Source organism: Gadus morhua, chromosome 1 (genome assembly GCF_902167405.1).
Source record: "Gadus morhua chromosome 1, gadMor3.0, whole genome shotgun sequence".
NCBI classification, from domain to species: Eukaryota; Metazoa; Chordata; class Actinopteri; order Gadiformes; family Gadidae; genus Gadus; species Gadus morhua.
In genome coordinates, this window is record NC_044048.1 from 28,391,936 (window position 1) to 28,452,883 (window position 60,948).

The window sequence follows — 60,948 nt, forward strand, 5'->3', positions numbered from 1 at the left end:
GACCCTGAGTCACTGCTGATGAACCATCAATAGAGCCATAACTCCAGGTGCAGACCTACTGTAGGCCTGGGGCCTGCTCATTGTGTCCAGGCCTACACCCAGTCCTCCAGGCTGGTGATCAGCCCCTAGGCCCTGAGATCTTCAGCAGCCAGGTGACTGTTTGGGGTTTGTTTGGGATGAGTAAGGTGGAGTGTTCCACCCAAAGGAATCCTATATTAAACAGAGGATCCAAAGACCAAATAAATCTAGAAAAGGATGTATCCCAATGAAGATAAAAGTGGTACATTATATTTGTGACACGCACTTTTAACACTCACAGATGTATTTTCTTTACCACAGCATAATTAAAAGCATTAGATCACAGTTAATGCAGACATACAAGGTTAACAACTCTGTTTAACAGCTCTAATGTTTACAAACTTCATATTATTTTGGTTTAGAGAAAAGTGTTAAAGGTACAAGTTATTAAATTTATTAACTCCAGAATATTTTTTTATCTCCCTCCAGATGTTTCTGAACTTCAAGAAAGTCTGTAGCTGCAAGGCAATGATGATATGGCAGCCAAAGTAAAGCGTGTGTGGCCCATGTATTTAGAATATACAAAGCAGGATAAAACAAAAAAACGTATTTGGCCATGACTGAATAACAAGACTTGCACTGACATACAGAAGAAATATCTGCCAAAAACCATCAGATGGTTGACGGTCATTCAAACTGGACCACCATGTTCTTCCAAATCCTGTTCCTAATATGTTCAGTTTGTAATACTCATGACGTTACTAGTACTGCATCACCATCGTGTGCCAGCGATGAATACAGAGCGGGACAGCTCTGCTGCCTTGCATGTCCTGGTGGTAAGAGTCCATTAACCCAGCTGTTGTCAAGCTGTTGTCCAAATACTTCTGTATGATTTCTTCAACCAAATCCATTGGTTAACAACATATTTTAATGTTCTTTCCAACAGGATATAGGGTTCATAGGGATTGTACAGCGACAGCCAATACAAAGTGCTCAAAGTGCCCTGATGGTACTTTCAAAGAAGGCCTTAGCGGACAGAAGCAGTGCTCTAACTGTACAAAGTGTGACCCAGGTACATCTATATTATTAAATGGAAACGCCCCCCATGCAACCCCCATATGTTGTGTTGGTGAGAATGTTGTGTTGTTCATGTTTGTATCAGAAGTTGTGTTGTTCATGTTTATATCAGAGAAGTTGTGTTGTTCATGTTTATATCAGAAGTTGTGTTGTTCATGTTTATATCAGTAGTTGTGTTGTTCATGTTTATATCAGAAGTTGTGTTGTTCATGTTTATATCAGAAGTTGTGTTGATATGATCATGATGATGATATGATCCATCGTGAGAATGATCGTACGAGCGTGGATCCGTCGTTATCGGGAAAAGATATTTCTGAACTTCAAGAAAGTCTGTAGCTGCAAGGCAATGATGATATGGCAGCCAAAGTCTAGCGTGTGTGGCCCGTGTATTTAGAATATACAAAGCATGATAAAACAAAAAAACGTATTTGGCCATGACTGAATAACAAGACTTGCACTGACACACAGAAGAAATATCTGCCAAAAACCATCAGATGGTTGAAGGTCATACAAACTGGACCACCATGTTCTTCCAAATCATATTTCTAATATGTTCAGTTGGTAATACTCATGGCGTTGCTAGTACTGCATCACCATCGTGTGCCAGTGATGAATACAGAGCGGGACAGCTCTGCTGCCTTGCATGTCCTGGTGGTAAGAGTCCATTAACCCAGCTGTTGTCAAGCTGTTGTCCAAATACTTCTGTATGATTTCTTCAACCAAATCCATTGGCTAACAACATATTTTAATGTTCTTTCCAACAGGATATAGGGTTCATAGGGATTGCACAGCGACAACCAATTCATTGTGCTCAAAGTGCCCTGATGGTACTTTCAAAGAAGGCCTTAGTGGACAGAAGCAATGCTCTGCCTGTACAAAGTGTGACCCAGGTACATCTATATTATTAAATGGAAACGCCCCCCACGCAACCCCCATATGTTGTGTTGGTGAGAATGTTGTGTTGTTCATGTTTGTATCAGAAGTTATGTTGTTCATGTTTATATCAGAGAAGTTGTGTTGTTCATGTTTATATCAGAAGTTGTGTTGTTCATGTTTATATCAGTAGTTGTGTTGTTCATGTTTATATCAGAAGTTGTGTTGTTCCATGTTTATATCAGAAGTTGTGTTGTTCATGTTTATATCAGTAGTTGTGTTGTTCATGTTTATATCAGAAGTTGTGTTGTTCATGTTTATATCAGAAGTTGTGTTGTTCATATTTATATCAGAAGTTGTGTACTCTCAGGTTGTCTGTAACTCTTGTGATTGACAGGTCTCGGCCTGAAGGTGAAGAAGAGGTGTACTCCAACATCAGATACTGAGTGTGAGATCCGGGATGGATTCTTCTGTAGTGAGTCAGCAGATAAAGACACATTCTCAAAGGCCACATTGTCATGCCAACCCCACACGAAGTAAGTGGAGTTAATTATATAGTCAATACATACAGTACAACAAGGGAATTGTAAAGGGGTCCGATTATGAAAACAACACTTTTCCTGGGATTTGGGGCGTTGTTTTGGGTCTCTGGTGCTCCCGCACGCATAAAAACTTTGAAAAAAGTCTGTACATGATTTTTTGAGTGAGATATGCATTTCTGAGAGTACCCCGCCTACAGTTACCAAACGAGCGAGTCACTTTCAGCGGGCCCCTCCTACGTAGTGTGGATAATATGAATGCTTAATATCTTTAGCATTCATATTATTGCATTCTATTGTTTTCGTAGGCTAATCTGCTGTTGGCCTTGATGGGGTGGTATTTTAACCCTTTTTAACCCCATTTTCCTGCGACATTCCTGCGTTTCCCCCTCCTACCGAGCCCATTTCAGCACCGTGTCAGTGGACAGTAATAATCCTACGAATGTTGTTAGTGCAGTGCACGCGTGTTAATGTTAAGGGGAGTTTCGGTAAACGCTCCAAAGAAATTTACGATGGTTCGCAAGATCCATCGTGAGAATGATCGTACGAGCGTGGATCCGTCGTTATCGGGAAACGAGGACCTGGGCAAAATATCATTTGCTGGTGTGACCTTTTTTTGTCTGTTCTTAAAATAGATACCATAGTCATAATGTTATGTTTGTTTACTACTGTATTTATTAATACAAATGTCAGAATAGATATTGTGAAAGTGTTGTTAATGCTTCAATATATACAGTGTTAGGCATAAGTTTAGGCACCCATGCTAAAGTTGACTAAAAAGAGGATTTCTTTTGGAAATTGATCTCAATGCCTCAATTAAACAAATGAGGAAAAATCAAACCTTTAGGGACACCAATTTGCTTTGTATGATTTTGAATATTGTATCGTAAATAAGTAAATATTCACCATTAAAATACAGGGGTCATAAGTATGGACACCCCTATGTTAATTACCATATTAAAGATTGAAAGCCAGTTATTTCATGGATCCAGGATACTATATATCCTGATTAAGTTCCCGTAGCCTTTGGAATTAAAATAGCCCGACATCATCACATAACCTTCACCATACCTAGAGATTGGCATGGTTTTATTTCAGTTAGCCTATTAGCTGGTTTGATTTGCATTGAGAAATCATTAGGCTAACTAACAGCTGCTAACTGAAAAGAACCATGCCAATCTCTAGGTATGGTGAAGGGTATGTGGTGATGTGGGTCTATTTTAATTCCAAAGGCTACGGGAACTTAATTGGGATGTATTGTTTCCTGGATCCATGAAATAATTGGCTTTTAAAAAAAAAATCTGCCTACCTCTATGGGAATTTAACATATGGGTGTCTATACTTATGCACCCTGTAATGGACACTTAAAAAAGATTTATTTATTCACGATACATTATTCATTCACAAAGCAAATTGGTGTCTTTATAGGTTGGACTTTTTTGTTTAATTAAGGCATTAAGATCAATTTCCAAAAGATTCGACTTATTAGTTAACTTTAGCATTTGTGCAAAAACCTATGCCTACCACTGTTTAATTTACTATGTAGTAATTTTATCCAAAGCGGTGTACAGTGAATTCAGACACAGGGAGGTACAGGTCATTAGGAGCAGGTAGGGGTCAGGCATCTAGCTCAAGAACCTTCCTGAAGGCCTACAGGAAGGTTGTGGACATTGGTGATCGAACCCAGTACCTTTTAAACCTGGAGTCCAACATCCAGTCTACTACTCTTAGAACTAAACGTGGTTTTGTCCTTCTGGTTTCAGATGTGATTCTGGGGTGCAGATACAACCAGGAACTGATTCAACTGATTCTACATGTATTAAATATGTGGCAATTGTGTTCATAATAATAGGATGCATATGTTTCATTATATTGATCGTAGTCCTGGGAGGTAAGCGTTACATTCATCTCTTTTATGTATCATGTTACATTCAACTCTTAACATGGTGACATTAAGCATACATTTATCATATTACATTAAACTCTGACAAGTATCATGATTACATTCAACGTAACACGTATCATGGTCACGTTCAACTAACATATGAATCATAGTTACATTAAACTAACATGCATCATGTTTACATTAAACGAACATGTATCAGGGTTATGCTGAATGATAGTGACCTCTGTTCTGACATGTGTTGTTTATCACTTCATAGCATTGTTTTATAGATGGCTGAAAGTGGAAAGGGATTTAACTGGTAAGTTCTTATTCTACATGTTTCACTTTGTAAATGAGTAACAGATCATTTATTTATATCAAGTCATTTGCAAGGGTTACTGACTCACACCAAGTCAAATGATATCACTGTGACTCAAAACCTTTCATCTAATTGTACCAGAGAGTCAGAGCCTACCTAGCAGAGGGACCAGAGTGGCAGACCTACTGAACAACATCATCTAGATATTATATTATAGAATGGAGCTATCCATGTATATAAGACACTACTCTCATAGCTGGGGCGATGTGGCCAGCATAACGTCAGCTCAGTGGCGTTTATAGCGTAGCTCACTGAGTCGTAATGACAACACAGAGCAGGGACAAATGGTAGAAAGACTACTGTCCTTGTTTGACCACGATAATGGCAGCCGTCTCCCTACACATATTCAGTCTGTCAAGATGTTCTTCTGTGTAGAGGCTAATTCAGAGTGGAAACCATGATTTAACTAACATGTATCATGGTTATGTTAAACTAACATGTATCATGGTAATATTAAACTAACATGAATCATGTTACATTAAACTAACATGTATCATGGTTGGATTCAACTAACATGAATCAGGGTTATGCTGAATGATGTGACTGCTGTCCTGACATGTTGATGTGTTGTTTCTCTCTACAGAATTGGAAAAACGAATAGATAAGATGGTAAGTGTTATTACTGGTTTGATACAGAACACAATAATATGTGTGAACCTAGCTGGCAGTGGTGGAGTTATTAGATGATGACCAGAGGTGGATTAACACCCAGGCTAGCCTCGGCTGAGCCTAGGGGCCCAGGTGTGCAAGGGGCCCTGGATGGGCCAGACTATTTTCAATTTTACTTAAAATAAAAAAAGACTTGACCCCTATTGGCCCATAACTAGAACCATTAAAAAGTGAAGCAGCTGATTGGCTAGATGTGTGGGCCATGTCATGTGACCAGGTTCATAAAGTCAGTTTGGTTGTAAAGGAATACGTCACGTCTGCTGGACAGCAAAGAGGCAGAATGTCTGAAAAGCGAAAAGCACAAGTGTTTCCATTTGTCGATATAGCACTCTGACTGTTTATGACTTTGCCTGTGGCCAATGCCAGCAGGGGGCGCTCTTTTTGAAAATTGGTGCTAGCTACAGAAAGACTGAGATCCACAATGGGCAAAAACAGACTGAATCACCTGTCTCTGATCTGTCCGTTGAGAGCGATATTCTGCGCAAATTGGATTTTACCAGCCTCATTAAGGAGTTCTCTGTCGGTCGGTCGGTCCCCAGAAATACGTGGTCGCAGCAGCTATGGGGAACTCACACTTGTTTCTGTATCATTGCTGTTTTAGTGAAGGCCGTCTCAATGTGTGTGTGTGTGTGTGTGTGTGTGTGTGTGTGTGTGTGTGTGTGTGTGTGTGTGTGTGTGTGTGTGTGTGTGTGTGTGTGTGTGTGTGTGTGTGTGTGTGTGTGTGCCAGTGCTCCCCGAGTGTGTGCGTGAGGGCCATGTAATATTCCTTTGTTTACAGTACACATGGCACTAAATTTAGTTTTTTTCTGCGTGATCAGTAAGGAGGCCTCACAAAGTAGAAGCCTAGGGGCCAATGACCACCTTAATCCACCACTGAAGATGACATGTAATGAACCCAATGTTCATTTTTTGATTCACATTTTTACTTTATTTGCAAAGGGAACACCGGAACAGATGGAGGAGGGGTGGTGGGGTAAGTTCTTATTCCAAATGTTTCACTTTGTTAATGAGTAACAGATCATTTATTAATATCCAGACATTTGCAAGTATTACTAACTCACACCAAGTCAAACGATATCGCTGTGATTCAGAACATTTCATCTAATTGTACCAGAGAGTCAGAGCCTACCTAGCAGAGGGACCAGAGTGGCAGACCTACTGAACAACATCATCTAGATATTAGATTATAGAATGGCGCTATCCATGTATATAAGACACTACTCTCATAGCTGGGGCGATGTGGCCAGCATAACGTCAGCTCAGTGGCGTTTATAACGTAGCTCACTGAGTCGTCATGACAACACAGAGCAGGGACAAAGGGTAGAAAGACTTCTGTCCTTGTTTGACCACGATAATGGCAGCCGTCTCCCTACACGTATTCAGTCTGTCAAGATGTTCTTCTGTGTAGAGGCTAATTCAGAGTGGAAACAGGAACTGGTTCAACTGATTCTACATGATTAGAATATATGGTGCAGTTCATAATGATAGGATGGATACGTTTCACAATATCAACCATAGTCCTGGGAGGTAGGCATTACATTAAGCTTATTCAACTCATTCAACAAACATGTATCATGGTTACATTAAACTAACATGTATCATGGTTACATTAAACTAACATGTATCATGGTTACATTAAACTAACATGTATCATGGTTATATCCATGATGTTAGTTTAATCTATAGATTTAAATAACATGCATCATGGTTATAACCATGATGTTACCATGATTGTTGCCATGGCGCCGACGCGAGTAGGACGCTTATCCAGTAGCTCCGTGCGTGTTGCGTTGTTTTTAGTAATTTAAGTGTGTTTTTATAAACTTTTAACTTTATCAACTATTTATATGTGTAGATCTATAGATATTATATGGATACACTGACTTGTCATGGACAGCAAAGCGATGGACATCTTGTTTATTCAAGGGAGAAACTGCTTTCACTCCAAACAATGGGACGTAACGGCTTTTTCCACCCCATACCTGCGGAGCTGAGGAGGAGGCGCCGAGGCTGCAGAGCCGGAGCGAAGGTGAAGGCTAGGCTAGCGGCTAAGCGGTGGAAGTACAAGCCCTCGGTTCCGTCGATAGTGATGGGGAATGTGAACTGTTTGACCAACAAGACGGACGAGCTGGCTGCCCTTGTGAGGACGGACAAGACGTTCAGGGAGTGCAGCTTACTTTGCCTCTCTGAAACCTGGCTAACCCAGAACATCCCGGACGCTAATGTGGATCTACCTGGATTCACCACAGTGAGAGCGGACCGAGACTGTGGACGCAGCGGCAAAAGCAAAGGAGGGGGACTCGCGCTGTTTATCAACAACAGATGGTGCAACCAGGGGCATGTTACGGTGAAGGAAATCGTGTGCGACCGAGAAATCGAGCTGCTTGCGGTAGGTCTCAGACCGTACTACATACCAAGAGAGTTCTCCCACGCCATCGCTGTTGTTGTTTGCATCCCTCCGCGGGCGGACGCAGAGACCGCGTGTGACGTCATACATTCAACAATCGCGAGACTGCAAACACAACACCCAGACGCATTCATCGCTGTCTCCGGGGATTTCAACCATGTGATACTGGACTCCACATTGCCAGACTTTCACCAGTTTGTAAGCTGCCCCACCAGGAAGAACAGGACATTAGACCTCCTGTATGCCAACGTGAGGGAAGCTTACACTGCCACTCCTCTGCCCCCACTGGGAAAGTCTGACCATAACCTGGTCCTGCTCTTGCCACAGTACAAAGCACAGATCCAGAGACAGTCTACGACCAAACGCTCCTTCAGGAAATGGTCTCCTGAAGCAGCAGAGGCTCTGAGGGACTGCTTTGAATGTACTGACTGGAGCGTGCTGCAGGGAGCACATGGTGAGGACATAGAGGGGGTCACACACTGCACTACTGACTACCTGAACTTCTGTATGGACGTTGTGGTCCCTATCAAAACAGTACGCTGCTTCCCCAACAACAAGCCCTGGATCACCAGTAATGTCAAGGACATCCTGAACAGGAAGAAGAGGGCATTCAAGGATGGTGACAGAGACGAGCTGAAGCGCGTACAGGTGGAACTCAAGGTCCACCTGAGAGAGGCGAAGGAGGAATATAGAAGGAAGGTAGAACAGAAGCTGCAGCATAACAATATGAGGGAGGTCTGGGATGGCATGAAAACCATCACAGGCTGCAAGAAGAAGGGCAGCATCACAGGAGAGGGGGATGCTGGAAGAGCAAACCAGCTAAACCTGTTTTTTAACAGGTTTGACACTCCAGCTCCCACAACCAGCGATGGTCCACTTCACACCCACACCATGCCCGGGCCTAAAAAAAAAAAAAGTTTGGTTCCTGTTGGTGGTCAGTTGAGGTCATGGGTAGGTAGGGAATTTATTTTATTTTTTTATTTTATTTTTTCCAGCGGCAGCGAATGATAGGTAGGTTGTTTTCATTTAAAAACGAGAAAATTCGCTCATCCTTGTTCAGAATGAAGAGGTGCTGTACCAGAACGTAATTATAGTTTGCATCAAAAAAAAAAAAATTTTTTTTTTTTTTTTTTTTTTTATAAAGCTCAGAAAATAATTTGGGTCGCACATAAATTGACAGGGTCGGTCGGAAACCGGAACCAAACAAAAAATTTTTTTAGGCCCCATCACCTCCCCCAATTCCACCACCTCAGACTGCAGACCACCCCCACCCCCACCCTCCACACCCATGGACAGTTCAACCCCCCTCCACACCACCATCACCAAGGATCAGGTGAGCAGAGAGCTGAGGAGGCTTCATCCAAGGAAAGCAGCAGGCCCGGACAGAGTGTGTCCAAGGATGCTTAAAGCCTGTTCTGCTGAACTGGGGGAGCCACTCCAGCATGTCTTCAACCTGAGCCTGCAGCTGGGGAGGGTCCCAATGCTCTGGAAGACTTCATGTCTCATCCCGGTTCCTAAGAAAAAACACCCCAGGGAGCCGGGTGACTTCAGACCAGTAGCACTGACATCACATATTATGAAGACATTTGAACGGCTGTTGCTCCATGTCCTCAGACCCCAGGTCCACCACGCACTAGATCCACTGCAGTTTGGATACCAGGAGAAGGTGGGCGTGGAGGATGCCATCCTCTATCTGCTCCATAGGGCCCACTCTCATCTGGACAGGGAGAGCGGCGCTGTGAGGATCGCGTTTTTTGATTTCTCCAGCGCCTTCAACACCATCCGGCCCCTCCTGCTGAGAGACAAGCTGACAGAGATGAGAGTGGACCCACTCCTGGTTACATGGATTACGGACTACCTCACAGAGAGACAACAATACGTTAGACTGAAGGGCTGCACGTCAGACACTGTGGTCAGCAGCACCGGAGCACCACAAGGCACCGTGCTCTCTCCCGTCCTCTTCACCTTGTATACATCCGACTTCCAGCATAACTCTGGGCTCTGCCATGTTCAGAAATACTCAGACGACACTGCGATAGTTGGCTGTATCAAGGATGGAAGGGAGGGGGAGTACAGGAGCCTGGTTGAGGACTTTGTGAGGTGGTGCAGGTCCAACCATCTGCAGCTGAACTCCTCCAAGACCAAGGAGATGGTGGTGGACTTGAGAAGGAAGAAACCACATCTCCTACCCGTGTCCATCGAGGGGGTCGATGTGGAGGTGGTCAGGACCTATAAATATCTGGGACTGCAGCTGGACGACAAGCTGGACTGGACAGCAAATATGGAAGCTTTATACAGGAAAGGGCAGAGCCGTCTGTACTTCCTAAGAAGGCTGGGGTCTTTCAACATCTGCAAAAAACTACTGCAGATGTTTTACCAGTCTGTGGTGGCCAGCGTGCTCTTTTATGCTGTGGTTTGCTGGGGAGGAAGCAGCAGGAGGAGAGACGCTGGTCGAATGGACAGACTGGTGAGGAGTGCTGGCTCAGTAGTGGGAACAGAGCTGGACTCTCTGGTGACAGTGGCAGAGAGAAGGACCCTTGACAAACTGCTGTCCATCCTGGACAACACCCACCACCCTCTGCATGACACCTTCACCAGGCAGAGGAGTGTGTTCAGTGGCCGACTGCTGTCCCAGTCCAGCTCCACTAATAGACTAAAAAACTCTTTCGTCCCCCTGGCCATCAGACTGTACAACAGCTCCCAGTAAAGGCAGGGAGGACAATAGATAACAACAATGGACATTTTATTTATTTATTTATTTATATTTATTTATATCTGTATTTTTGCACATCCATCTGCACTGTTTTTATGTGTGTTTTCGGCTGCTACTGGATACTTGAATTTCCCCCGGGATTAATAAAGTATCTATCTATCTATCTATCTATCTATCTATCTATCTATCTATCTATCTATCTATCTATCTATCTATCTATCTATCTATCTGTTAGTTTAATCTATAGATTTTAATAACATGTATCATGGTTATAACCATGATGTTAGTTTAATCTATAGATTTTAATAACATGTATCATGGTTATAACCATGATGTTAGTTTAATCTATAGATTTAAATAACATGTATCATGGTTATAACCATGATGTTAGTTTAATCTATAGATTTTACTAACATGTATCATGGTTATAACCATGATGTTAGTTTAATCTATAGATTTAAATAACATGTATCATGGTTATAACCATGATGTTAGTTTAATCTATAGATTTTAATAACATGTATCATGGTTATAACCATGATGTTAGTTTAATCTATAGATTTTAATAACATGTATCATGGTTATAACCATGATGGTAGTTTAATCTATAGATTTTAATAACATGTATCATGGTTATAACCTGACCCTAAACAGACCATAATGGAGATCCTTAGTTTCTGCCCTCCATGCCAGTAGGCATAAAGGGCAGTAAGTAAGTACCATGGTGACATTAGACTAACTAATGATAGTGACTGCTGTCCTGACATGTTCCTGTATTGTTTATCTCTATATAGACTTGTGGATACAACTTCTGAAGGTAAGTGTTATTACTGGTTTGATACAGAACACAATAATATGTGTGACCCTAGCTGGCAGTGGTGGAGTTATTAGATGATGACCTTGTAATGAACCCAATGTTGATACTTTATTTACATTTTTATTTTATAGAAGAAGAAAACCCAGAAACAGCAGATGAAGTTTGATGGTAAGTTCTTATTCCACATGTTTCACTTTCTAAATGAGTAACAGATAACTCAGATAGAATATATTGAGCAGTTCGTAATAATAGCATCCATACCTTTCATAATATCAATCATAGTCCTGGAAGGTAAGGGTTAGATTAAACTCTGACATGTATCATGGTTACTTTAAACTCTATCATGTATCATGATAACATTAAACTACTGACATGCATTGTGTTTAGATTGAACTAACATGTATCATGATACATCAAACTAACATGTATCAGGGTTATGCTGAATGATATTGACTGCTGTCCTGACATGTTACTCTACTGTTTATCTCTATACAGAATTGACGCGTCAATATAGGGAGGTAAGTGTTATTACTGGTTTGATACAGAACACAATAATATGTGTGAAGGTTCAAGGAGTTTAGTCGTCATTGTAGTACACAACGAAATACAGGTATGCAGTCTCTAGCAGCAGTTTAAGTTCACACACACACACACACACACACACACACACACACACACACACACACACACACACACACGCACGCACGCACGCACGCACGCACACACACACACACACACACACACACACACACACACACACATCGCCCTGTCCATATTGTGCCCATCAAGTCCAGTCTGTTGTGTGTGTGGAGGGGCGGGGCGGGGGGGTTGTGGGGGTCTGAAGCTACTGCTCCTGGAGGAGAGTTGTCCTTAGTGCTTTGTTAGGGGGTTGGGGGTGATGGAGGCTACAGCTCTTGGGGAAAAGCTGTTGCTCAGTCTTGTGGTGCGGGCCCGGAGTGTGCGGTACCTCTCCCCTGATGGGAGGGGGACAAACAAGCTGTGTCCAGGGGGAGTTTTACCTGTGGTGATTGACCTTGCCTTCCTCTTCAGACGGTCAGCACACACAGAGTCCAGGTCTGGGAGCTCAGCTCCTATGATCTTTATTGCTGACCTAACTAGGGATCGACCGATACCGATTTTTTAGGGCCGATACGATACCGATATTTTTTCATCAGCCTTAGCCGATACGCCGATACGCCAATACCGATTTTCTTGAGCCGTTTTTTTTTTTTTTTTTAAAGGAATATTTATTGAACTTCAATATAAAAAACAATATTTAACAAATAGTAAAAACAGGTGAAGTAGAACAAGTAAGAACAAGTAGATGAAGAATATTTAACAAATATTAAAAACAGCTGAGGTAGAACAAGAAAAAAATAAATAAATAAAAATAAATCGGTGAAAATCAGCCGCGTATCGGCCGATACGATACACGTAAAAAACCCGAATATCGGCCGATAATATCGGCCGACCGATATATCGGTCGATCCCTAGACCTAACCATCCTGGCCAAGTCCCTCCTGCTCTCCGCTATGCAGCCTGCATACCACACACTGCAGCCCTGGCAGAGGATGCTCTCAATTGTGCTCCTATAAGAGTTAATGAGCAGGTGTGAGGATAAACCAGCCTGTTTGAGCTTCAGTAGAAAGAAGAGCCTCTTCTGGGCCCTCTTTACAAGGTTGGAGATGTTAGTAGCCCATGTTACCCTCTCCACTTCTTCCCCGTTGATGGTAAGTGGGGTCTGCGTGATGAGTCCACAAGTCCACAAGGATCTCATTTGTCTTGGTGGTGTTCAGGACCAGGTTGTTATCCACACACCACTCTGCCATGCGTTGGACCTCCTGCCTGTAATGGCCCTCATTGTTGTCACTAATGAGCCCCACCACAGTGGAGTCATCAGCTCATTTGATTATGGTGTTGGATGACTGGATGGGTACGCAGTCATTGATGAAGAGGGTTTATAGGGCTGGGCTGAGTACACACCCCTGGGGCGCACCGGAGGTCAAGGTTATAGTTGAGGATGTCAGGTCCCCTACTCTGACATTCTGCGGTCTGTTTGAAACAAAGTCCAGGATCCATGAGCAGAGTGAGGTGGGGAAACCAAGATGAATGAGTTTGAGGACCAGTTTATGGGGGATTGTGGTGTTGAAGGCAGAGCTGAAGTCCACAAAGAGCATCCTTACATATGTGTTGGGGTACTCCAGGGGGGACAGGGCTGTGTGGAGTGTGATGGAGACAGCGTCCTCTGGGGATCTGTTTGCCTGATGGGCAAACTGGTGGCTGTCCAGGTCCACAGGGAGGCAGTCTCTGATGTACGCCAGTATCATCCGCTCAAAGCACCTCATGATTACTGGGGTGAGGGTGACTGGGCGGTATTCATTGAGGCAGGTAATGGCAGATTCTTTGGGGATAGGGACGATGGTAGTGGTCTTAAGGCAGGTGTGAACTGCAGCTTGTTGCAGAGAGAGGGTGAAGATGTCTGTAGAAGCTCCTGCTAACTGGTCGGCACATGACCTCAGTATACGGCCCGACACCCCATCAGGGCCAGTAGCCTTGTTGGGGTCAATCCTTCTCATGGTGGACCTCACCTGGTGGTGCTGAAGAGTGTGTGTCTGCTCCTCTTCCTTGCTAACAAGTGTGGTCTTTTATATTTGTAGTCAGATATAGTTTTGATTCCTCACCACATGCTCCGTGGGTCCTTGTTTTCAAAGTGACCCTCAATGCGCTGTCTCTACTTGCCTTTGACCTCTTTAAAGGGGACCTATCATATCACCAGGTGTGAGTGTGATTAGCCATTACCAGCCGTTTTCAAAATGTGCAGCATTGTGTCATCACAGGTGGGCGTGTCCACCTAGGTGTGTGACAGACAGATGAGCAATGTTTGCTTCAGTCCACTGGGTAGGCTGGTAGACTGATCTATCCAGCACACATCTAGGTGGACACGCCCGCCTGTGATGTCCCAATGCTGCATATTTTCACACCTGCTTGTAACGGCTAATCACACTCACACCTGGTGGTGTGATATGTCCCCTTTAAGGCCCTTTTTTAGGTCTTGTCGGGCAGTTCTATAGGCCAGCCTGTCCCCCGACCTGAAGGGAGTATCTCTCGCCCTGAGCAGCGACCTCACATTACCGTCAAACCAGGGTTTCTGATTAGGGAACCCCTTGATGGTTCTGGTGAGCAGTACTGTCTCGGTGCAAAACTGAATGTAGTCCAGGACGTTAGAGGTGTACTCCTCACAGTTGGCTCCCTGAGTAAATACCTCCCATACTGAGCTCTAAAAACAGACCTGTAGTGATGTAACAGCTTCCTCACTCCATACCTGTACTGTCTTCACAGCTGGTTTGGTTCTACAGCAACTGGTTTATAAGATGGAATCAGCGTCAAGGAGATATGATCTGATAATCCGAGGTGTGGGGATGGTGCAGCTTCATATGCCCTGTGTATATTTGGATATACTTGGTCCAGTGAGTTTTTATCTCTGGTTGGAAAGCATACATTTTTGTGGAGTTTTGGTAATACTTTCTTGGTAATACTGTCTACCTGGCTGTGGTGGAGTTATTAGATGATGACCTTAATGATGAACCCAATGTTGATATTTTATTTACATTTTTATCTTATAGAAAGTGAAAACACTGGAACTGGATTTGGAGTTCAATGGTAAGTTCTTATTCCACATGTTTCACTTTGTAAATGAGTAACAGATCATTTATTAATATCCAGTGATTTGCAAGGGTTACTGACTCACACCAAGTCAAATTAAAATCGCTGTGATTAAAAACATACAGAAAAAAAAATCATTTTTGGGGCGATGTGGCCAGCATAACGTCCAGCTCAGTGGCGTTTATAACGTAGCACTGAGTCGTCATGACAACACAGAGCAGGGACACAGGGTAGAAAGTCCGCTTTTACTCCTTTCACTCGTTTCGACTCGGTCCGACTCAGGGTGAAGGTCTGGCTTTGTTACATTTTCGTTTGGTTCAGTCAGCGTTCACACTGGACTCTGATAGGCCGACCGTATTGTAAACCAACGCCTCGTGGTCGGCGGGTCGCTCGTCTGTTGGACAGAACCTCAGAGGGAAACTCCCAACGCCTCCTAGTTGAGGACGACATCAATGGAGAAGCTTTGTGCGGTCTTGGGGTTTTCATTTTGCTTCGGTGTTCCTACAAGTTAAAAATCATTTGGAGGAACTTCCACCATTCTTTAACTGAGTAATTAAAACAAGTAATCCAGGACACACAATTTTATGAGCCACAAAATGTCTTTACATATTCTTCCGGCCATATCTCGATTACTGCGTTACCCTCCTTATTGCACCACGTCTGACTCACTTTAATCTCAAAAAGTTAACTCATACCTGGCTGAATATGCTTTTTATATTTCCTGTGTGTGGAAAAAGTGCACATCCCACCCACGAGGCATTGTGGGTCTTGTGGGTGGGATATAGTTGACTGCGGTCAAGCCGGCCGCCGTTACATTCGGATTGCACCCATTTTCTATCCTTTATGGCAAATTAATTGAAATGGTTACGGCCGAGCTGACATGGAGATGAAGCAACTTTTCCCATGTGACTACGTCCTGCTTTAAAAACAAGTTGTTAACACAGTTCAACCCGGTATCACGCGTTTTCGTGCTCATGCGCACGAACGTTAATCTGTTGAATCGTGTCCCAGAGCAAAATTATCCGGCTTTTTTCGTGCTAAACAGAATGAAATGTAAACCAATGCATTCTGAATGGGAGCGTTTTTCAGACGAGAGAGAGAGAGAGAGAGTGTGCGCAGATAGTACAGTGCACCCTCTAGTTATATATGTGTCAATATCTCTGATTTTTTAAGCAGACCTCAAAAACTGAAATGAACGTGCCCCACATAACGTGTGGGGCACTTGTCGTTTCTCAGACAATTATCGTGCTCCACAGAATGAAACGAGAGAGAGAGAGAGAGAGAGAGAGAGAGAGAGAGAGAGAGAGAGAGAGAGAGAGAGAGAGAGAGAGACTTCAGAAGTGCGCAGATATAATATACCCTCTGTTTTTGTCAAAACAATAAATGCATCAAAGGGTAAATCTAGTGTACTATTTTGTTCTGCTACACAGAACGAAATTTAAACCTCTGCCTTTCAATTGGGATATTTTCTTCAACCACAGAAGGGGTCTGCGCAGATAGTACAGTGCAGCCTCTACTTATGTATGTGTCAAAACAACAAATGCATCAAATGATAAATGTAGTGTATTAGGGATACTCTGATTCCCCTCTTTTTTTTACAGCAGACGGAAAGTAATCTATTGAATCGTGTCCCAGAGCACGATCGTCCGACGTTATTCGAACTGCACAGAATGAAATGTAAACCCATGCATTTTGGATTGGAGCGTTTCTCAGAATATACACATGATATACATGTATATATATATATAGTATATATGTATATATGCCCATCAGTTACTTGGCTCCGCAGTGCATCAGTGTCCCTCTCTATGGCTCCCTCTCTCTCTTTTCCACTGTGTTTCGAGAATTCATATCGAGAAAGGATGTAATGATAACGGCAAGAACATAAAGGCTCCATGGTCATAATAATTTAAATATAATTAAGTTAAAGCGTGTTACGAGGAAATGAGACGATCTAGTTGTGGGCCAGCAGAGGCTGAATTCTAACCAAAATTGGCCCATAACCTAATTTTTTACATCGTTTTTATGTTATGATTATTTTAATATCGTCTGGTATACCTGAACCACACTTAGGCCTACACATTGGTGGTAGTGCAGATAGGCTACAGATCTTGTTATAGATAATTGAATAAAAGCTACATACACACAACTAAATATTTATTTATTGATAGATAATATATATTTTAATGTTTAATTAATTCAATATTATACCAATGCATAATATTATAACATAACATAATATTACTAGCCTGGCACCGCCCAGCTACCTACTTCCTCTCAATTTTCATTTCACTTCAGTAGGTCTGGGTCTGCTTCATATGCATGGGTTCCTTGGAAGCCAGATTTCTGGCGGTCCAATCAGCAAACAGAGGAAGTGGCTGAGAACGATGACGTCTAGGTCACGCGCCAGTTTCAGTTGCAGTCAGAGGAAGACAAGGAAGACAATGGAGAAGGATACGAGAGAAGCTATTCGGTCTGTTGTGGGATCGCTGCCGAATATCGATCAATTAAAGCCGGAGTAAGAACAAGCTTTGTTGAGTTTTGTTGGTGGCCATGATGTTGTGGCGCTTCTCCCCACCGGGTTCGGGAAAAGTTAGATTTTCCAGCTGGCTCCGTTAGTGGTGAAGGAGCCGGTCCCGTTGCATGACATACGTCACAACCAAACGCTGTGCGATTGGTTATGGCAGATCCAGAGTGGCACTGGGCAGATCCAATCATTTTAAAACTGCTACAGACACCCGCCTCCAAGTGAGTGAACGTTTGTCCATTGGGCAGTTCCAGACCTTCTGTACAAATGAAATGAAGTACGATGGTCTGGTAGTACGATGGTCTGGTAGTACGATGGTCTGGTAGTACGATGGTCTGGTAGGACCAGGCTACCAATTCCCAGGATCCTCTGTGCGACCCCGGAGGAGTCGCCACAATATTATTACTAAATAATTGTATATTTATGTTTCAATAATATATAGCCTATATTTTAATATGTAATTACATAAATATTAAACCAATGCATTTCAATCGGGAGATTTTTTTCTACCTCAGAAGGGCGCAGCAGTGCCCGCTCGAGTTATGGATTGGTCAAAACAACAACCGATTTTTAGAGCAGACCCCCTTAAAAACTGAAACTAACCACGTCCCTTAAACCCAGTCTCACACCAGAATGCAGTATAACTACGTTGGTCCATCGCGGAAAACGCATTACAATAACGGCTCTAATCATGACTGCCCTATTCTTTTCAATGGGGCTGCGTCCACGTCACTGGACACATCACACATGGCTCCAAAAACCACGCGGCGGAGCTGCTGTCAATGTGTTGCTTTTGTCGTAAACTAGGGTCCGCTGGTTAGAATATAGACAGATATTCCAAGTATTCCTTCAAAGGCGCCTTGGATGTTTCTATTTTCTGCAGTTTAGACTTGAATAAGTTACTTTTTTAATTAACTTGATTAAATATGTGTGAGTGGTTCATTCCTCCTCCTGAGTGTGCTTCCTATTTATGTCTAGTGTACACCCCTACTGTCCACAAGCACCCCCCCCCGTCTCTTTTATATCAAAGGGGGTCTCAAAGGACGCATACGCATCAACTTCAGGCTCCAGCCCTACAGGAAATGACTCAGCAAGTGCTCCATCTCGTTGCACCTCACCCAGCGGCTCGCTTGCAAGATTTTGGCCTGAAGTTCTTCCCAGACCTACACCCTAGCCATCCAACATGCATATCTGAGAATCAGGCCTCTCTTTAATAATGACAAAAAGTTATGAGAGAAATGCACATTCACTTTTTGTTATCTCATAAGCGGTATGGTGCTGGCTCCTTTTGACCTTTTGACCCCAGACTTCAAAAACTTGGCCACAGGCCAGCTGTGTCTACACACCAGCCACAAATGTACAACTCTTTCCCACAAAAAATGGGGACTAGAAACTAATCTCTATCTTATGTACATTTACTCTGCTGTTGGGGGTCACGCCCCCTTTTCCGGCCTTTTCGAGATAGCTGCCAAAATGTATTCGCACATTTCCCGGGGTCCCGAGAACGATGGATCCGAGATTTGGAGTTCTAGCCCTTAGAGAAAAAAAGTTTTCCCAAATGGACTGTTATTTGGACAAAGCCACTCAGAAGTGTTGCCTGCACGACCTAGTGGTTCAGAATGTGGTGGAAAGACATGTGGTGGGGATGATGTTTCGGGTTGGGCTTAGGGTTAGGGTTAGGGTTAGGGTTAGGATAAGGGTTAGGGTTAGGGCCGGCTTTTTCCCAGGGACCCACAATTTTCACAGGGTAATCCCAAGATGCAACACTAGTTGAAGGTCTAATGGACAAGTTTCGATCACTTGTCAACTAATTTAGATTAATTTCTAGCAACGGCTTGTTGCCAATGCGTTTCAATGGAGTCATGTTGATTACAAAAGAGACGTACTAATTACCTATTATCTAAACTGTGGGAAATAGAACGATACGGGGGCGATATAGAGCGGGCACTGCGCCGCCCTTCTGAGGTCGAAAAAAATATTGAATTGATTAAATATTAAAATATATATTATATCGGCCTTTATATATAGTAGACATGTAGCTTTTATTAAATTATCGTTATAATAAGATGACGTTAGAGCGTGCACTGCGCAGCCCGCCCGCCCTTGTGAAGGCGAAAAGAATCTCCCGATTGAAATGCATTGGTTTAATATTGAATTAATTTAATATTAAAATATATATTATATATATATAAATTAAATATATAAATATACAATTATTTAGTTAGCCTATAATATTTAGACCATGTTGCTTTTATTCAATTATCAATCGATCCGTAGCCAAACTCACCGTTGAAAATCCACTTCCACCAATGTGTAAATGTGGTTCAGGTATACCAGACAATATTAAAATATTCATAATATAAAAACGATGTAAAAAAAAAAGGTTATAGGCCGAATTCGGTTAAAATTCAGCCTCTGCTGAACCACAACTAGATCATCTAATTTCCTTGTTACACGCTTTAATTGAATTATATTTAAATTATAATGACCATGGAGCCTTTATTTTCTTGCCGTTATCATTGCATCCTTTCTCGTTATATCGATATGAATTCTCGAAACACAGTGGAAAAGAGAGAGAGGGAGCCATAGAGAGGGACACTGATGCACTGCGGAGCCAAGTAACTGATGGGCATATATACATATATACTATATATATATATCTATGTTATGTATATATATATACCTATTCTGAGAAACGCTCCAATCCAAAATGCATGGGTTTACATTTCGTTGTGTGCAGTACGAATAATGTCGGACGATCGTGAACTGGAACACGATTCAATAGAAAATAGTCTGCTTAAAAGATCGGAAATATTGACAGATATATAACTAGAGGGTGCACTGTACTGTCTGCTAACACTCTCTCTCTCTCTCTCTCTCTTTCTCTCTCACCTGAAAATTGCTCCCATTCAAAATGCATTGGTTTACATTTCGTTCTGCGTAGCAGGGAAACATTGGAGAAACGCTCCAATCCAAAATACATTGGAGTACATTTCTCTCTCTCTCTCTCTCTCTCTCTCTCTCTCTCTCTCTCTCTCTCTCTCTCTCTCTCTCTCTCTCTCTCTCTCTCTCTCTCTCTCTCCCTCTCTCTCTCTCTCCCTCTCCTTCTCTCTCTTTCTCTCTCTTGTTTCGTATTGTGGAGCACTTTAATTGTCTGTTATATAACATATATCATATATATAACTAGAGGGTGCACTGTACTATCTGCGTACACCCCTTCTAAAGCCTCTCTCTCTCTCTCTCTCTCTCTCTCTCTCTCTCTCTCTCTCTCTCTCTCTCTCTCTCTCTCTCTCCCTCTCTCCCTCCCTCCCTCCCTTTCTCTCTCTCGTTTCTTATTGTGGAGCACGATAATTGTCTGAGAAACGCGCGTTCTGTGGAGCACGTTCGTTTCAGTTTTTCAGGAGGTTTGTGTAAAAAATCTGAAATATTGACACATATATAACTAGAGGGGGCACTGTACTGTCTGCGCACACTCTCTCTCTCTCTCTCTCGTCTGAAAAACTCTCCCATTCAGAATGCATGGGTTTACATTTCGTTCTGTGTAGCACGAAAAAAGTCGGACAATCGTGCTCTGGGACACGATTCAATAGATTAACGTTTGTGCGCATTAGCACGAAATCGCGTGATACCGGGTTGCACAGTTTATACAGAAACCGCTCTGCCTACACACTAATAAAAAAAATCAAGCATGTTATAGACGGGTCTGAGCCTGTTAAAAACCTAAAGAAAACCAACCAGAGTTCACTTGGAAGCGGACATAGAACCCAGTTTTCAAGCAGACCACAGTTTTATTGTTCTGTCCAAAGTAGATAAAAGAATAAAGAAAGAATAAAGTAAAACAGTTTGCTGCCCTCACTAGTTTTCATCTTGCAGTCTACTTTGCTCACTGAAGGGGGGGATGGGTTACTGTTTGATGCTATATCCACATTTGAGTTTCCACATCAAAGTTAGTCTGTTTAATGTAGAATCACAGAAACCCCCAGACTCATTTAAAGTACAGAGACCGGAAGCACCAGGACAGCATCTGCACACCAAGAGTACAGAACCGCTTTGCTCCACGAGGACGCTTCAGAACCCCCATGGGAGAGTGCTCTGAGAGAGCCGCTCCGAGAGCCGCTCTGAGAGCCGCTCCGAGAGCCGCTCCGAGAGAGCCGCTCTGAGAGCCGCTCCGAGAGAGCCGCTCAGAGAGAGCCGCTCCGAGAGAGCCGCTCCGAGAGAGCCGCTCCGAGAGAGCCGCTCCGAGAGAGCCGCTCCCAGAGAGCCGCTCTGAGAGCCGCTCCCAGAGAGCCGCTCTGAGAGAGCCGCTCCGAGAGCCGCTCAGAGAGAGCCGCTCTGAGAGAGCCGCTCTGAGAGCCGCTCTGAGAGAGCCGCTCTGAGAGCCGCTCTGAGAGCCGCTCTGAGAGCCGCTCTGAGAGCCGCTCTGAGAGAGCCGCTCCGAGAGAGCCGCTCCGAGAGAGCCGCTCCGAGAGAGCCGCTCTGAGAGAGCCGCTGTGAGAGAGCCGCTCTGAGAGCCGCTCTGAGAGAGCCGCTCTGAGAGAGCCGCTCTGAGAGCCGCTCTGAGAGAGCCGCTCTCTGAGCGCTGGTGGGCTTGTTATCTTGGTGTGCAGCTGTACCATTTAAACTTCAAACTGTAAAAAAGGACCTTCAAAGCTTTCTCACCAATGTTGGGGATATTGTTACGTCTTTTCTTTTGTTGATGAGCGGTGCTTGATGTTACACGTTACATAAGGTATAGGTTACATTAACATGTTTCATGGTTCGATTAAACTAACATGTATCGTGTTACATTAAACTTCAACATGTTTCATTGTTACATTCAACTCCTTAACATGTATTAAGATAACTTTAAATTAACATGTATCATGGTAATGCTGAATGTTAGTGACTGCTGTCCTGACCTGTTGATGTATTGTTTATCTCTATATAGAACAGAAATATAGAACAAGTCTGGAGGTAAGTGTTATTACTGGTTTGATACAGAACACAATAACATGTGTGACCCTAGCTGGCACTGGTTTTATTAGATGATGACCTTGTAATGAATCCAATGTTGATATCTTATTTACATTTTTATTTCATTGAAAAGATGACACAGATATGGAAGGAGAAGTCAAATGGTAAGTTCTTATTCCACATGCTTTACTTTGTGAATGAGTAATCAGGGCTCCTCAACCTTTTTATTACTGAGGCTCGGTATGCATATTTATATGGGGGGTTAGGGTTAGGCTGAATACAGTTACACCCCTTGGCCCAAACCCTTAACCCTACCCCTACCCCTTAACCCTACCCCTCAACCCTACCCCTAGCCCTTAACCCTACCCCTCAACCCTACCCCTACAAAATGGGACAACAACCCTTCAAGACCCGGTTACAGTACGTCATTAGTAGTCGTTGACAGGGTTTTGATCTTTATATTAATTTAATTTTTTTGATCTTTTGATACAATATCTGTCTCTAGAATTTTACTGTATAGTTTGATTGTCTTAGGAATGCAACCTTACCATCATGGAAAAAGACGGTATGATTAGATAAGAATATTTTTCATGTTCACAATCTGTTCGAATCTGCAATATTGCACTTTATGATGAATCAGACATTATAGAAGATCAACATAATATGTCAAACCAGAATAAACATATTAACTACCACCTAAACTAGTAGTTTTGGAAGTATGCCATCCATGTAAAACATGAATATCATACAAACAAGAACCAGTGATATAATGGAACTTATATTGCACATTACAAAAAGGCGTCAACCGTCACATTTTATCAATAACTCAGTCGGTGTTAAACCATCAGTGGATGGTTATCTGTCTACCTTCCCGGGGGTTGGGGGGCTTAGAGCTACCAAAGCAGGAGAGGTGCTTGAGGTGGAGGGAGGGGCTCTGTGGTGGCAGCGGCCGCAACGATCTCCTGAAAGAAAACAGAACATTAAGAAGGAATTATATGGCAGAACTGGGTTATATGGCCACATGTTTATTTCTACCAAAATAAATGGAAAAAAAACACGGCATCACATTGATCCACCATTCTCCAGGCTAATTAGCATTTTTAAAACAAACTATTGCATAACGTGGCAGGGTGTTAAAGGTTATCTTCAACCTGGAGTCCCTAGAACATCAAACATATGGATATCATCGTCCCATTTTGTTGAACATAATGTCATAGGACATGGGCCCAGCAGCTCCCCGGCCGCGGACCGGGCTGCCCGGCGCTGGGGGCCCCCGACTGGGGGGCCCGCAGCGTGAGTCCGGGAGTTCTGCTCCGGGGGCCCCCGGCGCATTTTGATGGTCATCATAATTTATTGAATGATTATTAAAATAGAAAACACTTACATTTTGGTTTTTTTATCCTGTCACATCTTTTCGCCCGCCATCTTGACTAGGATTTTTCTTGATTATTAATTTTCTCGCGTATTGCGGGAGCAAGTTACAACTGTATCGTTGCAAGGGTGCCCATCTAAAATTAACTTCAAGGGGATGTTAGCCCTCCCCCTTAACCCTTACCCGTAAAGGATTGAGACTGAGCCTAGGGTGAGGGTTAGGGTGGGGTTAACGTGAGGCCTCTCCTGTTGTCCTGTAGAAGTATAACTCAAAATATGAATGGCCACTAAATCTTCTCCCATTGATACAGTAAGCACCATCAATCCTGTCCTAAACCTGTTCCACACTTATGACGAGTATTTACAGGAAAACAGTGGCATGAAGACTTTAGCATGATAGAGAAGTGGGGTTGTGATTGATTGGTGTGACAGCCTCTCATTTGAAATTTGTGGAAGGATTATTATTTTTCTATTTATTTTTTGGGTAGGCTTCTTTCTAAATCTCTGCGGCCCGTTGGTCAATCGTTTTTTTATAAACCGATTAGGAATAAAGAGTCTACCGAATTTATAACTATTAGGGTAGTATATTTAAGTAATAAACGTACAATAACATACAATGAACATACAACAAACAAACAACAAACAAACAACAATCCAAGGCCTAACATACAATCATCTGAGACCTCAGATGGGAGTTCTCCCTGCGTCTCTCCAAGAGCTCCTCAAGGAGAGGTCGGATCCATTGGCAAAAGCAAGGACTTCAGGTCTGAGGAGGCTGAGAACAGCTCTGACCCCAATATGACTATAGTATTGGTTAACCAGAGGGTGAACTATCAGTGCACCTCCTCAGGATGTCATGAAGGGGGACGTAGCCGTGCCTAATCAGTTGGAGCCCTGGCCTCTCGACCTTCTCAACCTTCCCGAGGGGCTCAAGGAAACAGACCCATACCAACAAAAGGCGGAGAAACGGAATAGGCCCATTACACCTGAACTATATATTATATTATAGAATGGAGTTATCCATGTATATAACACACTAATCTCATAGCTGGGGCGATCACGACAACACAGAGCAGGGACAAAGGGTAGAAAGACTTCTGTCCTTGTTTGACCACGATAATGGCAGCCGTCTCCCTACACGTATTCAGTCTCTCAAGATGTTCTTCTGTGTAGAGGCTAATCCAGAGTGGAAACCAGGAACTGGTTCAACTGAATCTACATGATTAGAATATATTGAACCGTTCAAAGTAATAGGATGCATGTTTCATAAAATCAATAATAGTCCTGGAAGGTAAGGGTTAGATTAAATTTATCAAGTATCATGTTACATTAAACTCTTAACATGTATCATGGTTACATTTAACTAACATGTATCATGGTTGCATTAAACTAACATGTATAATGGTTACATCAAACAAACTAATGATAGTGACTGCTGTCCTGACATGTTACTGTATTGTTTATCTCTATATAGAATGGATTGATAACCTTCTGGAGGTAAGTGTTATTACTGGTTTGATATAGAACACAATAATATGTCACCCTAGCTGGCAGTGTTGGAGTTATTAGATGATGACCTTGTAGTGAATCCAATGTTGATATTTTATTTACATTTTTATTTTATTGAAAAAGGGAATACCGAAACAGGAGGAAGAGTGTTACGGTAAATTCTTATTCCACATGTTTCCCTTTGTAAATGAGTAACAGATCATTTATTAATATCCAGTGATTTGCAAGGGTTACGGACTCACACCAAGTCAAATGATACCGCTGTGATTCAAAACATTTAATCTAATGTACCAAAGAGTCAGAGCCTACCTAGCAGAGGGACCAGAGTGGCAGACCTACCGAACAACATCCTCTAGATATTAGATTATAGAATAGAGCTATCCATGTATATGAGACACTACTCTCATAGCTGGGGCGACGTGGCCAGCATAACGTCAGCTCAGTGGCGTTTATAGCGTAGCTCACTGAGTCGTCATGACAACACAGAGCAGGGACAAAGGGTAGAAAGACTTCTGTCCTTGTTTGACCACGATAATGGCAGCCGTCTCCCTACACGTATTCAGTCTGTCAAGATGTTCTTCTGTGTAGAGGCTAATCCAGAGTGGAAACCAGGAACTCGTTCAACTGATTATACATGATTAGAATATATGGAGCAGTTCATAATGATAGGATGGATACGTTTGATAATATCAACCATAGTCCTGGGAGGTAAGGGTTACATTGAACTCTAACATGTATCATAGTTACATTAAACTAACATGTATCATAGTTACAATAAACTAACATGTATCATGGTTATGCTGAATTATAGCGTCTGCTGTCCTGACATGTTACTGTATTGTTTATCTCTATATAGAATTGGGTAATCGAATACGTGACAGGGTAAGTGTAATTACTGTTTTAATACAGAACACAATAATATGTGTGACCCTAGCTGGCAGTGGTTGAGTTATTAGATGACGACCTTGTAATTAACCCATTGTTGATATTTTATTCACATTTTTATTTAATAGAAAAAGGAAATACAGGAACTGGAGAAGGAGTTATACAGTAAGTTCTTATTCCACATGCTTCTCTTTGTAAATTAGTAACAAATAATTTATTAATATCCAATTATTTGCAAGGGTTACGGACTCACACCTAGTCAAATGATATCGCTGTGATTCAAAACATTTAATCTAATTGCACCAGAGAGTCAGAGCCTACCTAGCAGAGGAACCAGAGTGGCAGACCTACTGAACAACATCATCTAGATATTAGATTATAGAATGGAGCTATCCATGTATATAAGACACTACTCTCATAGCTGGGGCGATGTGGCCAGCATAACGTCAGCTCAGTGGCGTTTATAACGTAGCTCACTGAGTTGTCATGACAACACAGAGCAGGGACAAAGGGTAGAAAGACTTCTGTCCTTGTTTGACGATGATAATGGCAGCCGTCTCCCTACACGTATATCTAGTCTGTCAAGATGTTCTTCTGTGTAGAGGCTAATCCAGAGTGGAAACCAGGAACTGGTTCAACTGATTCTACATGATTAGAATATATGGAGCAGTTCATAATGATAGGATGCATACGTTTCCTAATATCACCCATAGTCCTGGGAGGTAAGGGTTACCATAACCTAACATTTATCATGTTACATTAAACTAACATGTATCAATGTTACATTAAAGTAACATGTATCATGGATATGCTGAATGATATTGACTGCTGTCCTGACATGTTGCTGTATTGTTTATCTCTATATAGTATGGATTGATGCCCTTCTGAAGGTAAGTGTTATTACTGGTTTGATACAAAACACAATAATATATGTGAACCTATGCTGGCAGTGGTGGAGTTATTAGATGATGACCTTGTAATGAACCCAATGTTGATATTTTATTTACATTTTTATTTTATAGGAAAGGGAAAAACAGCAACAGGATGCAGAGTTTCACAGTAAGTTCTTATTCCACATGTTTCACTTTGTGAATGAATAACATAACTTGTTAATATCCAGTGATTTGCAAGGGTTACTGACTCACACCAAGTCAAATGATGTCGCTGTGATTCCAAACATTTCATGTAATTGTACCAGAGAGTCAGAGCCTACCTAGCAGAGGGACCAGAGTGGCTGACCTACTGAACAACATCATCTAGATCAGTGGTAGCCAGCACGGTGCCCACGGACAATTTAAGTTATTCCGTGAGGCCAACACGGATTTTGAGTTAAGCGCCCGTGGTCGACTCGGTTGTTGAAACGGGGATCTGTGTGTGTATCACGGAATATAAATATATCATTAACTTGCATTGGATCAAAATCCGTGGCTGCATCACGGAAATTGCAGTGATTCCGTGAGGATTTTCAGTGGTCATTTTAAGCGTCCGTGGTCATTTCACGGATTCCTGTCAGACCAGGTTGTACCTAGCAGAGGGACCAGAGTGGCAGACCTACTGAACAACATCATCTAGATATTAGATTATAGAATGGAGCTATCCATGTATATAAGACACTACTCTCATAGCTGGGGCGATGTGGCCAGCATAACGTCAGCTCAGTGGCGTTTATAGCGTAGCTCACCGAGTCGTCATGACAACACAGATAAGGGTCAAAGGGTAGAAATTGCACTTTCACTCCTTTAGTTCGTAGACTCGGTCCGATTCAGAGTGAAGGTGAGGCTTTGATTCATATTAATTTGGTTCGGTCAGCGTTCACACTGGACTCTGATAGGCCGACCGTATTGTAAACCAACAGTCTGTTGGACAGAACCTCCGAGGGAAACTCACAACGCCTCCTAGTTGAGGACAACATCAATGGAGAAACTTTGTGTGGTCTTGGGTTTTTCATTCTGATTTGGTCTACAAATAAAAAATCATTTGGAGGAACTTCCAACATTCTTTTAATGACTAACGGAAAAACAAGTAATTGGTGACTCACGCTTTCACCACAGAATCCCTTTATATAATCTTCAGACCATCAGGGCTAAAGGCATCGGCCATATAGGCGGTCGCCTGGGCATCCCACCCCTCATAGGAAGAAATAAAATAATAATAATACAATTCATCGGGCGCCCTTCCCCATGTTCTGCCTTGCAGAAAGAAATTAAGAAATAAGGACAGAAAAAAAAGTAATCCACTTTGCTGCCCTCAGAGGTTTCATCTTGTAGCCTACTTTGTCCACTGAAAGTGGGGGGATGGGTTACTGTTTGATGCTCAAAATCCCCCGACTCATTTAAGTGCAGAGACCCCAAACACCAGGACAGCGTCTGGACACCAAGAGTACAGAACTCTCTCAGAGCTGCTCAGAGAGATCTGCTCTGACTGTGAAACTGTACTTTGACAGCTTTCTCAATTTTGTTGGACATTTTGTTAAATCTATATTATTTTGTTGATAAGTGCTGCTACTACTGGGTCCAGCGCCCAAAGTTGAACATATTTTAACTTTATTGGACAGTGAAAAAAGGCAGAGAGCGAGAGGCAGGCTTCAGGCGCGCTATTTAGAAAATGGAGAAAATAGGAGGAGGAGGAAAGGAAAGCCTTCATGTGTGGTGGCTAGCTAGCTACTCTGCAGCAGCAGCTACAGGTTTTCTTTGTGATGTTAGGCTAACTTTATCTACTCTATAACCGTCCAGGTGGAGCTGCTGGAGAAGGGACAGCTCGTTACACATCCACACCTCTCCTCTCTCCGGAGCCCGTACGTTCAACCCATTATTGGTGGTCTCTGTGTCATTAATAATAAACTGCTATTTAGTCTTTATTATTATAGTTATTATTATTATTATTATTGTTGTTGAATGTTACAGTTACACCTTGTTATTAATTAAATGTAGATCTTAGTCCAATTCTATGAAGTGTATTTGTACAGTGCCACCTTATATGTAGTAGAATGACAGAGGACTTGATGCAGTGGTAACAGTATGGATGAACTGTATGTTTGAACACAGCCTGCAGGTCTAGAGACATCCATCCCTCCAGCTCCCTCCAGTGAAACACAGCCTGCAGGTCTAGAGACATCCATCCCTCCAGCTCCCTCCAGTGAAACACAGCCTGCAGGTCTAGAGACATCCATCCCTCCAGCTCCCTCCAGTGAAACACAGCCTGCAGGTCTAGAGACATCCATCCCTCCAGCTCCCTCCAGTGAAACACAGCCTGCAGGTCTAGAGACATCCATCCCTCCAGCTCCCTCCAGTGAAACACAGCCTGCTGAAGGTGAGTTGTGTTAATTATGTTACAGCTTCAGTTATATAACTAATGACAATATGAACTACATCCAGATTATATTAAATATCACGATCAGTTCACCCTGTACCTCTGAAATGTTTTATCCACAGATAGATACGAGGGAATATATAAAACTATATTAGAGTGCAACTTAATCCCATCAAAAAATAATTTAAACCAAGATGACCTTTGGACCTTTTTCACTGAAATTGAACACTAATGGTCAACCGTTATCTATAATCATGCTCATTGTGTGTGTCTTGTTTTTTGTGTGTGGTTGTGTGGGTTGGTTGTGTTACTGGTTTTGGGGGGTGGTTGTGTGTTTCTGGTTGAGTCTCTAGTTGTGTTGGGTGTTTGTGTTTCTGGGTGAGTCCCTGGTTGTGTGGTGTGGTGGTACTGTGTATCTCTGGTTGTGTGTGTCTGGCTGCATGTGTCCGGCTTTGTGTGTGTTTCTGGCTGTTTGGGTATGTGTGTCTGGCTGTGTGTGTGTGTCTAGCTGTATCTGGTTGTGTGTCTGGCTGTGTGTGTCTGGCTGTGTGTGTGTGTGTGTGTGTGTGTGTGTGTGTGTGTGTGTGTGTGTGTGTGTGTGTGTGTGTGTGTGTGTGTGTGTGTGTGTGTGTGTGTGTGTGTGTGTGTGTGTGTGTGTCTGGTTGTGTCCTCATCTCCACCTGAGCAACCCTGTCTCGTCAAAATTACGTTCCCAGAGAACTATTCGGCGTTCTCAATTACGTTTGTCATAAAACGTATTTTTTCCGCGATTACGTGTTATTGAACGTACGTCCTCAGCCTATTTTTGGCCATTTATTAACCTCTAGGATTATGTTTGGTTGAAACGTATCCCAGATAGGTTAAATGTCAACGTATAGCACATTATTGTCATTAAGGCATATCTTCCTTTCAGGGAACGTTTCATTTAACGTATTTTGTCTGAAAAATGTATCTTGGCCGTGAACACGTGTTATTGAACATATCGCAAATACGTTCGTTGTCAACCTATTTTTTGCCATTCATTTACCTCTAGGATTATGTTTGGTTGAAACGTATCCCAAATATGTTAAATGTCAACGTGTAGCACATTATTGTCATTAAGGCATATTTCCCTTTCGGGAAACGTTTCATTGAACGTTATTTTGTCCCTGATTACGTCTTATTGAACATATTGCAAATAGGTTCGTTCTCAACATTTTTGTTGTTCTTTATTTAAGCTACCTCTTGGATTACATAGGCTACATTTAATTGAAACGTATCCTTAATAGGCTACGTTAAATTTCGATAACACATTATTGTCAGCATATAGGCATAGGTCTACCTCTCGGGGAAGCGTACGTTTGATTGTAATGTTAATAGTCCAACGTTATATCAACATGTCACAAGAGGAGAAATTAGCTGCTGACGGGGTAACTGTAGGAGCGGGGGTTGCTTTGTTGATTTCTTTATCTAGGGCTATAGCTGTGGTCAAAGCGGGAAGTGTGCGTTGTCTGGGCGGCTGCCTGAACTGAGCTGCAGGAAATTATGTTCACACGTTTCTTCATTCATTCATGAAGGCTATACCGGTGAACGGTGACGTCAGACTCACGCCCACCTACAAACCAATCAATGTCCAGTATCAGCCTGTCCTCTCGGAAATACGACCACGTAGGTGGTTTGTTCCGCCACAGATTACGACCCATTGGAATTTATCCAAAACGAGCAAACGAGGCCCTCTACATGTGCGGGCAACCCTTTCTCATCAAAATTACGTTCCCAGAGAACTATTCGGCATTCTCAATTACGTTTGTCTAAAAAACGTATTTTGTCCGTGATTACGTTTTATTGAACATATTGTAATGACCTCGCCGGTGACATAACGATGTCGAGTCATTAGTAATTGAAGGAACTTTTTATGGACCAAAACCAGGTCACTGAAACCCGTAACCAACGGCAGAAATCCCACCCAAAACAAACCCCGGTTACCCCGGCAACCCCCAACACGGTCTCACTCACGTGCAGGCCCCCACCCTGTGTTCTTCCAAGGCCCCCCCCCAGCTGACCTAATGATTCGCCCCCACACTGATTGACAAGAAGAACATTACAATACATGCACACAGAACAACCGGCATAACGGACAACGAAATACAATGCAACACATAACACACTATTGGCCTCTTGTGTCGCTAAAGGAAAGGCATGTTGATGCGATTGATTTGTTTTGTTTTTAAGCTCCTCCAGCCTCCCCTCAGCCCCGTATAAACAAAGCTGTAAATAGCTAAACTACACTAAACTATTTAACTGTCCCAGGGTCGCTACAATATCGTAAATACGAATTCGTTCTCAGCCTATTTTTGCCATTTATTTACCTTGTTACTATGGCAGAATAAAGAATAAATTCATGCATTATCATTCTACTTGAACATGTGTTTTTACAGTATAGAGTTGTGGAGAGGGATGACGTATGTTGGCAAACCCGGAAGTGAGCGTCGCCCTCGGTTCCCTTGACAAAAAGCCAACGGGTTTTCCATTGGATTTTGGATTATTGCAGAAAAATCCTCAACTCCTCAAAAACGGAAAATAAATAAATAAATAAAAATAACCGTGCTCCAAAGAACGAAGTGTAAACCAATGCATTCTGAATGGGAGTGTTTCTCCGATTTTTCCATGCTACACAACGAAATGTAAACCCATGCAAATAAAGACTTCATGGTCATAATAATTTAAATATCATTAATCTACTACTGAGTGTGTAGGGAGGTATTCTATTTTTTTCAACGGGGCTGAATCCAGTCACTTGACCGTCATGGTTGCTATGGTGGTTGCTATCGACCGCCCCCTCTAATACTCGTGGCTCTAAAAACCACGCGGCAAAGGAGCTGCCGTCAATTGGGTTGTTTTTGTCGTAAACTAGGGTCCGATGGTTGAAAAATAGACAGATATTCCAAGGTATCCTTAAAAGGCAGCTTGGATGTGTTTATTTTCTGCAGTTTAGACTTCTTCTATAACTAATTTCTGAAAGCAAAACACCAAGCTCATTGATTTAACGAGGGAGGGTTATTTGAAACAATTTATTAAATAAATATTTGTGAGAGGTCATTCCTTCTCCTGATTTTACTTCCTATTTATGTCTAGGGTAAACCCCTACTGTCCACAAGCATCCCCCCCTCCCCATATGGATTTGGAGAATTGTTGCCACGTCCCAGTGGTGGAGGTATCATATATATATGAAAGAGGGCATTCAATTATAGCCTAATGATCAATTAGGAGGCCGAAGCCCTAAAGGAAGTGATGCAATAGGTGACTGAGTCGACAACATTTAAGTAAGCTGTAAAGCGTCTCTTATATATCAAAGGGGGTCTCAAAGGACGCATACGCTTCAACCTGTGGCTCCATACAGGAAATGACGCAGCAAGTGCTCCATCTCGTTGCAACTCACCCAGCGGCTCGCTTGCAAGATTTTGGCCTGAAGTTCTTCCCAGACCTACACCCTAGCCATCCAACATGCATATCTGAGAATCAGGCCTCTCTTTAATAATGACAAAAAGTTATGAGAGAAACACACATTCACTTTTTGTTATCTCATAAGCGGCGTGGTGCCGGCTCCTTTTGACCTTTTGACCCCCGACTTCAAAAACGTGGCCACAGGCCAGCTGTGTCTACACACCTTTAGCCACAAATGTACACCTCCATCCCACAAAAAATGGGGACTAGAAACTAACCTCTGTCTTATGTACATTTACTGTACTGTTGGAGGTCACGCCCCTTTGCCGACCTTTTCGAGATAGCTAGGGATGCTAAAATGTTTACACACATTTCCCGGGGCCCCGTGAACGACATATCCGAGATTTGGAGTTCTAGCCCTTAGAGAAAAAAAGTTTTCCCAAATGGAGTGTCATTTGGACAAAGCCCCTCAGAAGTGTAGCCTGCAAGACCTAATGGTTCAGAATGTGGTGGAAAAACAGTTTTTGAGATGGGAAGGTCCTACCGCCCTGAAATTTTAATACCTTATTCTAGGGCCTAACAGGGACCTCCACACCGAAACTTGGCCCGGTCGGACCCCGAGGGCAGGAAGGGGGGGCCTGCCCTCGGGGTCTGACCAGGCCAAGTTTCGGGCAGGAAGGGCCCCCCCTTCCTGCCCTCGGGGTCCGACCGGGCCAAGTTTCGGTGTGGAGGTCCCTGTTAGGCCCTAGAATAAGGTATTAAAATTTCAGGGCGGTAGGACCTTCCTATCTCAAAAACTGTTTTTCCACCACATTCTGAACCATTAGGTCTTGCAGGCTACACTTCTGAGGGGCTTTGTCCAAATGACACTCCATTTGGGAAAACTTTTTTTCTCTAAGGGCTAGAACTCCAAATCTCGGATATGTCGTTCACGGGGCCCCGGGAAATGTGTGTAAACATTTGAGCATCCCTAGCTATCTCGAAAAGGTCGGCAAAGGGGCGTGACCTCCAACAGTACAGTATATGTACATAAGACAGAGGTTAGTTTCTAGTCCCCATTTTTTGTGGGATGGAGGTGTACATTTGTGGCTAAAGGTGTGTAGACACAGCTGGCCTGTGGCCACGTTTTTGAAGTCGGGGGTCAAAAGGTCAAAAGGAGCCGGCACCACGCCGCTTATGAGATAACAAAAAGTGAATGTGTGTTTCTCTCATAACTTTTTGTCATTATTAAAGAGAGGCCTGATTCTCAGATATGCATGTTGGATGGCTAGGGTGTAGGTCTGGGAAGAACTTCAGGCCAAAATCTTGCAAGCGAGCCGCTGGGTGAGTTGCAACGAGATGGAGCACTTGCTGAGTCATTTCCTGTATGGAGCCACAGGTTGAAGCGTATGCGTCCTTTGAGACCCCCTTTGATATATAAGAGACGCTTTACAGCTTACTTAAATGTTGTCGACTCAGTCACCTATTGCATCACTTCCTTTAGGGCTTCGGCCTCCTAATTGATCATTAGGCTATAATTGAATGCCCTCTTTCATATATATATGATACCTCCACCACTGGGACGTGGCAACAATTCTCCAAATCCATATGGGGAGGGGGGGGATGCTTGTGGACAGTAGGGGTTTATGCCTAGACATAAATAGGAAGTAAAATCAGGAGAAGGAATGACCTCTCACAAATATTTATTTAATAAATTGTTTCAAATAACCCTCCCTCGTTAAATCAATGAGCTTGGTGTTTTGCTTTCAGAAATTAGTTATAGAAGAAGTCTAAACTGCAGAAAATAAACACATCCAAGCTGCCTTTTAAGGATACCTTGGAATATCTGTCTATTTTTCAACCATCGGACCCTAGTTTACGACAAAAACAACCCAATTGACGGCAGCTCCTTTGCCGCGTGGTTTTTAGAGCCACGAGTATTAGAGGGGGCGGTCGATAGCAACCACCATAGCAACCATGACGGTCAAGTGACTGGATTCAGCCCCGTTGAAAAAAATAGAATACCTCCCTACACACTCAGTAGTAGATTAATGATATTTAAATTATTATGACCATGAAGTCTTTATTTGCATGGGTTTACATTTCGTTGTGTAGCATGGAAAAATCGGAGAAACACTCCCATTCAGAATGCATTGGTTTACACTTCGTTCTTTGGAGCACGGTTATTTTTATTTATTTATTTATTTTCCGTTTTTGAGGAGTTGAGGATTTTTCTGCAATAATCCAAAATCCAATGGAAAACCCGTTGGCTTTTTGTCAAGGGAACCGAGGGCGACGCTCACTTCCGGGTTTGCCAACATACGTCATCCCTCTCCACAACTCTATACTGTAAAAACACATGTTCAAGTAGAATGATAATGCATGAATTTATTCTTTATTCTGCCATAGTAACAAGGTAAATAAATGGCAAAAATAGGCTGAGAACGAATTCGTATTTACGATATTGTAGCGACCCTGGGACAGTTAAATAGTTTAGTGTAGTTTAGCTATTTACAGCTTTGTTTATACGGGGCTGAGGGGAGGCTGGAGGAGCTTAAAAACAAAACAAATCAATCGCATCAACATGCCTTTCCTTTAGCGACACAAGAGGCCAATAGTGGGTTATGTGTTGCATTGTATTTCGTTGTCCGTTATGCCGGTTGTTCTGTGTGCATGTATTGTAATGTTCTTCTTGTCAATCAGTGTGGGGGCGAATCATTAGGTCGGCGGGGGGGGGGCCTTGGAAGAACACAGGGTGGGGGCCTGCACGTGAGTGAGACCGTGTTGGGGGTTGCCGGGGTAACCGGGGTTTGTTTTGGGTGGGATTTCTGCCGTTGGTTACGGGTTTCAGTGACCTGGTTTTGGTCCATAAAAAGTTCCTTCAATTACTAATGACTCGACATCGTTATGTCACCGGCGAGGTCATTACAATATGTTCAATAAAACGTAATCACGGACAAAATACGTTTTTTAGACAAACGTAATTGAGAATGCCGAATAGTTCTCTGGGAACGTAATTTTGATGAGAAAGGGTTGCCCGCACATGTAGAGGGCCTCGTTTGCTCGTTTTGGATAAATTCCAATGGGTCGTAATCTGTGGCGGAACAAACCACCTACGTGGTCGTATTTCCGAGAGGACAGGCTGATACTGGACATTGATTGGTTTGTAGGTGGGCGTGAGTCTGACGTCACCGTTCACCGGTATAGCCTTCATGAATGAATGAAGAAACGTGTGAACATAATTTCCTGCAGCTCAGTTCAGGCAGCCGCCCAGACAACGCACACTTCCCGCTTTGACCACAGCTATAGCCCTAGATAAAGAAATCAACAAAGCAACCCCCGCTCCTACAGTTACCCCGTCAGCAGCTAATTTCTCCTCTTGTGACATGTTGATATAACGTTGGACTATTAACATTACAATCAAACGTACGCTTCCCCGAGAGGTAGACCTATGCCTATATGCTGACAATAATGTGTTATCGAAATTTAACGTAGCCTATTAAGGATACGTTTCAATTAAATGTAGCCTATGTAATCCAAGAGGTAGCTTAAATAAAGAACAACAAAAATGTTGAGAACGAACCTATTTGCAATATGTTCAATAAGACGTAATCAGGGACAAAATAACGTTCAATGAAACGTTTCCCGAAAGGGAAATATGCCTTAATGACAATAATGTGCTACACGTTGACATTTAACATATTTGGGATACGTTTCAACCAAACATAATCCTAGAGGTAAATGAATGGCAAAAAATAGGTTGACAACGAACGTATTTGCGATATGTTCAATAACACGTATTCACGGCCAAGATACATTTTTCAGACAAAATACGTTAAATGAAACGTTCCCTGAAAGGAAGATATGCCTTAATGACAATAATGTGCTATACGTTGACATTTAACCTATCTGGGATACGTTTCAACCAAACATAATCCTAGAGGTTAATAAATGGCCAAAAATAGGCTGAGGACGAACGTATTTGCAATACGTTCAATAACACGTAATCGCGGAAAAAATACGTTTTATGACAAACGTAATTGAGAACGCCGAATAGTTCTCTGGGAACGTAATTTTGACGAGACAGGGTTGACCTGAGAGTACCCAGCTGCAGAGCTGCTCCACTTGGCTTCAGTCTTCAGTGAGTGTTGCTGCATGTGGAGGCTGGCTGTATGTCCTGACTCTCTGCTGCCTTCTCTTCCAGAAACTACACCACTAATGTCCAGTGACTCTCCTGCACCAACCGGGGACCAACGAGAACACACTTCAAGAACAACTACCCCTGATGTAACTATGGATGGTCATGATGATGACCAGAGTCTGGATGCCCTCGCCTACCGGTCTGGTACTGGACAGCTAGACATTGAGATGGGTCCAGTCCAAACACTGCCCAAAGATCGTAACAGGATTCTTTAATATCGCTGTTAGACCCAAGTTTCCCATCGACTGTGATTCACTATTGAAGGGGAATGACATTACAGGATACAAAGTAACGCAGTTCAAGAAATTCGGGATCAACATGAAAGTGAATCTGATGGTTCAAACTCAGAAACTAGAGGAGGAAATACACCAGTCTGATTCCTTCCTGATGCCAGCTTTGACAGGAGAAGAGGCGTGGTGTGTTTAACATCATTATTTGATCAATCCTCACATTATTCTTCTAAATGTGGCTCACAGAGCAAAGACAAGCGAGGTGTTAATAAATAGTGTGAGGTGTGCTCTGTGAGGCATCCTGGGATATGATGGGTAGCGTTGGCTTGGGTCCAAGCTCCACCTCTCTTGGGCGACCACCAAGGAAGACAATATTTTCTTTATGATATATTTTTTTACAACGTTACTAACGTTACTAACTATTTTGCAAACGATGACACGTACATATTTCACCCATGCAAGTATCCTTTCTTGTTGTTTTTCTACTAAACTTTTAGTACCGTCACTTTTTTGAAGGCTTTTGACCGTAATCATTTAGGGAATACAATTTAAAATAACAGATGCAAAACCTTTAATGAAAATATCTGCCAATTTACTGCACTGTATTTCAATGATGATTTCTTATTTACATTTAATGGATTTTTATTTTTTTTAAGTAATTCCTGTACTTCTTTTTTACTACTTGCCTTGAGTTGTTCAGGAAGCATTTGGGGTGCTGGGATTAGCATTACATGGCCTTCTTTCATGTGTCAGTCAAACATTGTTAGTTACATACTATTGTTTGTGATGAAGTGGAGTTAGAGAGGGCTGGTTGTTGGGGTATGCTTTTATGAGAGCACACTAATAAAGGGTTGAACATTGCGTCTTAGTTTGTGGTCTGTTTGTGACAAGGGACCTGGAGACTCCACCTCATAAAGTCCGGTCTCACAGGAAGATTGCAAAAACACAAAAAGGGCACAAGGCCGCTGTAGACTGAGACAGGGAAACAATCCAAACAAAGGAAGAAAAGACAGGTCACCTTCTGAAGAGAAGTCAGGGAGCAGGCAGAGGGCAGAACCGCAGGCAAAGGCCAAAAACAGGCAGGAACCAGGCTGGCAGGATCCAGGCAGGCTGGAACCAGGCCGGCAGGAGCCAGGCAGGCAGACTACAGGGCCTTTTGACCTGACTAGGTAAGCCAAGACCAAAAGTAAGATCAATCTAACAAGGTGGCACTGACAGGATATACATAGGCTGAGTAGTTAACACACAATGAGGAACAGGTGAGAAGGAAAAAGGGCGGGAAACTAACACCGGCAGGATGTACAGCTGAGAGGCGGAGTCAGAAGCACAACAACAATAGACGCATGGTGGACAAAACACAGAATAACCAGCAGGAGGCCAAAGAGTCACTGAGCCCAGACAGAGGTGCTGACAATCAAAGGTTTAACATTTATTTTCCATTCCTTCTGTCTATATGTGTGGGTTGTCCATTGAAAAAATATATTATTGTGTAGAGCGTGTGTATGTACACAAGTGTACATTTTTCCAAAACTAATTCGGACAGTGTCATGACTGTCTTGTCTGATGTTGTGGACCCACATTTAATTGCATCACCCAATGAAAATGACCCAAAATACTGTTTAAAGGGGACATATAATTCCACCAGGTGTGAGTGTGATTAGCCGTTGCAAGCCGTTTGAAAATGTGCAGCTTCTGACATCACAGGTGGGCGTGTCCACCTAGATGTGTGCTGGATAGATCAGTCTACCAGCCTACCCAGTGGACTGTAGCAAACGTTGCTCATCTATCCGTCATACATCTAAATTTTGTTCGGACGTTCAGACTTTTACCGTTCAAATCTGTACTTGTTTGTACATAAAACTCTTTAAAGTATTCATATGCACCACTGGCTTCAGCGGTAGCTCCGTTGTCATTATTGTTTTAAGAGGCCATGCTGGCATCATGCCTGTTGCAGTTAATCCACAGGAGCCGGTAAACAGTGCGTGAGCGTCGTTCAACGTTCACAAAATATATGAGAGCGTTCAATGAACGCCGCTCTTTTAGCGCGCTCATGCACCCCACTGGCTGGCAACACGAGGTCTCTGGTTCAGGTGGAGCAGTTGGGTTAGAGGATAGACTAGACCAGGTTTTGTTTGTTATGTAAGGCTAACTTAATCTACTCTATGACCGTCCAGGTGGAGCTGCTGGAGAAAGAACACCTGGTCCCTCATCCACACCTCTCCTCTCTCTGGAGCTTGTACGTTCAACCCATTATTTGTGGTCTCTGTGTCATTAATAATAAACTGTTATTTCGTCTTTGTTATTATTATTATTTTTAAATTTTGCAGTTACACCGTTGTACTAATTAATTGTAGGTCTTAGTCAAATCATATGAAGTGTATTTGTACAGTGCTACCTTTTATGTAGTAGAATGACAAAGGACTTAATGCAGTGGTGTAACAGTATGGATGAACTGTGTGTTTGAACACAGCCTGCAGGTCTAGAGACATCCATCCCTCCAGCTCCCTCCAGTGAAACACAGCCTGCAGGTCTAGAGACATCCATCCCTCCAGCTCCCTCCAGTGAAACACAGCCTGCAGGTCTAGAGACATCCATCCCTCCAGCTCCCTCCAGTGAAACACAGCCTGCAGGTCTAGAGACATCCATCCCTCCAGCTCCCTCCAGTGAAACACAGCCTGCAGGTCTAGAGACATCCATCCCTCCAGCTCCCTCCAGTGAAACACAGCCTGCAGGTCTAGAGACATCCATCCCTCCAGCTCCCTCCAGTGAAACACAGCCTGCTGAAGGTGAGTTGTGTTAATTATGATACAGCTTCAGTTATATAACTAATCACAATATGAACTAAACAAGATTCTATTAAATATCAGTTCACACTGTACCTCTGAAATGTTTTGTGCACAAATAAATGCGAGGGAATCTATTACACTATATTAGATTGCAACTTAGTTCAATCAAAAACATAATTAAACCAAGGTGACCTTTTTTCACTTGTTTAATTAAACAGTAGGTCAACCGTTATCATGCTCATTGTGTGTGTCTTGTTTTGTGTGTCTGGTTTTTGGGGGTGGTTGTGTGTGTATGGTTGAGTGTGTGTCTGGATGTGTGTAAGTCTGGCTGTGTGTGTGTGTGTGTGTGTGTGTGTGTGTGTGTGTGTGTGTGTGTGTGTGTGTGTGTGTGTGTGTGTGTGTGTGTGTGTGTGTGTGTGTGTGTGTGTGTGTGTCTGGTTGTGTCCTCATCTTCACCTGAGAGTACCCAGCTGCAGAGCTGCTCCACTGGGCTTCAGTCTTCAGTGAGTGTTGCTGCATGTGGAGGCTGGCTGTATGTCCTGACTCTCTGCTGCCTTCTCTTCCAGAAACTACACCACTAATGTCCAGTGAATCTCCTGCACCCACCGGGGACCAACAAGAACATATTTCAAGAACAACTACCCCTGATGTAACTATGGATGGTCATGATGATGACCAGAGTCTGGATGCCCTCGCCTACCGGTCTGGTACTGGACAGCTAGACATTGAGATGGGTCCAGTCCAAACACTGCCCAAAGATCGTAACAGGATTCTTTAATATCGCTGTTAGACCCAAGTTTCCCATCGACCGTGATTCACTATTGAAGGGGAATGACATTACAGGATGCAAAGTAACGCAGTTCGAGAAATTCTGGATCAACATGAAAGTGAATCTGATGGTTCAAACTCAGAAACTAGGGGAGGAAATACACCAGTCTGATTCCTTCCTGATGCCAGCTTTGAAAGGAGAAGAGGAGTAATGTTTTTAACATCATTATTTGATCAATCCTCACATTATTCTTCTATATGTGGCTCACAGAGCAAAGACAAGCGAGGTGTTAATAAATAGTGTGAGGTGTGCTCTGTGAGGCGTCCTGGGATATGATGGGTAACGTTGGCTTGGGTCCAAGCTCCACCTCTCTTGGGCGACCGCCGAGGAAGATGTACAGGGAATGATGATATGGAGATTACAATTTTTTTACATTATTCTTACCATTTGATTAAAATGTTTTAAAGTTCAAAAGCTTTATTTAAGATTTTATTATGAGAAAGTCAAGGGACACCAGAGGTGTCAAAAGTATTCACATTCATTACTCAAGTAGAAGTATAGATACTAGCGTTTAAAAATACTTCTGTAGAAGTTGAAGTATAGACTCAAGCTTTTTAATTAAGTAAAAGTATAAAAGTACTGGTTTCAAATCTACTTAAAGTATTAAAGTAAAGTAATGCAAGGGGAAAAAAATGCCATTAAGGACAAAAGCGTAGGCCGTGCCACAGGGGCCTATAGAATTACAATCAGCTTTTTTTGCCAAGTATGCTCACACATACAAGGAATTTGGTCTCTGCATTTATCCCATCTGTGAATTAGTGACACACACAGCCACTTCCCCCCCAAAAAACATTTTTCTAAAGGCCATCTAATGACTATAATGTTAATGTTGAAAAAATTGGGATGCACCTGTTTCAGACACATTTATACCCATTTAAATTGAATGCATATTAGTACAATGCAAATACATTAAAGAATATGTGTACTACTGAGCATTAACATGTGTTTCATGGAGCAGAAGATATGATGACTAGTTCCCTGTAAGTATTGGAATGGTGCAAAAAGTCAAACTTCAGAGGCATGTTATCAAAAGCCTTTATTGGAACATACTGCAGCTAGTAGGCTATGTTCCAAGCTTAGCTGCAGGAATTTAAGATGTAACGAGTAAGAACTGAGTTTGTTTTTGCATCCAACCATCTCGAAAAATTCTTCCAGGTACGGCCAGGGATGTAGAAGGGTTGGCTGGTCTTCTTGGCTACCAACCTCCTCACTGGTGCTTGGTTGGGACATTTCGCTCATCGTCTGCTATTTCATAGCTGGAATGTGGCGCGATTTATGTCATGTCAGAGAATGTAGACGGGCTCTGGTCATGCGCAGGTGCCATGGATCGCGTATAAACCAATAAGGTGTCAGAATGGTATATGTTTCTATTCTCATCCAACCAATCAAATTCACTCTATCCGATGGCGCGAATCATCTGGATAGGTTTTTTTGAACGCCGGCGGAATAAAAACAAGCCGAAATTAAATGGGAGTAACGAGGCCATTTTTAAAAAGTAAGGAGTAGAAAGTACAGATAAGTGCGTGAAAATGTAAGAAGTAGAAGTAAAAAGTAGGCTGAAAAATAATTACTCCAGTAAAGTATAGATACCCAAAATTTCTACTTAAGTAAGGTAACAACGTATTTGTACTTAGTTACTTGACACCTCTGCGTGACACTAAAGTCACCCTCACAGTCAACATGTGAGAGTGCACGTCAGTGAGAGACATGAAGTGCATACTTCTTGAGTCACCGAGCGGTTAGGGGACAACTCAGAACTCAATGCATTATGTTTGGACACGAGACGTGCCCTAGCGGCAAATGGCCGCTGAGCGCAGTGTGGGGCTCCTACCACTAGGGGGTGGTAGAATTCCCATGGGCCCCCCCCTGCCTTGGGTCCCCCAAGCCTGTCCACCTTACACCCCCAGTCCGTCGGCCCTGCGAGCCACCACTCATTTAAAATGCGTTTCGATTGAGTTTTCCCGTTCAGTGGGTCTCCCCAAAGAGACTATTCTCCCCAAAGAGACAATTCTCCCCTATCACATACGGCCACTAGGTGGCTCCTGGTCACGCTGAAAAAACAATGAATTCATTAACGTTGCACATTCAGTCGGATTTCTTTCTTGTAAAATATTGCATTTATTGTTAGTTTTTGTTTCTTTTTTGTCTCTTCCCAAATATTTCAGAACTTCAACATGAAAATGATGGCAGCCAAAATATAGTGTGGACCATATATATTTTGAATGAAAGCATGTCAAAAAAATAAACCTTATTTTGCATTGAATAACTGAAACACAGCTGCACAACTTTGCTGCCATCACAATCGGTCAAACTGTTATAGTTAAAGGTCATACAAATTGGACATTTATTTATGATCTTACTTTTATCATATATTTATTTCACTGACATTTGCTATTGTGTCATTCTGTTCAGCTACAGTGGTGAGTGCCGACACAAATATATAACGGTTACAGGTTGTTAAGCACATAAGCACGAATTAAGTGGTGAATTATTCTAAATACTATGTTAAATCTTAAATCTGTAAATAAAGACGTTTTACACTGCAGTAAGTGCATGAAACAGTGGATGAAAACTTACTACTACAGCCCTGCTGGAATGATGGCGCCAAGGCCAGGGGGGACGGGATGTGTCACGGTGGACGTATAACGTAGGGTTTGAATAAGTTCCTGCTCCCCCTGACAAAGAGTATCAATGTAATATTCCATGTGTACTATTAGATTCATACCAATGTTATTGGTAAACTTGTTTATTCTTTTCTGAATGTGGTAATTTACAAGTCTATCCCTTAGTAAACCAACAGGTTAATATAATACATCAGCAATGCAATTTATTGCATTGCGTAATGTTGAGAACCAGTTGAGGCTAGCCTCTGGACCAGTTGAGAACCAGTTGAGGCCAGCCTCAACTGGTCATGATACTCATGTATAGAAAGGGTTCATGTCCCTGAGAGTTATTGGTGATACCACTGTTCCACCTCCCGGTCCCCGAGTCGTCCTCCAGGGCGGCTCTGCATGTCTCCTGGTCTGTCTAGCATCCAGCGCCCGGGCCGTCCCCTGGGGTCTCCTGCTCCTTCCCGGGCCGTCCCCTGGGGTCTCCTGCTCCTTCCCGGGCCGTCCCCTGGGGTCTCCTGCTCCTTCCCGGGCCGTCCCCTGGGGTCTCCTGCTCCTTCCCGGGCCGTCCCCTGGGGTCTCCTGCTCCTTCCCGGGCCGTCCCCTGGGGTCTCCTGCTCCTTCCCGGGCCGTCCCCTGGGGTCTCCTGCTCCTTCCCGGGCCGTCCCCTGGGGTCTCCTGCTCCTCCCCTAAGGTTCCCGGCTGGTCTATCCGGCTATCAGCCCACTTGCCCCTGAATCTCTCCTCCAGACCACCTCCACCCACCCTGCTCGGTTCTCCTGACAGACCTGGTGGGACGTCTGGATCTGGGCCTTAAGGTCCTGGTCTCACTTTGTCTCTCTGTTGTTCAGTATTCGTTCTCTCCCTGTCCACCAGATGCTCTTTGACTTCTCCAATCCCTTCATTCCCCTTCCCCTGTGCGTTCTTGTCAATCTTCCCGCCTGCACCTCATTCCCTCATCAGTCTCTCCCCATATATCCAGGTTCACTTCCTTTGTTCCCGTGTCAGGTCGTTGTTTTGGGTCAAGTCCCTTATTCCTTGTGGGTCCTCAATCGTTGTGTTTTTCTGCCTGTTCATGGAACAGAGATATTGAGTTTCTTTATTAAAGGCCTTTTTTTTGTAAGGTCCTGAGTCGTCTGCATTTGGAACTACCCCTCCTTGTTCCTGCTGCCCCGCAAGCACCCGACCGTGACAGTCTCTGTACTGTCTAACCCCTACCCAACCCTTAATGACCTGTCTCTGTACTGCCTAACCCCTACCTGCTCCTTAATGACCTGTCTCTGTACTGTCTAACCCCTACCTGCTCCTTAATGACCTGTCTCTGTACTGTCTAACCCCTACCTGCTCCTTACTGACCTGTCTCTGTACTGTCTAACCCCTACCTGCTCCTTAATGACCTGTCTCTGTACTGCCTAACCCCTACCTGCTCCTTAATGACCTGTCTCTGTACTGTCTAACCCCTACCTGCTCCTTAATGACCTGTCTCTGTACTGCCTAACCCCTACCTGCTCCTTAATGACCTGTCTCTGTACTAACACCTACCTGCTCCTTAATGACCTGTCTCTGTACTGTCTAACCCCTACCTGCTCCTTAATGACCTGTCTCTGTACTGTCTAACCCCTACCTGCTCCTTAATGACCTGTCTCTGTACTGTCTAACCCCTACCTGCTCCTTAATGAGCCGTCTCTGTACTGTCTAACCCCTACCTGCTCCTTAATGACCTGTCTCCGTACTGTCTAACCCCTACCTGCTCCAGATGTTTTGATATAAGAATGTATGAATGACCTTCTCTTCCTTGCATTATTGTCAGCAATCTTATCAATTTAATTCTATTTTGATCCTGGCCAAAGTTCAAACAATAAAATTCCTCCTCACCTGAACACAGGGCTGAAGTTAAGGGCAGGCTCTTAACTTCAGCTCCAAACCCTGACCCCATCCCCAACAATCCTCAGCACTGAAGGAACAGTTGTGCATTACATCGTGCTTCTTTTATGAATGTTATGGCCTCATTTATCTATTCATGGCTTTATGAATTAGAAATCATCAACTGCAGTTTATGCCCATGCCCTTGAAAGTTTTTACTTTCAAATGGCATTACTATGCAGCAATGTCATATATTTATGTATATATATATATATATATATATATATATATATATATTTACATACATATAGGGAATTTCGAAAGTATCTTCCCAAATATATGTGACCCACTTTTAATATATTTCTAATAATCCTGTTGATCCACAAACAGAACAGTACTGCCCTTATTTAGGCATTGTCATGTAGAATGTACTAAGGACACCATATACTCCTTCATGTCCATGCCAAGTACTGCTGAACGCAACGGACACCATATAACTCCTTCATGTCCATGCCAAGTACTGCTGAACTTTGAGCTTTCATTCTCCAGTCTTATTTCATACAGTCACAGAGACACAGAAAACAAGATCTAATGTGCGATGCCTCAAACTATTTGAAATACATTTTGTTTCCCTAACGTCTTTCCACGTTTTTCAGCCAGAATTCAGTCTCCTAAGGCGACATCATCGATAAGGTCAGTGTCGAGTTATGAATGATTTGTATTTTCGAACTTCAGTTCACTGAAAAGCAGTAGACTCTAGTCAATCTTATTAGCTCTGCCGTCGTTCTCAGTTTAAAACGTCTTTTATATGTTGCCTTTTCTACGGTTTATTGCACTGGATCTCAACTGGTCCTCAGGGTAGCCTCCGGACCAGTTGAGAACCAGTTGAGGCTAGCCTCTGGACCAGTTGAGAACCAGTTGATGCTAGCCTCTGGAGCAGTTGAGAACCAGTTGAGGCTAGCCTCTGTACCCTCATGTATCATTAGTCTTTAAGTCCACACGCCCAAAAAAGTTTTTTACTAGGGGCAACATCAAATCTTCTCCGACCCAGAAAGACATTCCAATGGGTTAACCAGAAAACGAATGAGTGATTTGCGGTGTTATTAAATGAATGTCAAATGACTCACACCTGCCACTGGTTGGGTCTTAATGTTTTATATTAATTACGGTACATTATTATTATATTTTTCTATTTTAGAATAACTATGGCGAATAATAGACTATATTTTCTTCCCAATTGAATGACATGAACGGATGTGCACGTTGTCATCATATTGTGAAAGGTGAATTTGTTGGTAGAGGTGCTCGTTGTCAGTGATGTGTCTGGGATGAAGATTCATATTTGACTTTGCAAAATCAAATTGAGGACAACCCTAGTAAAAGTTACAGAGGCACACTGTCATGTGAACGCGGTGTCGCCTCCACATGGCAGATTAAATGCATTGCACAAACACCGCCTTGGACAAGAAGAACTCAAAGGGCATATCTCTCACTGTCATAAAAATATAGTACTGTTGAGGGCAGGAGAGGTCACACACAACCTGCTGCCTCATTTGTGGTCCTGGCACAGATGGTTATATTGCAGATGTTTCTTGAATGACCCCTGAGTTCATAAACTATAACTCTTAATTGAGCGTGTACACTGCAGCCTTGAGAAGTTACTTGTTTTTTGATTTTGATTTGAACCCAAAAGTGTCCCTTCCCAGTTCAGCAGTAATTACTGTGTTACAGACTGCAACTTTGGTGACCAAGTGGCGGTCTGCTCTCCCACCCCTAGAATCAGTGTGTGGACAGCGTGACATGATAACATCACCTCAGCACAGATCACTGTTTCTCCATGATTATATTATCTGATAAATGTAATCTGTTGTTGTGGCGCCTATCAGAATGGAGGCTCATTCTGTCATTAAGAGGCAAACTTTAAGAGCCACAACTCCAGGTGCAGACCTCCTGTAGGCCCGCGGCCTGCTCATTGTGTCCAGGCCTACACCCAGTCCTTCAGGCTGGGGATCAGCCCCTAGGCCTGGGGCCTGCTCATCAACCCTGTCTCGTCAAAATTACGTTCCCAGAGAACTATTCGGCGTTCTCAATTACGTTTGTCATAAAACGTATTTTTTCCGCGATTACGTGTTATTGAACGTACGTCCTCAGCCTATTTTTGGCCATTTATTAACCTCTAGGATTATGTTTGGTTGAAACGTATCCCAGATAGGTTAAATGTCAACGTATAGCACATTATTGTCATTAAGGCATATCTTCCTTTCAGGGAACGTTTCATTTAACGTATTTTGTCTGAAAAAGGTATCTTGGCCGTGAACACGTGTTATTGAACATATCGCAAATACGTTCGTTGTCAACCTATTTTTTGCCATTCATTTACCTCTAGGATTATGTTTGGTTGAAACGTATCCCAAATATGTTAAATGTCAACGTGTAGCACATTATTGTCATTAAGGCATATTTCCCTTTCGGGAAACGTTTCATTGAACGTTATTTTGTCCCTGATTACGTCTTATTGAACATATTGCAAATAGGTTCGTTCTCAACATTTTTGTTGTTCTTTATTTAAGCTACCTCTTGGATTACATAGGCTACATTTAATTGAAACGTATCCTTAATAGGCTACGTTAAATTTCGATAACACATTATTGTCAGCATATAGGCATAGGTCTACCTCTCGGGGAAGCGTACGTTTGATTGTAATGTTAATAGTCCAACGTTATATCAACATGTCACAAGAGGAGAAATTAGCTGCTGACGGGGTAACTGTAGGAGCGGGGGTTGCTTTGTTGATTTCTTTATCTAGGGCTATAGCTGTGGTCAAAGCGGGAAGTGTGCGTTGTCTGGGCGGCTGCCTGAACTGAGCTGCAGGAAATTATGTTCACACGTTTCTTCATTCATTCATGAAGGCTATACCGGTGAACGGTGACGTCAGACTCACGCCCACCTACAAACCAATCAATGTCCAGTATCAGCCTGTCCTCTCGGAAATACGACCACGTAGGTGGTTTGTTCCGCCACAGATTACGACCCATTGGAATTTATCCAAAACGAGCAAACGAGGCCCTCTACATGTGCGGGCAACCCTTTCTCATCAAAATTACGTTCCCAGAGAACTATTCGGCATTCTCAATTACGTTTGTCTAAAAAACGTATTTTGTCCGTGATTACGTTTTATTGAACATATTGTAATGACCTCGCCGGTGACATAACGATGTCGAGTCATTAGTAATTGAAGGAACTTTTTATGGACCAAAACCAGGTCACTGAAACCCGTAACCAACGGCAGAAATCCCACCCAAAACAAACCCCGGTTACCCCGGCAACCCCCAACACGGTCTCACTCACGTGCAGGCCCCCACCCTGTGTTCTTCCAAGGCCCTCCCCCAGCTGACCTAATGATTCGCCCCCACACTGATTGACAAGAAGAACATTACAATACATGCACACAGAACAACCGGCATAACGGACAACGAAATACAATGCAACACATAACACACTATTGGCCTCTTGTGTCGCTAAAGGAAAGGCATGTTGATGCGATTGATTTGTTTTGTTTTTAAGCTCCTCCAGCCTCCCCTCAGCCCCGTATAAACAAAGCTGTAAATAGCTAAACTACACTAAACTATTTAACTGTCCCAGGGTCGCTACAATATCGTAAATACGAATTCGTTCTCAGCCTATTTTTGCCATTTATTTACCTTGTTACTATGGCAGAATAAAGAATAAATTCATGCATTATCATTCTACTTGAACATGTGTTTTTACAGTATAGAGTTGTGGAGAGGGATGACGTATGTTGGCAAACCCGGAAGTGAGCGTCGCCCTCGGTTCCCTTGACAAAAAGCCAACGGGTTTTCCATTGGATTTTGGATTATTGCAGAAAAATCCTCAACTCCTCAAAAACGGAAAATAAATAAATAAATAAAAATAACCGTGCTCCAAAGAACGAAGTGTAAACCAATGCATTCTGAATGGGAGTGTTTCTCCGATTTTTCCATGCTACACAACGAAATGTAAACCCATGCAAATAAAGACTTCATGGTCATAATAATTTAAATATCATTAATCTACTACTGAGTGTGTAGGGAGGTATTCTATTTTTTTCAACGGGGCTGAATCCAGTCACTTGACCGTCATGGTTGCTATGGTGGTTGCTATCGACCGCCCCCTCTAATACTCGTGGCTCTAAAAACCACGCGGCAAAGGAGCTGCCGTCAATTGGGTTGTTTTTGTCGTAAACTAGGGTCCGATGGTTGAAAAATAGACAGATATTCCAAGGTATCCTTAAAAGGCAGCTTGGATGTGTTTATTTTCTGCAGTTTAGACTTCTTCTATAACTAATTTCTGAAAGCAAAACACCAAGCTCATTGATTTAACGAGGGAGGGTTATTTGAAACAATTTATTAAATAAATATTTGTGAGAGGTCATTCCTTCTCCTGATTTTACTTCCTATTTATGTCTAGGGTAAACCCCTACTGTCCACAAGCATCCCCCCCTCCCCATATGGATTTGGAGAATTGTTGCCACGTCCCAGTGGTGGAGGTATCATATATATATGAAAGAGGGCATTCAATTATAGCCTAATGATCAATTAGGAGGCCGAAGCCCTAAAGGAAGTGATGCAATAGGTGACTGAGTCGACAACATTTAAGTAAGCTGTAAAGCGTCTCTTATATATCAAAGGGGGTCTCAAAGGACGCATACGCTTCAACCTGTGGCTCCATACAGGAAATGACGCAGCAAGTGCTCCATCTCGTTGCAACTCACCCAGCGGCTCGCTTGCAAGATTTTGGCCTGAAGTTCTTCCCAGACCTACACCCTAGCCATCCAACATGCATATCTGAGAATCAGGCCTCTCTTTAATAATGACAAAAAGTTATGAGAGAAACACACATTCACTTTTTGTTATCTCATAAGCGGCGTGGTGCCGGCTCCTTTTGACCTTTTGACCCCCGACTTCAAAAACGTGGCCACAGGCCAGCTGTGTCTACACACCTTTAGCCACAAATGTACACCTCCATCCCACAAAAAATGGGGACTAGAAACTAACCTCTGTCTTATGTACATTTACTGTACTGTTGGAGGTCACGCCCCTTTGCCGACCTTTTCGAGATAGCTAGGGATGCTAAAATGTTTACACACATTTCCCGGGGCCCCGTGAACGACATATCCGAGATTTGGAGTTCTAGCCCTTAGAGAAAAAAAGTTTTCCCAAATGGAGTGTCATTTGGACAAAGCCCCTCAGAAGTGTAGCCTGCAAGACCTAATGGTTCAGAATGTGGTGGAAAAACAGTTTTTGAGATGGGAAGGTCCTACCGCCCTGAAATTTTAATACCTTATTCTAGGGCCTAACAGGGACCTCCACACCGAAACTTGGCCCGGTCGGACCCCGAGGGCAGGAAGGGGGGGCCTGCCCTCGGGGTCTGACCAGGCCAAGTTTCGGGCAGGAAGGGCCCCCCCTTCCTGCCCTCGGGGTCCGACCGGGCCAAGTTTCGGTGTGGAGGTCCCTGTTAGGCCCTAGAATAAGGTATTAAAATTTCAGGGCGGTAGGACCTTCCTATCTCAAAAACTGTTTTTCCACCACATTCTGAACCATTAGGTCTTGCAGGCTACACTTCTGAGGGGCTTTGTCCAAATGACACTCCATTTGGGAAAACTTTTTTTCTCTAAGGGCTAGAACTCCAAATCTCGGATATGTCGTTCACGGGGCCCCGGGAAATGTGTGTAAACATTTGAGCATCCCTAGCTATCTCGAAAAGGTCGGCAAAGGGGCGTGACCTCCAACAGTACAGTATATGTACATAAGACAGAGGTTAGTTTCTAGTCCCCATTTTTTGTGGGATGGAGGTGTACATTTGTGGCTAAAGGTGTGTAGACACAGCTGGCCTGTGGCCACGTTTTTGAAGTCGGGGGTCAAAAGGTCAAAAGGAGCCGGCACCACGCCGCTTATGAGATAACAAAAAGTGAATGTGTGTTTCTCTCATAACTTTTTGTCATTATTAAAGAGAGGCCTGATTCTCAGATATGCATGTTGGATGGCTAGGGTGTAGGTCTGGGAAGAACTTCAGGCCAAAATCTTGCAAGCGAGCCGCTGGGTGAGTTGCAACGAGATGGAGCACTTGCTGAGTCATTTCCTGTATGGAGCCACAGGTTGAAGCGTATGCGTCCTTTGAGACCCCCTTTGATATATAAGAGACGCTTTACAGCTTACTTAAATGTTGTCGACTCAGTCACCTATTGCATCACTTCCTTTAGGGCTTCGGCCTCCTAATTGATCATTAGGCTATAATTGAATGCCCTCTTTCATATATATATGATACCTCCACCACTGGGACGTGGCAACAATTCTCCAAATCCATATGGGGAGGGGGGGGATGCTTGTGGACAGTAGGGGTTTATGCCTAGACATAAATAGGAAGTAAAATCAGGAGAAGGAATGACCTCTCACAAATATTTATTTAATAAATTGTTTCAAATAACCCTCCCTCGTTAAATCAATGAGCTTGGTGTTTTGCTTTCAGAAATTAGTTATAGAAGAAGTCTAAACTGCAGAAAATAAACACATCCAAGCTGCCTTTTAAGGATACCTTGGAATATCTGTCTATTTTTCAACCATCGGACCCTAGTTTACGACAAAAACAACCCAATTGACGGCAGCTCCTTTGCCGCGTGGTTTTTAGAGCCACGAGTATTAGAGGGGGCGGTCGATAGCAACCACCATAGCAACCATGACGGTCAAGTGACTGGATTCAGCCCCGTTGAAAAAAATAGAATACCTCCCTACACACTCAGTAGTAGATTAATGATATTTAAATTATTATGACCATGAAGTCTTTATTTGCATGGGTTTACATTTCGTTGTGTAGCATGGAAAAATCGGAGAAACACTCCCATTCAGAATGCATTGGTTTACACTTCGTTCTTTGGAGCACGGTTATTTTTATTTATTTATTTATTTTCCGTTTTTGAGGAGTTGAGGATTTTTCTGCAATAATCCAAAATCCAATGGAAAACCCGTTGGCTTTTTGTCAAGGGAACCGAGGGCGACGCTCACTTCCGGGTTTGCCAACATACGTCATCCCTCTCCACAACTCTATACTGTAAAAACACATGTTCAAGTAGAATGATAATGCATGAATTTATTCTTTATTCTGCCATAGTAACAAGGTAAATAAATGGCAAAAATAGGCTGAGAACGAATTCGTATTTACGATATTGTAGCGACCCTGGGACAGTTAAATAGTTTAGTGTAGTTTAGCTATTTACAGCTTTGTTTATACGGGGCTGAGGGGAGGCTGGAGGAGCTTAAAAACAAAACAAATCAATCGCATCAACATGCCTTTCCTTTAGCGACACAAGAGGCCAATAGTGGGTTATGTGTTGCATTGTATTTCGTTGTCCGTTATGCCGGTTGTTCTGTGTGCATGTATTGTAATGTTCTTCTTGTCAATCAGTGTGGGGGCGAATCATTAGGTCAGCTGGGGGAGGGCCTTGGAAGAACACAGGGTGGGGGCCTGCACGTGAGTGAGACCGTGTTGGGGGTTGCCGGGGTAACCGGGGTTTGTTTTGGGTGGGATTTCTGCCGTTGGTTACGGGTTTCAGTGACCTGGTTTTGGTCCATAAAAAGTTCCTTCAATTACTAATGACTCGACATCGTTATGTCACCGGCGAGGTCATTACAATATGTTCAATAAAACGTAATCACGGACAAAATACGTTTTTTAGACAAACGTAATTGAGAATGCCGAATAGTTCTCTGGGAACGTAATTTTGATGAGAAAGGGTTGCCCGCACATGTAGAGGGCCTCGTTTGCTCGTTTTGGATAAATTCCAATGGGTCGTAATCTGTGGCGGAACAAACCACCTACGTGGTCGTATTTCCGAGAGGACAGGCTGATACTGGACATTGATTGGTTTGTAGGTGGGCGTGAGTCTGACGTCACCGTTCACCGGTATAGCCTTCATGAATGAATGAAGAAACGTGTGAACATAATTTCCTGCAGCTCAGTTCAGGCAGCCGCCCAGACAACGCACACTTCCCGCTTTGACCACAGCTATAGCCCTAGATAAAGAAATCAACAAAGCAACCCCCGCTCCTACAGTTACCCCGTCAGCAGCTAATTTCTCCTCTTGTGACATGTTGATATAACGTTGGACTATTAACATTACAATCAAACGTACGCTTCCCCGAGAGGTAGACCTATGCCTATATGCTGACAATAATGTGTTATCGAAATTTAACGTAGCCTATTAAGGATACGTTTCAATTAAATGTAGCCTATGTAATCCAAGAGGTAGCTTAAATAAAGAACAACAAAAATGTTGAGAACGAACCTATTTGCAATATGTTCAATAAGACGTAATCAGGGACAAAATAACGTTCAATGAAACGTTTCCCGAAAGGGAAATATGCCTTAATGACAATAATGTGCTACACGTTGACATTTAACATATTTGGGATACGTTTCAACCAAACATAATCCTAGAGGTAAATGAATGGCAAAAAATAGGTTGACAACGAACGTATTTGCGATATGTTCAATAACACGTATTCACGGCCAAGATACATTTTTCAGACAAAATACGTTAAATGAAACGTTCCCTGAAAGGAAGATATGCCTTAATGACAATAATGTGCTATACGTTGACATTTAACCTATCTGGGATACGTTTCAACCAAACATAATCCTAGAGGTTAATAAATGGCCAAAAATAGGCTGAGGACGAACGTATTTGCAATACGTTCAATAACACGTAATCGCGGAAAAAATACGTTTTATGACAAACGTAATTGAGAACGCCGAATAGTTCTCTGGGAACGTAATTTTGACGAGACAGGGTTGACCTGAGAGTACCCAGCTGCAGAGCTGCTCCACTTGGCTTCAGTCTTCAGTGAGTGTTGCTGCATGTGGAGGCTGGCTGTATGTCCTGACTCTCTGCTGCCTTCTCTTCCAGAAACTACACCACTAATGTCCAGTGACTCTCCTGCACCAACCGGGGACCAACGAGAACACACTTCAAGAACAACTACCCCTGATGTAACTATGGATGGTCATGATGATGACCAGAGTCTGGATGCCCTCGCCTACCGGTCTGGTACTGGACAGCTAGACATTGAGATGGGTCCAGTCCAAACACTGCCCAAAGATCGTAACAGGATTCTTTAATATCGCTGTTAGACCCAAGTTTCCCATCGACTGTGATTCACTATTGAAGGGGAATGACATTACAGGATACAAAGTAACGCAGTTCAAGAAATTCGGGATCAACATGAAAGTGAATCTGATGGTTCAAACTCAGAAACTAGAGGAGGAAATACACCAGTCTGATTCCTTCCTGATGCCAGCTTTGACAGGAGAAGAGGCGTGGTGTGTTTAACATCATTATTTGATCAATCCTCACATTATTCTTCTAAATGTGGCTCACAGAGCAAAGACAAGCGAGGTGTTAATAAATAGTGTGAGGTGTGCTCTGTGAGGCATCCTGGGATATGATGGGTAGCGTTGGCTTGGGTCCAAGCTCCACCTCTCTTGGGCGACCACCAAGGAAGACAATATTTTCTTTATGATATATTTTTTTACAACGTTACTAACGTTACTAACTATTTTGCAAACGATGACACGTACATATTTCACCCATGCAAGTATCCTTTCTTGTTGTTTTTCTACTAAACTTTTAGTACCGTCACTTTTTTGAAGGCTTTTGACCGTAATCATTTAGGGAATACAATTTAAAATAACAGATGCAAAACCTTTAATGAAAATATCTGCCAATTTACTGCACTGTATTTCAATGATGATTTCTTATTTACATTTAATGGATTTTTATTTTTTTTAAGTAATTCCTGTACTTCTTTTTTACTACTTGCCTTGAGTTGTTCAGGAAGCATTTGGGGTGCTGGGATTAGCATTACATGGCCTTCTTTCATGTGTCAGTCAAACATTGTTAGTTACATACTATTGTTTGTGATGAAGTGGAGTTAGAGAGGGCTGGTTGTTGGGGTATGCTTTTATGAGAGCACACTAATAAAGGGTTGAACATTGCGTCTTAGTTTGTGGTCTGTTTGTGACAAGGGACCTGGAGACTCCACCTCATAAAGTCCGGTCTCACAGGAAGATTGCAAAAACACAAAAAGGGCACAAGGCCGCTGTAGACTGAGACAGGGAAACAATCCAAACAAAGGAAGAAAAGACAGGTCACCTTCTGAAGAGAAGTCAGGGAGCAGGCAGAGGGCAGAACCGCAGGCAAAGGCCAAAAACAGGCAGGAACCAGGCTGGCAGGATCCAGGCAGGCTGGAACCAGGCCGGCAGGAGCCAGGCAGGCAGACTACAGGGCCTTTTGACCTGACTAGGTAAGCCAAGACCAAAAGTAAGATCAATCTAACAAGGTGGCACTGACAGGATATACATAGGCTGAGTAGTTAACACACAATGAGGAACAGGTGAGAAGGAAAAAGGGCGGGAAACTAACACCGGCAGGATGTACAGCTGAGAGGCGGAGTCAGAAGCACAACAACAATAGACGCATGGTGGACAAAACACAGAATAACCAGCAGGAGGCCAAAGAGTCACTGAGCCCAGACAGAGGTGCTGACAATCAAAGGTTTAACATTTATTTTCCATTCCTTCTGTCTATATGTGTGGGTTGTCCATTGAAAAAATATATTATTGTGTAGAGCGTGTGTATGTACACAAGTGTACATTTTTCCAAAACTAATTCGGACAGTGTCATGACTGTCTTGTCTGATGTTGTGGACCCACATTTAATTGCATCACCCAATGAAAATGACCCAAAATACTGTTTAAAGGGGACATATAATTCCACCAGGTGTGAGTGTGATTAGCCGTTGCAAGCCGTTTGAAAATGTGCAGCTTCTGACATCACAGGTGGGCGTGTCCACCTAGATGTGTGCTGGATAGATCAGTCTACCAGCCTACCCAGTGGACTGTAGCAAACGTTGCTCATCTATCCGTCATACATCTAAATTTTGTTCGGACGTTCAGACTTTTACCGTTCAAATCTGTACTTGTTTGTACATAAAACTCTTTAAAGTATTCATATGCACCACTGGCTTCAGCGGTAGCTCCGTTGTCATTATTGTTTTAAGAGGCCATGCTGGCATCATGCCTGTTGCAGTTAATCCACAGGAGCCGGTAAACAGTGCGTGAGCGTCGTTCAACGTTCACAAAATATATGAGAGCGTTCAATGAACGCCGCTCTTTTAGCGCGCTCATGCACCCCACTGGCTGGCAACACGAGGTCTCTGGTTCAGGTGGAGCAGTTGGGTTAGAGGATAGACTAGACCAGGTTTTGTTTGTTATGTAAGGCTAACTTAATCTACTCTATGACCGTCCAGGTGGAGCTGCTGGAGAAAGAACACCTGGTCCCTCATCCACACCTCTCCTCTCTCTGGAGCTTGTACGTTCAACCCATTATTTGTGGTCTCTGTGTCATTAATAATAAACTGTTATTTCGTCTTTGTTATTATTATTATTTTTAAATTTTGCAGTTACACCGTTGTACTAATTAATTGTAGGTCTTAGTCAAATCATATGAAGTGTATTTGTACAGTGCTACCTTTTATGTAGTAGAATGACAAAGGACTTAATGCAGTGGTGTAACAGTATGGATGAACTGTGTGTTTGAACACAGCCTGCAGGTCTAGAGACATCCATCCCTCCAGCTCCCTCCAGTGAAACACAGCCTGCAGGTCTAGAGACATCCATCCCTCCAGCTCCCTCCAGTGAAACACAGCCTGCAGGTCTAGAGACATCCATCCCTCCAGCTCCCTCCAGTGAAACACAGCCTGCAGGTCTAGAGACATCCATCCCTCCAGCTCCCTCCAGTGAAACACAGCCTGCAGGTCTAGAGACATCCATCCCTCCAGCTCCCTCCAGTGAAACACAGCCTGCAGGTCTAGAGACATCCATCCCTCCAGCTCCCTCCAGTGAAACACAGCCTGCTGAAGGTGAGTTGTGTTAATTATGATACAGCTTCAGTTATATAACTAATCACAATATGAACTAAACAAGATTCTATTAAATATCAGTTCACACTGTACCTCTGAAATGTTTTGTGCACAAATAAATGCGAGGGAATCTATTACACTATATTAGATTGCAACTTAGTTCAATCAAAAACATAATTAAACCAAGGTGACCTTTTTTCACTTGTTTAATTAAACAGTAGGTCAACCGTTATCATGCTCATTGTGTGTGTCTTGTTTTGTGTGTCTGGTTTTTGGGGGTGGTTGTGTGTGTATGGTTGAGTGTGTGTCTGGATGTGTGTAAGTCTGGCTGTGTGTGTGTGTGTGTGTGTGTGTGTGTGTGTGTGTGTGTGTGTGTGTGTGTGTGTGTGTGTGTGTGTGTGTGTGTGTGTGTGTGTGTGTGTGTGTGTGTGTGTGTGTCTGGTTGTGTCCTCATCTTCACCTGAGAGTACCCAGCTGCAGAGCTGCTCCACTGGGCTTCAGTCTTCAGTGAGTGTTGCTGCATGTGGAGGCTGGCTGTATGTCCTGACTCTCTGCTGCCTTCTCTTCCAGAAACTACACCACTAATGTCCAGTGAATCTCCTGCACCCACCGGGGACCAACAAGAACATATTTCAAGAACAACTACCCCTGATGTAACTATGGATGGTCATGATGATGACCAGAGTCTGGATGCCCTCGCCTACCGGTCTGGTACTGGACAGCTAGACATTGAGATGGGTCCAGTCCAAACACTGCCCAAAGATCGTAACAGGATTCTTTAATATCGCTGTTAGACCCAAGTTTCCCATCGACCGTGATTCACTATTGAAGGGGAATGACATTACAGGATGCAAAGTAACGCAGTTCGAGAAATTCTGGATCAACATGAAAGTGAATCTGATGGTTCAAACTCAGAAACTAGGGGAGGAAATACACCAGTCTGATTCCTTCCTGATGCCAGCTTTGAAAGGAGAAGAGGAGTAATGTTTTTAACATCATTATTTGATCAATCCTCACATTATTCTTCTATATGTGGCTCACAGAGCAAAGACAAGCGAGGTGTTAATAAATAGTGTGAGGTGTGCTCTGTGAGGCGTCCTGGGATATGATGGGTAACGTTGGCTTGGGTCCAAGCTCCACCTCTCTTGGGCGACCGCCGAGGAAGATGTACAGGGAATGATGATATGGAGATTACAATTTTTTTACATTATTCTTACCATTTGATTAAAATGTTTTAAAGTTCAAAAGCTTTATTTAAGATTTTATTATGAGAAAGTCAAGGGACACCAGAGGTGTCAAAAGTATTCACATTCATTACTCAAGTAGAAGTATAGATACTAGCGTTTAAAAATACTTCTGTAGAAGTTGAAGTATAGACTCAAGCTTTTTAATTAAGTAAAAGTATAAAAGTACTGGTTTCAAATCTACTTAAAGTATTAAAGTAAAGTAATGCAAGGGGAAAAAAATGCCATTAAGGACAAAAGCGTAGGCCGTGCCACAGGGGCCTATAGAATTACAATCAGCTTTTTTTGCCAAGTATGCTCACACATACAAGGAATTTGGTCTCTGCATTTATCCCATCTGTGAATTAGTGACACACACAGCCACTTCCCCCCCAAAAAACATTTTTCTAAAGGCCATCTAATGACTATAATGTTAATGTTGAAAAAATTGGGATGCACCTGTTTCAGACACATTTATACCCATTTAAATTGAATGCATATTAGTACAATGCAAATACATTAAAGAATATGTGTACTACTGAGCATTAACATGTGTTTCATGGAGCAGAAGATATGATGACTAGTTCCCTGTAAGTATTGGAATGGTGCAAAAAGTCAAACTTCAGAGGCATGTTATCAAAAGCCTTTATTGGAACATACTGCAGCTAGTAGGCTATGTTCCAAGCTTAGCTGCAGGAATTTAAGATGTAACGAGTAAGAACTGAGTTTGTTTTTGCATCCAACCATCTCGAAAAATTCTTCCAGGTACGGCCAGGGATGTAGAAGGGTTGGCTGGTCTTCTTGGCTACCAACCTCCTCACTGGTGCTTGGTTGGGACATTTCGCTCATCGTCTGCTATTTCATAGCTGGAATGTGGCGCGATTTATGTCATGTCAGAGAATGTAGACGGGCTCTGGTCATGCGCAGGTGCCATGGATCGCGTATAAACCAATAAGGTGTCAGAATGGTATATGTTTCTATTCTCATCCAACCAATCAAATTCACTCTATCCGATGGCGCGAATCATCTGGATAGGTTTTTTTGAACGCCGGCGGAATAAAAACAAGCCGAAATTAAATGGGAGTAACGAGGCCATTTTTAAAAAGTAAGGAGTAGAAAGTACAGATAAGTGCGTGAAAATGTAAGAAGTAGAAGTAAAAAGTAGGCTGAAAAATAATTACTCCAGTAAAGTATAGATACCCAAAATTTCTACTTAAGTAAGGTAACAACGTATTTGTACTTAGTTACTTGACACCTCTGCGTGACACTAAAGTCACCCTCACAGTCAACATGTGAGAGTGCACGTCAGTGAGAGACATGAAGTGCATACTTCTTGAGTCACCGAGCGGTTAGGGGACAACTCAGAACTCAATGCATTATGTTTGGACACGAGACGTGCCCTAGCGGCAAATGGCCGCTGAGCGCAGTGTGGGGCTCCTACCACTAGGGGGTGGTAGAATTCCCATGGGCCCCCCCCTGCCTTGGGTCCCCCAAGCCTGTCCACCTTACACCCCCAGTCCGTCGGCCCTGCGAGCCACCACTCATTTAAAATGCGTTTCGATTGAGTTTTCCCGTTCAGTGGGTCTCCCCAAAGAGACTATTCTCCCCAAAGAGACAATTCTCCCCTATCACATACGGCCACTAGGTGGCTCCTGGTCACGCTGAAAAAACAATGAATTCATTAACGTTGCACATTCAGTCGGATTTCTTTCTTGTAAAATATTGCATTTATTGTTAGTTTTTGTTTCTTTTTTGTCTCTTCCCAAATATTTCAGAACTTCAACATGAAAATGATGGCAGCCAAAATATAGTGTGGACCATATATATTTTGAATGAAAGCATGTCAAAAAAATAAACCTTATTTTGCATTGAATAACTGAAACACAGCTGCACAACTTTGCTGCCATCACAATCGGTCAAACTGTTATAGTTAAAGGTCATACAAATTGGACATTTATTTATGATCTTACTTTTATCATATATTTATTTCACTGACATTTGCTATTGTGTCATTCTGTTCAGCTACAGTGGTGAGTGCCGACACAAATATATAACGGTTACAGGTTGTTAAGCACATAAGCACGAATTAAGTGGTGAATTATTCTAAATACTATGTTAAATCTTAAATCTGTAAATAAAGACGTTTTACACTGCAGTAAGTGCATGAAACAGTGGATGAAAACTTACTACTACAGCCCTGCTGGAATGATGGCGCCAAGGCCAGGGGGGACGGGATGTG

The 60,948-nt window shown here is 42.9% G+C and overlaps 5 long non-coding RNA genes across 5 annotated transcripts; 4 read left to right on the plus strand and 1 right to left on the minus strand.

The window, feature by feature from the left end:
- Positions 1–12,767: 12,767 nt before the first annotated feature.
- Positions 12,768–23,215, plus strand: LOC115533146 (uncharacterized). The gene is made up of 4 exons (XR_003974146.1): positions 12,768–14,844; positions 15,001–15,037; positions 22,495–22,520; positions 22,654–23,215. It is a non-coding gene; the product is annotated as an uncharacterized LOC115533146 (long non-coding RNA).
- A 6,315-nt stretch (positions 23,216–29,530) lies between these two features.
- LOC115533804 (uncharacterized) lies at positions 29,531–38,288 on the plus strand. The gene is made up of 2 exons (XR_003974256.1): positions 29,531–29,594; positions 37,201–38,288. It is a non-coding gene; the product is annotated as an uncharacterized LOC115533804 (long non-coding RNA).
- A 1,880-nt stretch (positions 38,289–40,168) lies between these two features.
- On the plus strand, positions 40,169–41,364 carry LOC115533715 (uncharacterized). The gene is made up of 2 exons (XR_003974244.1): positions 40,169–40,213; positions 40,780–41,364. It is a non-coding gene; the product is annotated as an uncharacterized LOC115533715 (long non-coding RNA).
- On the minus strand, positions 41,215–55,216 carry LOC115533342 (uncharacterized). The gene is made up of 2 exons (XR_003974180.1): positions 55,044–55,216; positions 41,215–41,349 (listed from the first exon to the last, which is right to left on the minus strand). It is a non-coding gene; the product is annotated as an uncharacterized LOC115533342 (long non-coding RNA).
- A 2,225-nt stretch (positions 55,217–57,441) lies between these two features.
- LOC115533666 (uncharacterized) lies at positions 57,442–58,641 on the plus strand. Its single transcript, XR_003974226.1, has 2 exons — positions 57,442–57,486; positions 58,057–58,641. It is a non-coding gene; the product is annotated as an uncharacterized LOC115533666 (long non-coding RNA).
- Positions 58,642–60,948: the final 2,307 nt, after the last annotated feature.